At 42.0% G+C, this 72,089-nt stretch overlaps 1 long non-coding RNA gene across 1 annotated transcript; it reads left to right on the forward strand.

Moving 5' to 3' along the window:
• Window positions 1-24,890: 24,890 nt before the first annotated feature.
• On the forward strand, window positions 24,891-36,172 carry LOC109257586 (uncharacterized). The gene is made up of 2 exons (XR_002076043.2): window positions 24,891-25,172; window positions 35,757-36,172. It is a non-coding gene; the product is annotated as an uncharacterized LOC109257586 (long non-coding RNA).
• Window positions 36,173-72,089: the final 35,917 nt, after the last annotated feature.

Raw genomic sequence — 72,089 nt, forward strand, 5'->3', positions numbered from 1 at the left:
TCAAAATAAAACTTCTGAATAATTATTTTCTGAACCAGTAATTACCAACTTTCCTATAGATGATGCTCTGGTATAATCTAATTTTGAGAATTAAATAACTTATGTATGCTCATAATACTTGGCTTACTAGTATCTTCATTCATACATTCGTTATATATTTATTGAATATCTGCTAATGTCACAACAGTGCTCTGGTCTCTGGGGCTGGAGATGAGTGGTGACCCAGTCAGTCTACTGGGAGAATCATGTATATGAATACAGTTGTAGTAAAATATCATAGGTCCTTTTAAAAAACATATGACCATGGGGGGCACCTGAGTGGCTCAGTTAAGTGTCCAACTCTTGATTTTGGCTCAGGTCATGATCTCACAGTGTGGTATTGAGCCCTGCATTGGGCTCCGTGCTGACAGTGCAGAGCCTTCTTGGGATTCTCACTCTCTCTCTCTCTCTGCCTCTCTCCCACTTGTGTGTGCTCACTTGTTCTTTCTCTCTGTCTCTCTCTCTCTCTCTCTCAAAGTTAATGAATAAATTTTAAAAGAAAATATGAGCAAAGTCCTATGGAAATACTAAGTGTGGTAGATTGGATTATTGTACCTTTCTATAAAGAATTATACACCCATGCTCTCTGCCACATACTTCTTAGTGACTGTCACAAGAGTAGGCAGAACATATATTCTCATCCCATTCACTTGGGACTTGACTATGTGACCTGCTTTGACCAATTAATTTAGGCAGAAGTAAAGTGACAATGAGCCGGTTCTGAACAAATACTTTAAGTGGCATAGCAAATTTCTGTCAGACACTTCAGACTTTTTCCTTTGACCATAAGGCCATGTCTCAGGTAGTCATTGGTCTCTCAGCCTGAGTTATAGACACAGATTTAAACAAACCATAGAACAGATTTAAACAAACCATGGAGTGGAGTTCAGCCTAGTGTTGCTGAACCAAGCCAATTCACAGGCAACCTACATTCCCATGAACACAAAACAGAGTCTTGTTGTAAGTCAATGAGATGCAAGGAGTTGGATGTTTGTTACACAGCATTATCACTGCAGAAATCTGACTGATACACTGAGTCTCCATCTAACTACTTTAGTGGGGTATGAGACCAAGGAAAAGGCTACATGGCTGTGGCTATTTCCCAGGACACAAAATGCCCCAAATTCTCTGCTGTTTTCAGACTATTAAAGAAAAAGTCATTACAGTGAACTCAGTGCTTTATTCCCTGCACCGTGAAGATTGGGATCCAGACATGGCAAGAAATATAAACATGGGGCTCCCTAAAAGCATGTGAACTATTCATACTTGAACATTTACTTTATATTTACAGATATTTTCCCCACACCTCAAGTTTTCGTAATGCAAACTAAATGCAGTGGCATTGATCAAGTAGAGTACATAATTTTACCTGTGCAGAACATTAGAGTTCTGATATAATCCCAGAGAAACCTGCACCACTTGGATGAGAAAAGCTGGTCTCCCCAGGCAGGGAAGCACATTGCTACCTGTCAGCGTGGTGAGTTTCTCAGTATGGGTTGTTGTCCATTTGTAGTTGCAAATTCTGTCACAACCTCTTTCATTTGTGTTAACAATGTACAGCAAAGATGATAAAATTGTGTAAAAGAAACTCTTTAACTCCTAATCTCTTTTTCTCCAATGCTACAACTGGCTCGTTGGTTTGTTTTCAGTGGGAAGCAATCAAAAATCATGGTTACAAAAAAAGCCCTAAGAATTAGAGTTCTTTGAATTAGACTTTGAATCCAGGCCCCATTAAGATTAGTATAAAAATGACTTAAGCTCTCAGGGGCACCTGGCTGGCTCAGTCAGTTGAGCATCTGACTCCTGATTTATGCTCAGGTCATGACCTCACAGCTTTGTGGGTTTGACACCCCACATTGGGCTCTGCACTGACAGTGTAGAGCCTGCTTGAGATTCTCTCTCCTCTCTCTCTCTGACACTCCCCCACTTCCACTGTCTCTATCTCAAAATAAATAAACTTAAAAAAAAATGACTTAAGATCTCAGCTTCAATTTCTTCATTTGTAAAATGAGGATAATAATAATGCTTATCTCATAGGATTATGAAAAGTCAATGAAGTAATCTTGTGAAGCCTTAGTACAATGTCTAGCACACAGTAAGTGGTCAATAAATGATGGAAATTATTATAAGGTGAATTTTGTTAGTGCAACTTTTTTTAGGGAACCAGCTATTCATTATAGAAAGACAGGCTGCATCATGGCATTTAATTTGACCTTTTTACTATTGGGAAAAAAAAAACCACAGGACCTAAATCTTGATTAACTTATATGCTATGTTTATAAACAGCTAATCTTTCTCCACTTTGGTTCTCTGAGAGGAGTAGGGTCAATGGCACAGAAAATGTAGACTTGCAAAATAAATGCTTCCAGAACCTCAGTTTGGTTGAGATCAAATAGACTGGCCTCTCTGGTAATGAACTGTGGGCAAGTTTTCAGGCAAATATGTAGCACACTTGGATCCTTCCACACACACACTGGAGTGACAGCAGTGTGCTGTGGAGCAGCCAAGGTGAAATGTTTCTCCAGTGAATTTGCCAGGAAGATAAGAAGCACATTCCAACAGCCAATGCATTGCCCAAATGGCGGGTCACCTCATTCTCAGATCTACTCCTTTCCTGACTGCAGAGAATACCAGGGTGGACAGCCTTGGGTTTATGGAAAACGTGATTGACAGGGAAAGTTAATTCTCTTCAGGAACTGCAAGTTGATAATGGTTCTGATTTATGAGAAAGAATTTGTCATAAGACATATTTGATGGTTTACCTTGAAAGGTCTTGCAGTGTGTGTGTGTGTGTGTGTGTGTGTGTGTGTGTATGCATGGTGTGTCCCCACACATGGGCAGGTACCTCTTGTTTGAAATGAGCAGTCAATTGTAACTTACAAATTATAGGAGACTTCCATTTGAAATATATCTCAAGTTCCTCCCCTGAAGAAATATAATATTTCACCCCTTTACCCAAGCATTCTGTGTCCAAGTCCTTTTACATCCTCCCAGCCACTTCAGAATATACCGAACTCAGAGGTGAAGCTAGAGCAGTTTGCAAATTTATTTTCTGTACTACAGAGCTTGGAACTTGATCTTGTTCAAAATATATACACACACTCTCTCAAGTTCACTCAGAAAAGAAACAATTAGTTAAATGTGTAATCAGAGAGCAAAGATCAATATGACTCACATGAAAAATTAATGAAGGGTCACAGAGTAAAAATCCACCTTATTTTATTTTTTTAAAAGAAAGTATAAGACCTTTCACCTCTCTGAGGAAAAAGAAACAATAGGGGAGATAAAATATATGGGGTTTATTGTTGTTTGTTTTTTGTATTCTGCTTTTAAAATGTGTGGGTTAGAGTGTTTCGTCTGTTTTGGAAATTTGGGAGCCATCATCTCTTCAAATATTTTTTCTTTACGATTTTCTCTTCTTCATTTCTGAGATTCCAATTGCACTTGTGTTAGTTAAGTTTACACCTTTCCACAGGTCTTTGATATTGTTATTTTTTTCAGTTTTTCTCTCTGCTTTAATTGAATAATTTCTATTGACTCACTTACAGGTCACTAATCCTTTGTTATGCTTTGTGTAGTCTACTGTTAAACCCATCCGATAGTTCACATATATATATATATATATATATATATTACATATTACACATTACACATTACACATATATATATTACATATATATTACATATATATATTTCAGTTACACAATTTCTATTTGGTTCTTTTGTATATTTTTCATTTATATGATAAAATTCTCCATCTCTAACAACATTTAAACCTTTCTTCTGAATTCATTCATAGTTATAGTAATTATAAATAAGTTCTTTTCTGAAAATTTCATCATATGAATCACCTGTGGGTCTGAGTCTACTGATATTCAGGTTTTATGTCTCTTTACTATGGGTCACATATTCCTGCTTCTTCAAAATAATGTTTTTAAGTTTATTTATCTTGAGACAGTGAGAGCAGGGGAAGGGCAGAGAGAGAGGGAGAGAGAAAGAATACCAAGCAGGCCCTGTGCTGTCAGCACAGAGCTGGATGCAGGACTCAAAATCGCAAACTGGGGAGATCATTACCTGAGCGGAAATCAAGAGTTGGATGCCTAACCCACTGAACCACCCAAGTGCCCCTTCTGCTGCTTCACATGTCATAATTTTTTATTATATTTCAGACACAGTGTGTAAAAGACCAGCAGAGACTGAAGGAGATTGTCACGGATTCCAGAAAGGACTCACCCTTTTGTTTGACATGCAGCTATTATTAGGGGCCAAACTCATCAAGCTAATTAGCAGTTGAGCTGAATAGGGGCTGCATGGCCAGCAGAATTAGTTTCCTTTATCCTCTGGTTTAAAGGTCTTAAGGGAGATCAGGCCCCTCTCTTCATCAGGGTTTTGGGACTTAAGCACCACAAGACTTGGCCATCTCTCTGTGTTTTCCATACCTGTTCCAGGCTTTCTGATGATTTCATTTATTGAATAAAATGCCTGTGGGGGAAATTGGTAGATGGGGAGGGCTAACTCTGACTTTGCGACTCTTCCAGATTCTGATCTTCCATGACAGCCTATGCAGGGCCTTTAAAAGCTTGGCTGATTTCTCCTTGTTCCCACTAAACTGTTCTGCCCTCAGCAGGCTTGCTTCTCCCCCAGACTCTGGAGCTTATAGAGATTAATATGTCTCTGGTCTGTGCTTATCTAAAAAAGCTCAGTTCCCTCTTTTGTTGTTTGTTTACATGGTTTTCTGTTGTTGTTAGGGAGTGATGGTCTTTTATGGATCTTTATATCCTCATAGTTGTAGTATTAAATTTGATTCTATAAGTTAAATAGTAGATTCCTTCAACAACCCATTTTATTTTTAAAATAAAGTAATTGGGGCACCCGGGTGGCTCAATAGGTTTAAGTGTCCAACTTCAGTTCAGGTCATGATCTCACAGTTCTTGGGCTCAAGCCCCTCATTGGACTCTGTGCTGACAGCTCGGAGCCTGGAGCCTGCTTCAGATTCTGTGTCTCCTTCTCTTTCTGCTCCTCCCATGCTCACACTCTTTCTCTCTCAAAAACAAATAAACATTACAAAAAATTTTTAATAAAAAATTAAGAAAATAAAAAATAATAAAATAAAATAAGGTGATTAATGATTTATGAAAACATAATCTGCTTGCAGATGATTTTTCACATCTATAGCACTCAAAGCCACTAGCCTTCAAGACTGGACTTCACTGCCTCCGTGAAAGATTGAGATAGGGATTATATGAACAATCTAATTTATAGGAGGGAAATGAAGAGCAACTAATATTTATTAAGTGCTAGGTTTTAGTATGTCCCCAATAGCTCTTCTTGGCTCTTTAGTAATCACTTTATATTTTAAAGTCAAAAATGTTTATAGGGCATTTACACTGAGGTGAAGGGAATCGGTAGAGATGAAGGTTGTGCGGGAACCATGAAGTCAAGATCCCAGCCAGGGAATGTAAACAGAGATGAGGAATAGGTCTTTCTGAGGGAGGAGGGGAGCTGAGCAGCTAAGGTTTTGGACTTGGGAGTGAATTCACACGTTCCTGATTTAGTGTGTACCAGGAACCAGGAGGGGAGGCATCTGAACCCCCATGCGTGGGCGGCCAATGCTCATGCTTAGTTCTCTGTTCAAAAATAGGACCCTCATGGGGTGCCTGGGTGGCTCAGTTGGTTGAGCGTCCAACTTCAGCTTGAGTCATGATCTCACAGCTCATGAGGTCAAGCCCCTCATCAGGCTCTGTGCTGACAGCTCGGAGCCTGGAACCTGCTTCAGATTCTGTGTCTCCCTCTCTGTCTCTGCTCCTCCCCTGCTTGTGCTCTGTCTCTCTCTTTCAAAAAACAAATAAACATCTAAAAAATCTTTAAAAATTAAGAAAAAAAATTAAAAAATAGGGCCCTTAGGGACCAACCACCAGGGTGGGAATCTTGAACACAGGGCAATCTCACAAATGTGGAAGAGCAGCTCTGAATTTCTCACTATGCTATGGACATTTCAGTTACTTTCCCTGCTCTGTTTCCTAGGAATGCTTTTGTTTGTCATGGAAACAATGGCACCACATGGCAGTATCCTAAGGTAAAGGGCTAGATTCAATGCTTTTAATGCAGCTGGGGCACAACTGATGAAATTGTGGGTAAGCCACATTACTCTCTGTGGGAAATGGCACATTTTGAACAATGTTCTCCCAAAGTCACAGTGATGCCTGCTGAAAAGAAAATGAGCAGTTCCTCCCTGTTCTTGTCACTTAGCCCTTATTTCCACTCCGCACAATTCCACCTGCCATGTTTCCTTTCCTCTCCTCTCCTCTTTCCTCCCTCACTTCCTAACCCCTCCCATTTCCTTCTATTCCCTTTCTTTGGTTTTCTTATCTCTTCTATTCTCTTCTCTCCCTAAAATCATCAGTTCTGTTGGTTTCACTAATATTCCTTTATTACTAGCTGGGGGTGATCAGTGTTATCATCACCCTTTTATGCTTTCACATAGTGCGCTTACATTTTCCAAAACCCTTTCATATGTAATAATAATGATAATGATAATGATAAAGATGATACCTAATACTTATATAGTGCTAACTTTTGCTGGTTGCTATTATAAGTGCCTTACCTGTATTAAGTCATTAAAGCCTAATAAAAGCCCTTTGAAACAGGTATTATTTTTATCTTCATTTTGCAGATGAAGAAATTAGAGCACAGAGAAATAATATGCTCATTCAATTTACCATTAGTAGAACTGTGGTTTTAACCCAGGGTATATGCCTTCAAGCACTGTCCTAAATCATCTCTCATTTAAATTATCTTATTTAATTTTTGTCGTAAGCCCATGAGATCTTTAGGGAAGATGCTATTCTTCTTATTTTAGAGATAAAGAAACTGAGGCTAGAACTGGTCAGAACACTCTGAAAAATGGACTTGTACTAATTCTTTGAGAAGGATAGGTCTTCTTCAGTCTTGGTGTGGCAGGGAAATGTGTGTGTGTGTGTGTGTGTGTGTGTGTGTTACCTTAGAGCATTAGATGTTTAGAAAACGTCCCTCCCTTATATGTTTATTTCAGGCCAAGGGCGCTTGGGTGGCTCAGTCGGTTAAGCATCCAACTTCAGCTCAGGTCATGATCTCACAGCTCATGAGTTTGAGCCCTGCGTCGAGTTCTGTGCTGACAGCTATGAGCCTGGAGCCTGCTTTGGATTCTGTCTCCCTCTCCCCCTGCCCCTCCCCCACTCACATTTCATCTCTGTCTCTCTCAAAAATAAACAATAAAAAAATTTTTTTAAATATGTGTATTTCAGACCAAATGTATCAATTGGGATACTTTGGGCTGAAAATAATAGAAAACTTAGCTAGCAATAACTAAAACCATAGGTAGGTGTATTTCTTACTAAAAGAAGGGCAGAAGCCTCAGGGATGGTCAGTAACTCAGTGAGGTCATTAGAACTCAAGACTTTCCATTCTACCGTCCTCAGAATTTTAGTTTTTCAGCCTCATCCTGGAGGCCTCATGATTGCAAAGTAGCTGCCTCAGCACTAGGAATCACATTTTCTCCTGACTACATACAAAGGCAGAAACAAAGGCAGACAAGGTGCTGAGAAAGTGCTTCATGTGTGTCTCTTTTTTATCAGAGAAGAAAATATTTCTCAGCATACTTCCCCTTTTATTTCATAGACCAGTACTCAATCAAGTGGTCACCTAAGACCACAAACAAAGGCTGGCAAAGGGACTATTTGATAAGAGGAGGCTGACTTTGCCATGATTGAATTAGCAAACGCAACCACAATTCATCTCTCAGGGCTGCATACTTAGAAACCCAAACAAAATCAGGGTTCTGTTGGTGGCATATTGTGTGCCTAGTAATTTACTTTAAACTACTTCAGTATAAGTGGTGTGATGGGTATGTGTGCAAGTTAATGCCAATCAACACTCTAAAATGAGTGGTTAATTAGTATATAAAGAGTCCTTATCTGAATCCATACCTTTGGTTTGTTGATTAGCATAAGGAATGTGAGGAATAAGTTTTTATTGGTGAAATGAGCTGTGTTTAAGATCAGTTAGGACTGGGTAGCGGAAGGCACCGCTGGTGCATGAATGAGGTAGAGGAACGTGGCACACTCAGCTGTCAGTACCAGAGTGGAAGTTCGGGAGCTCTGTGGCCCTGTGTCTTCCCACGGAGGACCCTACCACCTGGCCTGGTGGTGAGGCCTCCCATTATGCTTGAAGGAAATCTGTTTCGCAGGAAGCTGCTCTTGTAAAGGGTGTGCGAGGCAACCTGCAGGCAGGGTGAGGAGGAGTCTCTTCCAAGACACAGTACTTGTCTGCCTGCTTGCTAATAAGTACCTGTATGCTTGGTGAATGTTTCCTGAGACTTGCTTCCTCTTCAGGATGCCATCTTGGATCAAGGTGGCAAGAAAAGGACTGCATAACTTCTTCCTGCCTCTAACCACCAGAGGCTACCAACACACCCACAAAAGAATCTTCTTTGTGCCACACAACCAAACTGCCCCAGGTCTGTTCACTCCCATTAGCCAAGGAGGAAAGGATGATGGTTGTTGAAGAGGCTACCAGACCAAGAATATCACATGACAAGATGTTAAATTGAAATCGTTTCAACTGAAGCGCCACAATACAATAGATACAAAATTTCAAAGTGAGGTGCTAAACCAAACTTTAAAAATAACCAATTTCAGGGCATCGGATGTTCAAGAGTGGATTTTGAAGATATGGTGACAAACTGTCTTTGGGTTGATCTGCTTCTACTTAGGGAGCCCCACCTTCCAGTGGGAGAAGTGGGGAGTGGTCTACCCTGCACCTTAAGTCTGAAAAGAGAGCTTTATCAGGGGCACCTGGGTGGCTCAGTGGTTAAGTAACTAACTTTGGTTCAGGTCACGATCTCACAGTTCATGAGTTTGATCACCACATGAGGCGTTGTGCTGACAGCTCAGAGCCTGGATCCTGCTTCGATTTATGTGTCTCCCTCTCTCTGCCCCTCCCCCACTCACGCTCTGCCGCTCTCCCTCTCTCTCAAAAATGAATAAACATTAAAAAAATTTTTAAAAAGAGAGCTTTATCAGAAGACCACTTCACATGCTGATATATGTCCCTTGGAGCTGGAGGTGGGCATGACAGACTGATGATTGATACGCACTTGAGAAATGTGAAGAATTTCTACTGTAGGTGGCAAAGCAGAAGGAAATGGAGTTGCTGCCATGTTGGGGAGTAACTGTTCTCTCCTCTGTCGGTAAGTAAAAGGAACCTGACTACTGGGGACCACATGTAAAATCCTCAGTAAGTATGTTATCACAAACTCTCTTAAAAGGAATCTTGCCCCAAGGGCTTTTTCTAGAGGGCAAGTTACTCCAACAGAGAGGTAGCATGATGTAGCACTTCAGAAAATGAACTGAAGCTGAGGAGGGAAGTGAGAAGCATTCACATGATGAAGAAATTTTGTTTGCATCATGGGAATAGCAGAACAGAGGAACCCAACTGGACAGACACTGAAGAACCCCAAACATGCTCAAAAACTAAAGAACCTATAGAAACCCATGCTGGCCCCAAGAGCCTGGAGTCATCTTACCACAGTGCCAGACAAGGAAGTCCTTTGCTTACTTTCTTCCATCTACCCCATCCCATCCCTTTCTGTACGCCAATGGTGAAGAAAACAGAAGCCGTCATCAGTAAGCTGAGGAAAGAGAAGTAGAGAAAGAGGTGAAAAGCTGAACCCATGCCCCACTCAGGAGCTGAGAGGCTGGCCTGTGTCCTTCCCGAGGGAAGGACAAAGGGAAGGCAGGACAAAGGGAAACCATAAGTCTCATTTGTACTCCACTTTTGGTTGTTACAAAGGACTAGGCATCACAACTACCAAAATGAGACCATATTTGCGGTGTGGTAGAAACTTCTGTCCTCCTAGAGTTATCCAGAAAGCCACGAGCCTGCTAGAGTTTCCATCTGGGTCACTGAGCATAGTCAAAAGCATAGAGGGAGACTTCCCAGATGGGTGTAAACGAAGTTCGGCTCTTATTAGTTCCCAGGCCATTCACTGCCTTTGCTCTTCTCTCCAGCTTCTGCTGCTTCTTTATCTTGGTTTCCATATCAGTTATCTATTGCTGTGTAACAAATCACCACAAATTTAGTGATTTAAGAACAAAAATCAGCACACATTTATTACCTGTTTATTATCCATGTATTATTAACTATATATAACTATATTAATTATTTATAATTAATTAATTATAGTTATATATAGTTTATATATTAATAGATAGTTATGATATAACTATATTAATATATTAATATAGTTAACTAATATATACTTAATATAGTTATAATTAATATAATTATTATATTATAAATATTATATTATAAATAATTAATATAGTTATTATTAACTATTTATTATAGTTTCTGTGGGTCAGGAGTCCAGGCCCTGCTCAGCTGGTGCCTCTGGCACTAGGTTGGCTCACAAGGTTTAAATCACGGTGTCGGCTGGGACTGCAATCTCATCCTAAGGCTCTACTGGAGAAAGACTGCTTCCAAGCTCACATGGTTATTGGCAGGATTCAGTTCCTTGTGGCCTATTGGACTGAAAGCCTCAGTTTCTTCCTGGCTGACAGGCAGAAAACCACCCTCAGTTTCTGTCTGCTTGTTTGAAGAAGGTCACCTTCAATTCTTTACCGCATGAGCCTTCTGAACATGGCCACTTGCTTCAGCAAAGCCTGCAGAAGAGTCTTTTTTTTTTTGGCAAGACTGGTGCCACAATCTTTCATAGTGTAATTGTAACGTGACACCCCATCACATTTGCCATCATTTCTATTGGTTGGAAGCAGGTTGCATGCGGGATTACACAGGGCATGAATTCCAGAAGGCAAGGATTGGGGCCACCCTGGAGTGGGCCCAGTACTATAGCTTTTAATCTCTATATCCTGTACATCTCAGGCTTTGAAGGTGAGGTGAAGAGGAGTTACTAAAACAGTTTCGAGGTGGAATGTCTATTAGGCAAACATAGTGGCCCGTTGCTCAGATCAAACAACTCATACGGTACCATCCCAGTGGATTATTGTGGTAGAAAGTATCTGTGTCTTTGCTCAGTTTACCCCACATCTCCTGCTGTACCTGTTTGGAGTGTGCCAAAGCCCAGAAGAGGCCGAGTACAGGCTCCAGTCAGGGCAATGGCTGAGGATGTGAGAATAGGCATCCCAGCACTGACTTGTATGAAGCATCTGCTAAACGCTAAGCACTTTACACACATTATTTCAAATAGTCCTCGCAGTCTGATGATGGAGGCACTTTTGGTGGCCTCATTTTGTAAATAAAAAAAGGGGAGGCTTAGAAGTCCAAAGTAACTTGCTTGAGGTACGTGATGGAACCAGGACTTCAAATGAGGTCGCTTTCTTCCCAGCCTGGCTTTTACTGCCACCTTAAAGGAAGTGTAGACACCTGCATAATGGGGGCAGCACGCAAACGGCACTTTGTTTGGAAACAGGAGACCTGGGTTCGAGTGTGGCTCAGCATTTTATAATCTGTGGGATTTGGGACTCCTTACTGGGCCTCCTGGGGCCTCTTTTTTCACTTTTAAAAAAGAATTATACACACTTTCATTATTCATGTACAAAAAATTGAACCTTGACCTTTAACTCACACCATGCACAAAAATTAACTTCAGATGGATCAAAGTCCTAAATGTAAGCAATAAAACTATAAAACCTCAGTTAGGCAAAGATTTCTTAGATATGCTATTGGAAGCACTTTAAAGGGAAAAAGTCGATAAATTGGACTTCATAAAAATTAAGAACCTTTGCTTTTAGAAAAACGCCATTAAGAAAGTGAAAAGACAAGCCACCTTTGGGAGAAATAATGTATGTCTGATAAAGGACTTGCATCTAGACTATCCGATAACCTCTTATAGCTTAGTAATATGGCAAAAAATATATCATAAAAAATGCAAAAGATTTGAATGGACACATTACCCAAAAAACACACTGAAATGGCAAGTAAGTACACAGAAAGATGCTTAACATCATCAGACATTAGGGAAATGCAAATGAAAGTCAGAGTGAGGTATCACCACAAGCTCACCCTGTCATTAATTATATCTTTCAGTCTTTACCAAAACCCTTTAAGTGGGGCTCTTATTATTCCCATTTTGCAGATAAGGGTACCCAAGATCACACAGCCAAGATGCAGGGCAGCAGGTTTACAACTCTGGCACTCTGGTTCTGTCACTCTGTGACTCACTGGCACGGCCACATTGGCTCCATGAGGGCAAGGACCTTGCCTGTCTTGTGCACTGCTAGAGCCCCAGAACCTAGCACATAGTAGGCACTCAGTAGTGCCTGTTGAATAAAAGCCAGCCAGTGCACAGCAGGGCTCAGTCAACACTTTTTCCAACCAACACAGATGGATAGAGCCTTTGTGAATGGGCCAGACACATCCACTATAGTTTGGAATGCCCTTTTATGATACCTTTCATTTGGTTTGGTCTCAGTAAACTCTACAAGTAGCCTTGGGTAGATCCTCTCCATCTTCCTCTTTGGCCCCTTCATTCCTCTTTCTTCTTCTTTTCCTTTTTTCCGAAGGGCTGATATGGCTTTACTTCACCTTGTCCACTGGGAGAAGACACGTGGTGATGTTGACCTCCAGCACCAACTGCCTGGCTTACCAGCATGGTGCCACTAGCGACTGTGTGTGCAGACCTCAAAGCTTTCCTGGACAACCCCGAGGACCCCATTTCACCTGTGGCCAGCCTTTGTGAGACTTCACTGCCTTCCACAGCGAGGGAATCTGGTTGACCCAAGCAAGATTTATTAACTTGAAGTTCCTCCACTGAGGAGCACAAAACGCTCCTTTCTAAGAAAGGACCCAGAAAAGTCTAAGAAGAGTGCCTCTAGAGAGGGAAGACAGCAGGATCCAGGATGGGGAGGGCCTGGCACCAGGGGGCTGGCTGGGACCCGCTTCCCTCAAGCTAAGGGTAGGAAAGACAGGACCACAAAGTTTGCTTCCTCTCCTGCTAAGAAGGAAGGATGGAGGTTAAGTTGGATTTGCTTTCAACTCTTGGATCAACATTGAGCCCGCCTTGTCTGCCAGGCCATATGGTTTGCAGGGAAGCAGCCGGGACTGAGTTTTGGCAGATGGAGGGAGCTATGCTGAAAATGACAGAGTCTAGCAACTGGGGAGGCTGGGCACTGGCAAGCAAGAGCCTGGGGACAAGGAAAACCTAAGAGAGGGACAGGAGACAATGTAAAAAGAAGTATTTTTCTGATTAAGAAAGGGGACAAAGCATTATTTGTCTTGGAGAGGAGAGTATAGAGGAGTTCTGATAAAGGATGCTTGCATGGTGCTGCACAGTACTTCCTAAGCTTTTCTTCATGGTTTTTGTTTTCTGGCTACATTTATGCACTAGCTATATTGTATTTAGTTAATATTTTTCTTTGTACTGACTCTTGAAAAACTTAAATATATTTTTTAAAAAGGAAAATGTCGTAATGGCCTTTTTATTTTTTTAAATTTTTTTTTTAACTTTTATTTATTTTTGAGACAGAGAGAGACAGAGCATGAACTGGGGAGGAGCAGAGAGAGAGGGAGACACAGAATCTGAAACAGGCTCCAGGCTCTGAGCTGTCAGCACACAGCCCGACGCGGGGCTCAAACTCACGGACCGTGAGATCGTGACCTGAGCCGAAGTCGGACGCCCAACCGACCAAGCCACCCAGGCGCCCCCATAATGGCCTTTTTAAAGTGGAAAGTTTGTCATAATTGGACAGTGATCATAACTATAAGTAGAAGGAGGACAACAGGTGACAAATTCTAACCAGCTACTATTGCCTATTGAAGGTTCTGGGTTTGGACCTACACTTTCTTTTTTTATTTTTGTATAAGTTTATTTATTTATTTTTAGAGAGAGGGAGAGAGAGAATCCCAAGCAGGCTCCCATGAACCATGAGATCATGACCTGAGATGAAATCAAAAGTTGGGCGCTTAACTGACTGAGCTACCCAGGCACCCCTGGGCATACACTTTCTTAAACAAATTAGAGTGTTAAAGACATAACAAAGTCAAACTGGGACTTCTTCTTTGATATAATCAGAAAGTTTAAAAAAGGAATAGTTTTTCTCACTGTGTGAATCAGTGCTGTTTAATGCAGCAGTATATCAATGATGCATGTTTCACTGGAACATTCTGGAAAATCTTGTGGGAGGCTCGGGGCAGAACAGTCATGGCCCTCAAAGTTAGAAGATGGTGTTCCAGCTTTAGTTCTGCCACCATCAGCGTGGACACATTTCTTTTTTTTTTTTAATTTCTTTTTTATTTTTAAAAAAGTTTATTTTGTGGGAGAGAGAGAGAGCAGGCAAGTGGGAGGGGGGCAGAGAGAGGGAGTGAGAGAACCCCAAGCAGACTCTGCCACTATCAGCACAGAGCCTGACATGGGGCTCAATCCCACAAACTGTGAGACCATGACCTGAGCCGAAATCAAGAGTTGGATGCTTAACTGACTGAGCCACTCAGGCACTCCTGGATACATCTTTTTACTATGGGTCTCAATTTTTTCATCTATTGGGAGCAATGGGGTTGAACTTACCAAGAAATACCAAATTGACTTCATCTTTTGGAATTACATATTGAGAATTGTCCTGAAGCTGTATCTAAGCTTATCCAGTGGGAAAGAATGCCAACATCGATTAGTGACATATGCCACTGGAGAAGATCTGGGAACAGTGAGCTATGTGTTGGTCATCTACTATTCCTAGGTTAGTCAATCTCTAAGCCATCCCCTGATTCTGACAGCCTAGGCTTGTATGATTTCCCTAATCACCCAAGAACATATTTGGCTTGCTTCTTTGCTCATGACTGATGGCAAAGCATGAAACAAGACAATTTTTGTAAGGGATAGGCAAACAGATCATTTCTGTCCAACACTCACATAGCACCTATACTGTGCTAGGCACTGAGCTCAGGATACAAAGATGAATAATAAGATTTGGTCTCCATCCTGGAGGAGTTCACAGTCCTGGGCAGTGTGGGGAGGGTTGGTGACAGACATATAAATGGATTTCACATAGGTTTCAACATGATGTAGTAAGTACAATGTTAGAAGTACAGGGGGCATGCCAGGGAAGCTCAGGACACAGACTTGGTTAACAGTTTCCTGGAATATATCCTGACATGAGGGTGATGAAGTCCACATTCTGGCAGTTCTCAAGGATTCATGGAATCTGACTGTTATAGGTTGAATTGTGTCCATATGTTGAAGTCCTAACTCCTGGTACCTGTAAATGTGAATTTATTTGGAAATAAGATCTAGACTGTTTTGCAGATTGTTACAAAGGGAATTGTTTCCTCACCCCTGTCCCCAAAATATATGGGAGTGGCAAATCCCCAGTACCTCAGAATGAAGACAGGGTTTTTACAGAGATAATTAAGTTAAAATGAGGTCGGGGGGTAGGCCCTACTCTGATATGACTGGTATCTATACAAAAAGGGGAAATTTGGACACAGAGGCAGACATGCATGAAGGAAGAGGATGTGAAGACACAAGGAGAAGACAGCCATTTATAAGCCAGGAAAAGAGACCTAGAACAGATAGATCCACAGATCTTACCCTCATGGCCATTATAAGGAACCAACCTTGTCTACTGCTTGATTCTGGACTTCTAGTTCTAGAACTGTAAGACAGTATATTTTGTTGTTTAAGTCACCCAGTTTGGGATGCTTTGTTACAGCAGCCTTAGCGAATTAATAGACAGATGTATTTCAGTCAAGATGATGTCATACTGAATGAGGGTAAACCCTAATCTATGACTGGTGTTCTTATAAGAAGAAGAAATTTGAGACACAGAGACAGAGAAACATAGAGACACACACATACACACATACACACACATACACACACACACACACACACACATACACACACACACAGAGAGGGAAGAATTCCATATGACGATGGAAAACACACACACAGACACACACACACACACACACACACACACACACACACACACAGGGAGGAATGCCATGTGACAATGGAGATACAGATTATAATGATGCATCTATGCATCTACAAGCCAAGGAATGCCAAGGATTGCCAGCAATCACCAAAAGCTAGGAGAGAGGCATGGAACCAATTGTCCTTCAGAGCCCTCTAGAAGGAGCCAGTATTACCAACACCTTGATTTCAGACTTCTAACCTCCAGAGTTGTGAGACCATAAAATTCGTTTCAGGCCACCCACTTTATGGTGATTCGTTATGGCAGTCCTAAGGAGCGAACACACTGACCCTTTATCTTACCTTCTCCTTCCACCCCATCCCACCATTTATTTGTCCTCCTTTGGGAAACCTCTGCATGAAATAGATTACATAGGCTACCAACACCATATTTATCAGATGAAAATGTGAGGAGACTGGACCTTCAAAATATTGACTTACGGTTTCTCTCAGTGTTTTTGTAACCACCATCTTTTCTCCCCAGGCTTTTCCTCACACCTGGACAGCTGTGTGCCAGCTCCCATTGCTTCCAAAGAATGCAACAGTAAGTCTTGGTTTCGAGTTCACAGGGTGATGTCTAGAGGCCTTATGATGGGAGCAAGAGGACAGAGCAGTCATCTGTGTAGGCAAGTAACCAGAGACTGAGGAGAACAGGGCCCTCTCCATGGATATCACCTGGGTCAGGATCAGCCCTCCCCAGCTCCACTCTGGCTTGTGCAAGTCCCCTGAAGCTCAGACACTAGCCAGGGGAGACCAAGTGAGGAGGGAGATGCAGGCTTGACTGATCTTGCTTCCACCGCTAGCAGAATGAGACATGCACTGGGGGGCAAGGTGAGAAGAGAGACCCAGAATACAAATGAAGTTCAAGTTCAAGAGGGAAAACTTCAAGAGGCTTTGTTTTTCTTTTTATACTTCAAGACTGAGCACAGAGATATATACCTGCAGCAAGAATATGACTCTTTTCTTTCCTTAGAGGGGAAATAAACTTAGGAATGGTTTGAATTTGTGATCTTTTTATTTTTTTATTTTTTTGGCAAACTTCCTGAGGTATAACATATATCCAAATCAAAAATAGGCAGTTCAATTAATGTTCACAAGGCCAAATCCCCTGTGTGACCAGCACCCATAACAATAGAACATTACTAACATTGAAGAAGACTTCACACAACCCCTTCCAGTCACACTAATCCCCCCCAGAGGGTAACGACTTTCCTGACTTTGAGCAGATTTGTTTACACTGTCTTTAAATTTTGTATAAATGGAATCAATCACAAGGTATTTTGTGTGTGACTTCTCTTGCTCAACGTGCTTGTGAGAGTCATCCATGGTGTCACATGTCACTCTAGTTCATTGCATTCTATGACTATGAATACGCCAGGATTGCTGTACCTGCTCCACTCCAGGCAGGCATTCGGGTGGTTTCCAGTTTCTAGTGCTACAGTGAGCATTCCTGTACGTGTCTTTTGGTGCATAAAACTGGGCATTTTTGTTGGGGATAATCCGAGGTATGGAACTCTTGGGTCGTAAAGAAAGTGTGTGGTTTAGCTTTAGCTGATGTGCCAGTTTTCCAGACTGGTTGTATGAATTACACTCCCACCGACAGTATACAAGACTGTCAATCTTTCCATATCCTTCCCAGCACTTGGTATTGGTTCCTTTTTCATTTCAGCCATTCTAGATTATGTTACGATTTTAGTCAGCTTATTTCTGCAGTGAACACAAGTGGTGAGGTGCTAATTCCAACACTTTGCATAGCTTTTTCCTGGTCACTTCCTGTTGTAGGGGGCCCGATCCCCTCCTCCACTCCCCCTGCCAGGAAACTGGGGAAAATAAGGACACCTATGTTTTTACCATAGGGTCTTTCAAGATCATCTATCTCACCTACTCATTATTTAGATGAGAAAAACAACAAACAGGGAGAGATAAGTTTTCCAGAATCTTCCAGCCTGCTAATATCTGAGGCAGGACTAAGATTCAGGCCTCCTGATCACGAATCTACTGCTTTTTCTACCTCCTTGTGCTGTTTCTTTATTATAATTTCCAAATTTCACTATCAAACTTGAGAATCAAGGATATTCTTTGGAAGGAATAAATAAATATCAGCCTATATCTGGACAGCTAACCCACCCATGCACCCCACCCCTCTGGGTGGTTAAGTCCAACCAGGGTGACGGTTTCTAGATAGAGTGGATGAGCTACATTTTTCAGCTTAGATGGTTGCAGGGGATTGAGGTGAGATTGCACTTCAAAGCTTCTGGAAGCCTCTCTAATCCTTAGTTCTCATCAGCCTCAGCATCTGCCTTCAAACTCTGTGCCCTAGTTCCCGAAAGAGCCATGAGATCAATCAAGGTGGAGTGTGGTGATTATGCTTTCTCTCTCTCTCTCTCTCTCTCTCTCTCTCTCTCTCTCTCTCTCTCTTTCTTTTTCTCTCTCCCCCATCCAGTGTTTTTTTATGTCAATAAATTGATCTAGTCACTTTTTCTTTCATGAGGATAATTCCAGCATTTATTGAATGCTTACTATGGACCAGACATCATATCACTTAATGCTCTCAATAACCCTGTGAGGCCAGTGCTATTTTATCCCCATTTTACAGATGAAGCATGGGCATTTTAAAGAAGCCACTTGTCAGAAGACCTACTGAGAAGTCATTAAGCCAGGGCTTAGACCCAAGAATCCAAGCCTATACTCTCAACCACACGCTGTAGCCTCCATTGCTGTGAACCATCATCATGGGATTGAGTAGTGAGAATATGCTGCCCAGGGCATGCCTTTCTTTAAGAAAACCACATAAAGTAAAATCCGAAGCTATAAAGAAGATGTGTTTCCTTGCAGAAGGAATGCAGTGTGGTTTAAATCCAATGCTCTATCGAGAGCACTTAAAGTGTTTGTTTTCACAGAATTTACTACTTGACTTAGGGTCTTGGCAGAGTCAGGGAAACTCAACCAGAGTGTTGGGGAACTTCTAGCCTCCAGTGATCATTGCGAAATTAAGATAAAGTATCTCTTTATCAGAAGAGGGGAAGGGAGGCATTGTGTAATCATAGATTTTGAAATTGCTTCACAGGCAGGAATACCTATGGTGCAAAAAGTAGTGGGGAAAGAAAACTGAATTACACAGGACAAATTCAAGAAGGCTTCTACACAAATGGAGGCATACCTGCCATTCTTTTCCTGAGAGTAGAGAGGAGCCTATGGCAGAAGTAATGTGGGAGGTTTAGCAGGGAGAAGACAAATGTGCCACCTGTCCTAATGGCAGAATGGTGAAATAGTTAGATCAGCTTCTGTTAGAGAGAAGGATGTTTAGGAAAGAGAGTCACGAACCAGTAAAAACTTGTGTGAAATATTGGCTGAAGGTACAGGTCGCTGTTGGAAATTTTTATTTTAAACATGTGGAGCCTGCTTCCCACACCATCCCTCACATCACTGTACCCATTCCTCTGCCTAAAACCTCTTGGTCTCCCACTTCACCAAGAACAAAACTCAAACTCAGTACCATGGCCTACATGTCTACCTGATCTGGCTGCTGTCTTCTCCCCTGGACTCTTCTCATTTCTCATTCCATTCTCCCCTGTATTCTTCCAGCCACATTGGTCTTGTTTCTGTTCCTTGAACATGCCACACGTGTGCCTGACTCAGGTCCTTTGCATTCGTTGGTTCCTCTACCTGGACTACTTCTTATTGGCTTTGCATGCATGACTGGCTCCTTCTCATCTTTCCAGTCTTAGGTCCTATTCACCACCTTAGAGAGCCTTGCATTTATCAGGTGATCCTACTGTCTTCATAGAACTTACCATAATCTCTTACCTTGTTTATGTGTCTCTTTACTTATTGATTGCCTGTCTGCACCCACTAGATTTCAAGCACTAGTGAGGAAAAGAATTTCCTTTTTTTTTTTTTTTTAAACTCAGTATCATAAGCACTTAGAGCAGTGTTGGGGATTGCTGGACATTAGACAAGAATTTGCTAAATGAATGAATAAACTGAGTAGACCAAATATCTCACTAACCATGCAAAAAAAAAAAAAAATTTCAGACTCCTAGTTCTTACTGAGAAACATTAGATTTAAAACAGAATACAATCAGTCCTTTTTTGAAAACCAGCCTAAGCTTTCTCTAATGATCAGATGTACCATGTGTCTCTCATATAAACCCCTCAAATACAAATATCTAAAAGGCAATGAGGTCGATTTCTGGAATGATAGTGTGAGGAGTTTTGTGAACACGCTCCCCAGTGGAACTGGTGAAAATTATTAGAAATGGCTGTGTAAAGCCTCTGGAAGGGGTCCTAAGAGTATACAGCAAAGGAAGAAACATCTGTTAAAAAACTCTATGAAAATTTTGTATGAAAAGTGAGAATCTGTGGTATTTGTAACAAAACTACTCCCTCTATCCCCATTCCAAATTCAGAGGGCCTTCACTCCTGAGGTGTGTAGCCAAGAACACAGGACTCCTACTCCCAGCTTCCACATGGAGGGCTTTCTTCCCCTGAGGAGCAGGAAATCTACATTTCTCATCCTGTCCCCGGTGATCTGCTAAGTCCCAGCTGAGTGTGGTCTAGAGGGGGAGTCCTCCTTCTACTCATCCCCTATCCATGGAATAAGGCTGCAGTTTGGACATTGGTGTGCTGAGAATCCTGGGACCTTGGTCACCCTTGCTCTGGATCATAAATTGGGGTGTCATGTCGAGAGAAGCAAGCGGAGAAGACCTCAGGTGACTGCACCTCCTCCACTGAGTGTTCAGATCATAAAGTGGGATCTTTATTCCAAAGGAAGCATGACATTGTCTCCACTCCCAGCTCCAGAGTGCTAGTTCCAAAATTCTGCCTAGGGTAGAAACAGCCCATAAAACGGCACCTAATAATCTTTTCCCAAAGGAATCAACTTTGTTTGCAAGGCAGTGTGGTGTTCAAGCCTCAGGTCCTCTCAGAAGCAGTGGAGTAGTGGTGAAAAGACTAACTAACTTGTGGGAGAGTTAGGAGAGATAGCTGGGAGGAGCCCTCCCAGAGTGAGAACACCAATCCAACACTGACTTTAGGAGTTGTTCCTTCAAAGAAGCCCAAATCGGATTGGGTTAGTCTGCTGGGCAATTTATGCCAAGGGCATCATTGAAAACAATAGAGCAATCAGTGAGCAATCAGTAGCAAAAACTATGCAAGAGTCTTTCCCTAGCCTTTTCTATTCCTGTGCTATCCTGCCTCACCTTCACAACCTTCCAGGAAGTTAGGTAGGTTCTGTGCATTAAAGATAGATAACGTTGGACTTTCGTAAGTAAGTGGCTCACAGTGCTCTTTAGAGCTTTCTACAGTTTCTCAGAATGAAAACTGGATTCTGTGGTCAAAATCTTTTGGAGGAAACACGGTGTTTAAAACATATAGCACATGCTGAGCACTTCTTATAAAACAGGAACTGTGCAAGGTGACTTAGACATGGTATCTCATTGAATCCTTTTGGCAACCTCATGATATAGGTCCTGTTATGATCAACTCATTTTTCCTGTAAGCAATTCAAATTTTGACAAGTTAAGTAAACTTTTCAATGACATACAGCTGGTAAGTGGTAGAACCAAGATTCAGATCCAGAGACTGTCTTTCCAAACCCACACTCTTATGAAAAAGCACCACAAAGTCTAAAAGATTGCCTTGCCTGAGGCCTTCTCAGAACCTTAACTCTACTAGAATGTACTGTGTAAAATAAAATGTATTAGAATGACACAGAAAAGGCTCTAAATCATGGGCCATAGAACTCTCTATTCACCATGTATCTAGCAGGACTCTGAACTATTAGTGTCCTAAGTAACACACATGAGTTTTCTCTGCCTTTCCCTAACCCTGAAGCCCTAAATCTTCTAGCTAATTCTTACCTGTCTCTCAAAACATCAACACCTCATTCTAGTATATCTTCCCAGGTAGCTTTTCTGGATCTCCAGGCCTGATTTTGGTGTCCCCTTCTACAATTTCATATTACTCTATGCAGTGATTCCCAACAGTGGGCAAAAAGTACCCTTTCCCCAGGGGACATTGGCAGCGTATGGAGACATTTTTGGTTGTTACAGCTGGTGTGGGGTATGGTGCTATTGGCATATAGTGAGTAGAGGGTAAGAATACTCTGAGTATCCTATAATGCATAAGAAACCCTCCCACCCCCACAACCAAGAATTAGCCAGCCTAAAATGCCGAGGTTGAGTGCCGAGGTTGAAACACGCTGCTCTACGATTTCAGTCACTGCAGCTACAACACTACCTGAATCTTGTATTTACTTGTCTGTGTTGGTCCCTCACTCTACTGTCAGCTTCTTGACTAGAAATCAGGGTTTCTCAGAATATATAGGCCACTGGCAGATCTCAGCATAAACTGTTGAAGGAAAGAAGTTAATGATAGTTTGTAGTAGGTGCACTGGGGCATACTAACTAGCCCATGGCCCCCCATTCTTGACCACTCCTACATATTACAGTGGTGGGTCCTGGCAGCCATATTTGCACTATTTGACTCTGCTTCTTTGTCCTAGTTATTGGAAACAGAAGTGGGGATACCAGTTCTCACCTTAGCCCGTCATATTTCTTCTCCAGGGAATTTAGAATTGCTGCTAAAAGGCAATACTCAGTCTCTACTGGTTACTTGAACTTGGGAGCTATAGAGCAGCCACCTTTGACCATGGCATGTGAAAACTCTGATTGGAGGAGGAGGATAAATCCATGGTGGGTGGGCACAGACACAAGAGAATGTGGCATTCCCCTGACAGTAACTTTGGTTTCCAACAATGGCTTTCCACCTGCTGGTTTCACTAAGCCCATGTGTGTCTCTCTTACACATTCTTTTCCAGGGTCTCATTTTTATTACCTTTATCATAGACTCCCTCTATTTTATTTTGGTCTGAGTGGGTTTCTGTATACACAGAACCAAAGAGTCTTGACTAAGTGACAAGCCAGGAAACATAGCCCAATTTTCTTAACCTTTAATACAAGGTTCTTACTTTCCCCAAACCATGAGAGTTTGGAGGAGAAAAGAAAAAGCAACAGAGAGTCCAGTTAGAAGGCACCTTTATCATCCCATTTTCAATGGTCTACAAAGGGTAGCTGGAAAGGCCATCCCTATTTTTAGATGATTGCCCAGAAAGAGTGACTAATGCCTGGGGGCTTACTTTAGACTCTAAACTATATAAAGTTGCAGAGGCATGAGCTCCCCTCTGTAAGTGAAAGGCATTAACAATTTACTTCAGTTTCAATGCATCAAAAGAGGCTCATGGAGACAATTATTTGCTGAAGGGCACATGACCTTGTTGGACCTGACATTTATTTTATCTTCCTTTGAAAACAGTTAAGATTGCACAATTGATATTTCGCACTTCTAATCTTTTGCTTCTTGGTGCTTACCACAAAGAAATTAACAATACTAGCAATAGTAAATGATTAAATCTGGATGTTGGCTCAGAATAGACTCAGAAATTTTTTGTTTTTGAAGGAAAACAGAGAAATCGAAAACTTCTCTGGCTGTATGAAGGTTTCAGGGATATGGCCACACAAATGTGAAGCACTCCTGATTGCCTCTAGTTGTGATGGCTGGGGAAGCATAGAAAACAGCAGCCACAACTGCTGGTGTTGGCTCAGCCATCAAGTTTGGCCTGAGAACAAATTCTGTCAATGGGGTGTTTTCAAATGCAATGCTAGCCATTCCCAAAGTGAGCCTACCCTCTGCTTGTTCTTTGACCTCCTCCCATAAATCTGGGATAGTTTTCTAGAGAAATAGCTTTTACATTCCCTCACCTATTTGGTCCTTGATTTACCCGGCATAGATGCCAAGTAACATTTACACGATGGATTAAGGACCCTCTGAGATCATCGCTGTTCTCCATGGCAGACTGTGCATTTGTAAAAGCTTGACTGAGTTCTTGTCGACAACCAGCCATTTCTTCTTTTCCTTTCTTTATTTTTTCTTGGGGGGGGGGGGAGTTAAATGTGTACTTATTTTTGAGAGACAGAGTGCAAGCTGGGGAAGGGCAGAGAGAGGGGGACAGAGGATCCGAAGCAGGGTCTGCGCTGACAGCAGAGAGCCCAACGTGGGGCTCGAACTCACGAACCTTGAGATCATGACCTGAGCTGAAGTCATAAATCAACCACTGAGCCACCCAGGTGTGCCCCTCTTCTTTTTCTTCATTACAAAAACTCCACCCCCTTTTTTGGAGGGTGGGGGAATGGTTAACTCATCATTGTTTCCAGGTCTCAAAATACTTTTTTCCTCATCTATTTTCTTTGGTGACCTCCAACTCCAAACACCTTTCTCCTTGGTGCTGGTTGAATTACAATTTTTTCAAAAATCTTGTTTTCTTACAGCCTTTATTTTAGGCTGTAGATCTTCATCAGTACAGAGTGTACAAGGTGAGCCCTTGGTTTGGCAAGCCTTTTGTCTCTGCTCCCTAAACCTCTGGTGTCAGGATTAGATGAGAAATAAAGAGTTTGAAACATTCTATTCAGTTGATTGGCAAACAATCATTTCAGATGCAAAAAACTCTATCTGCACGAAAGGATTTTGTACACTGATTTTGGGAAAAAAAAAAAGAATAGGAAAAAAAAATAAGATGATTCCTTGGATAATCAGAGTCAGAATTTCTTTGACTCTCTGGAGAAAAATCCCATGCTAGCTCCCTCACATTTTTTTTCCTTCAGCAGCCTGTATTAGAGTGTGGAAAAGCAGCAGGAGGAGAAAAAAGTCTGTAATTTTAATGGGACTACGGAGACCACTTTGAAATATTGAACATTTCCATGAGAACAAATAGCTTCTACCTGATGTCATAGCCGCTTGTTCTCTTTAAGGCTCCAAGCGAGTAGGCGAGTTTTCCTGACGTAGGATATGGTTGGGTCCTTCAGGACATTGAAGGATGTCACTCGTGGGGCATTGTCGGCTCCCTGGTCTGTGCCTGTTCCCTGAGCCAGGACTTTGATTTCAGCATTCCTTTCTCTAAAGCCACGGCCACTGCAGCCCAGCAGTGACTCAAGCAGATGGCTGTTGGTGACAAGCCTCTTCTGATTGGTAATAAAAATACCAGAAGCTACACTGCATTGTGTACAAATACGTGAGGCTATTGCAGATTCCTTTGTATCTCTAGATTCTATTTTGAGAGCGGGTTGATCTTCTCCATGCAGAACCCTCACAGAATGAGCAATCACGCCAGGTGGGTGCTTGAAGCGCTATTGCAGTTTGTGAAAGTCAAGATTTGTTTGTTTGTTTGTTTGTTTGTTTTAATCAGCCTTCAAAACCATACCCTTACCCTCTAGGATTTCTGACTGACTGCCCGTGATCTGGGGTGGGGTGGGGGAGAGAAAGAATTTGGATCTTATACAAAAACCATCAGAGGCTCTTCCCAGTTGAAAAACGAACTCAGATTGTACTGCCTCTCTCTTCCCTTAAGAGATGCTGCTAAATGAACAATACTGTGGGAAAATGCAGAACTGCGGATGGGAACAGAAGTTGGGGCAGAATCTGGGGCGCCTGGGTGGCTCGGTCGCTTGAGCGTCCAACTTTGGCTCAGGTCATGATCTCACACTCCGTGAGTTCAAACCCTGCGTCAGGCTCTGTGCTGACAGCTCAGAGCCTGGAGCCTGTTTCAGATTCTGTGTCTCCCTCTCTTTCTGACCCTTCCCCGTTCATGCTCTATCTCTCTCTGTCTCAAAAATAAATAAAACGTTAAAAAAATAAATAAATAAATAAGTAAATAAGTTGGGGCAGAATCTAAATGCCCAGAATCCACTTCCTGCTCAATGACTCTAAGAACAGGTGAGAGTTGAAGTTTGAACTTCTTTTGCTTCATTTATGGCACTGGTTCACAAACATTTCAGCATCAAATCACCTGGGGAGCTTTTATAAAATTGCAGATTCCCAGGTCAGAACCTCACTCAGAGGTTCTAATTGGGAAAGTTTAATTTTTTTTTTTTAATGTTTGTTTATTGTTGACAGAGAGAGAGAGAGAGAGAGAGACAGAGCATGAAGGGGGGAGGGTCAGAGAGAGAGGGAGACATAGAATCTGAAGCAGGCTCCAGGCTCTGAGCTGTAAGCACAGAGCCCAACATGGGGCTCAAACTCACAGACTATGAGATCATGACCTGAGCTGAAGCCAGACGCTCAAGCGACTGAGCCACCCAGGCGGCCCCTCTGATTGGAAGAGTTTAGACTGGGGCCAGGGATTCTATATTTGGGATAAGAAGCCTAGGTGACTCCAACCTGCTACTGCTACACTAAAATGTGATATTAATAAGTTTAAAAGCCATGGGGCCAACTGTGACCCACATCAGCTAACTGCTAACTCTGTGGCCCCAATCTACCAATCATGAGGGTTCTGGGTGGGGGTGTGAGAAACACTGGCATGGAGAGAAAAGATAACAGATAAGGGATCAGAAGGTCTGGTTTCCAGTCTTTGCCCTGTCATTTATTAGCCATGGGACTTTGGGCAAATGTCACTGGGAGGCTCAGTGCCTCATCTATAGAATGGGGCCTATAATTCATGCCTTGCTTACCTCATTGGGTCATGAGGATCAAATTAGAAATAACTGGGTAAAAAAATTACATGTTAGAAGTCACAATATTTTCATAGAGAGGCAGTACTTTCCCTCTTGAGTCTAATGATGGCCTACTCACACTCAGCATCCCCAGACCCAAGCACCTCTGCTCAATGAACCAAGGGAAGCCTGGTTTATTGTAAGAGCTGATTCCAAATGCAGTTATCATGACCCGGAAGGAAGTGGTTTTTAGAACAGCCAGCTGCATGCTATAAAGGGAAGATTCTGGGGCTCCATCCTGCATCAGAGGCTCTGTGAGTGTGGGTGGGAATTTTAACATTGCCAGAGACCATTCTTCTATAAAAAGTGGGAGAGTCACTGGGCAAGGGAATAATGGATGCTGGGGGCCTAAGAGTTGCACACACAGGTCCTCTTTCCTGCTTCCTGTGGCCCAGGAAAAAAAAAGCATCTTGGTGCCCCAGTCTTTTCCTTCATCTCCTGCCCTTCTCCTCTATCCCGTCTACTCTTATTACCTGCCCCCTGGTGGGTCCAGCTATACATGACTGCAGCCTTTGCCATTTTGCCCTGAAATCATCTCCCTCTATCAAAACTTGTTCCCTTCCTGTTGGTTCTCAAGCAGTTTCCAAACCCAGTTCCCTTGAAGGTGTGTGGTACAGGTTCTGGCACCCCCAAGACTCAGCTTTTGTTTTTAAACAGATTTTTTTTTTTTTATTTTATCATTTTTTCAAAGCATCTGTCAAGGCATTCCTAGAGCAATTCTAGCAGAGGAATATGAGTCATTAGCACCAGGTCAGGTGCTAATGGGCCAGGACAATATTGGGGACAAGGATCTCCACCCCTCAGCCTGCATAGCTGAGGAAGCCAAGCCAGCTCTCCATGCCTGTCAGTCAGCCTGATTCCAAAACGCTGATTCCTGGGCTCTTATCCTCTCCCTGGCCCACTCCCTTTCTCTATTTTAAAACAATGCAACAAGGTGTTTCCGCTTTGCATATGGAAGGCCTCTTTCCCTTGGAGTTTTGTCATTTTATCACCCAGCTCCAGAGAGTAGCCAGCGGGGCTCTGAGCTGAGACGGCGGCCTCAGATTTCCCAAAGCCTTCAATTCCTCCCCCAAGGGGTTGGCAGCCTCCCTCCTGGGCAGAGCCTGGCTCGTGGAGCCCTGGTTTTCTGTTTACTGATTTCTAGTTGTGACACGGGGCTCATCATGTCAAAATTCTCAAGGCTGATGTTGCCCCAAAGTACCATTAATGAAAAGTCCTTCCACGAATACTGTGTTTTGATGACGGCAGTGAGTCTTCAGGCAACATTTCTAAGGACTGTTTTTGCTTGGTTTGAGGGATGGTTTTTTTTTAACTTCTTTCTTTTAAATTGAAAAGAACATAAAATGGACAGTAGATTAAGAAAGGATAAATATGTAAGGTGAACTTGAGGAAAAGACTAATTTTAACAACCTCCAAGAGGGGATGAGAGGTGATGGACCCTCCAGTTGGTAAAGCATCAGAGTCAGGCAGCTACGGGTGAGGGAATGCTTGGTAGTAAGCAAAACTGAGAGCACCAGAACATAACTACTCTTTTATGATATCCTAGCTTTTACAGATATTCTCCCAGGAATAATAGGCTGAAAAAGTCCTGCTGCATCCCATCAACATGTAGAGGAGGAATCAACAAACTACCATCCACCCCCTATTTTTATAGTTTTATTGCAATAGAGCCATACCCATTCCTACTGTCTGCAACTGTATGCATGCTACACAAAGTGATTACAGCAGATCACATGCTCCACTACATCAGAAATATTTGCTGTCTTGTCCTTTACAAAAAGAGCTTGCCCACATCTGGTCTAGATGCTGTATCCTCTAGATCACTACTTTATAAACTTTTCCCCTTAGCAACAGAATGCTTTTTTTTTTTTTTTTTTTTTTTTGCAAAGAATATTCCGGGTGCCTGGGTGGCTCAGTCAGTTGAGAGTCTGACTGTTAATTTTGGATCAGGTCATGATCCCAGAGTTGTGGGATTGAGCCCCACATCTGGGTCCGTGCTGAGCGTGGAGCCTGACTTGGGATTCTCTCTCTCTCTCTCTCTCTCTCTCTCTTTCTCTCTCTCTCCCTCTCTGCCCCTCTCCCCTGCTCACACATACTTTCTCTCTATCTAAAATTAAAAAAAAAAGAAGAAGAACAAGAAGAAGAAAGCTGGAAGTATTACAATTCCAGATTTCAAGATATACTACAAAGCTATTGTAATCAAAACAGTATGGTTCTGGCACAAAAATAGACAGATAGATCAATGGAACAGAATAGAGAGCCCATAAATAGAGCCACACTTATGTGGCCAATTAATCTATGACAAAGTTAAGACTACATTAAAAAAAAAAAAAGCTTTTGCAGAGCAAAGGAAACCATCAACACAACAAAAAGGCAACATACTGAATGGGAGAAGATATTTGCAAATGCTATGTCTGATAAGGGGTTAATATTCAAAACATACAAAGAACTTATACAACTGAAGGCTTAGAAAACAATCTGATTTTAAAATGTACAGTGGACCTGAATAGACATTTTCCCAAAGAAGACATACAAATAGTCACCTGACACATGAAAAGATGCTTAACATCAGTAATCATCAGGAAAATGCAAATGAAAACCACACTGAGATATCACCTTACACCTGTCAGAATGGCTAAAATAAAACAGACAAGAGATAACAGATGTTGGCAAGGATGTGGAAAAAAAAGGAACTCTCATGCACAGTTGGTGGGAATGTGAATCGGTGCAGCCACTATTGAAAACAGTATGGAGGTTCCTCAAAAAATTAAAAATAGTTCTATCTTTAATATGATCCAATGCTTCCACTACTGGGATATTTAGTGAAAGAAAATGAATACACCAATTTGAGAAGATACATACACCCTTATATTTATTGCAGCATTATTACAATAGCCAAGATATGGAAGCAACCTAAGGGTCCATTGATAGATGAATGGATAAAGAAGAGGAGGTATGTATAAAATGGAATATTACTAAGCCAAAAAAAGATAAAATCTTGCCACTTGTGACAACAGGGATGGACCTATCATGCGAGGTGAAATAAGTCAGACTGAGAAAGACAAATACCATATGATTTCATTCACATGTGGAATCTGAAAAACAAAACAAATGAATAAACAAACAGATAAAAAGCAGAGTCAGACCTATAAATACAGAGAACAAACTGAAGGGCAAAAATGGGTGAAGGGGAGTGGGAGGTACGGGTTTCCAGTTATGGAATGAATAAGTCCTGGGAATAAAAGATACAGCATAGGAAATATAACTAATGGTATTGTAATAGCGTTGCGTGGTGGCAGATGGTAGCTACACCTGTGAGCATAGCCGAAGGTACAGAGATCACAGTGAATCACTATGTAGTACACTTGAAATTAAGGTTACATTGTGTGTCAACTATACTAAAAAAAAAAAAAGAGTAAAGAAATCACTGCACAATATATGCTTCTTGAAGGCGGGGTACTGCCTTGGTTTCTTTGTGTCTGTCTAGTGACTGACACAGAAAATACACTCAAGATAAGTATGAAGGATGAATAATGGAACGAAGTGCCTCTAATTAAGACCCTCCATGGTCACTTTTGAATCTCTTTCTGCCCCCCTGGCATCTAATGTCTCCCCAAGAGTGATTTGTACCCACTGTCTCCTCTTCCTATATTCTCATTACTGGTTTCTGACTTTAGTCCCATTGCTCTGCTGGAACTGTTGTCACCAAGGTCCCCAATGATATTCTTAACTACCACAGTCCATGGACATTACTGAGCTCCTATCTTCAGGTGAGCCTTTGGGCATTTGACAATTTCTGAATCTTCCCGCCCCTTGGGCTTCTCATTACACCACAACCTCCTGGCTGTTTTTGCTTGTTTTTGATCTTGCTTCCCTGTCTCTGAAACTGGCTCCATTTTGCCTGCCCCTAAACGATGGTGTCCTATAAGCACTGACACTGCAGCAACTGAAATCTAAATGTCGAGTGCTACAAGTCACAACTTCAAGTGTATCCTCCTTCCTAAATTTTTGACTCATTTATTGAATCCCTTATGACACAGCCCCGCCTGGCACCCCCAACTCAACCGTTCCTAATCTGAATTCACTGTGGCTCTCACAAGCTGCTTCCTTTGATGACACGATTGCCTGGCCTATTCTTGTCAACTTCTACCTGGGTGCCTCAACTCGAACAGCAAACACCAGATTCTGCCCACTTTGCAATCTAAGAGTTTCTTCTCTTTTTAATGAGAAAAACCATTTTTTGTTTAATAAATTATACAGAAATGGGTTTATTATTTTGTGACAAAAATGCAAAGTATGATGAATTATTAACCTCTTTCAATTTATTCAAATTTTTTAAATTTTATTTTTTTAATTTACATCCAAATTAGCATATAGTGCAACAATGATTTCAGGAGTAGATTCCTTAGTGCCCCTTACCCATTTAGTCCACCCCTTCCCACACGCCCTCTAGCAACCCTCTGTTGTTCTCCATATTTATAAGTCTCTTATGCTTTGCTCCCCTCCCTATTTTTATATTATTTTTGTTTCCCTTCCCTTATGTTCATCTGTTTTGTCTCCTAAAGTCCTCATATGAGTGAAGTCATATGATATTTGTCTTTCTCTGACTAATTTCACTTAGCATCATACCCTCCAGTTCCATCCACATAGTTGCAAATGGCAAGATCTCATTCTTTTTGATTGCCAAGTAATACTCCATTGTATATAAATACCACATCTTTTTTGTCCATTCATCCATCGACGGACATTTGGGCTCTTTCCATACTTTGGCTATTGTTGATAGTGCTGCTATGAGCATAGTGGGGTGCATGTGTGCCTTCAAAACAGCACCCCTGTATCCCTTGGATAAATACCTAGTAGTGCAATTGCTGGGTCATAGGGTAGTTCTATTTTTAGTTTTTTGAGGAACCTCCATACTGCTTTCCAGAGTGGCTGCACAAGCTTGCATTCCCAGCAATCTAAGAGTTTCTTGACTCCATCCCCTTTATTCATCTCTTATCACTCCCTTGGGATGATGAGTGTCCCAGTTGGTCTCCTGAAGCCTAGAGTGTAGCCCATTCTCCTCTGTGCAGCTGGAGGGATTATGTCACTCCTTGCTCCCCCAGTGCCCACATACTTACAAGCTCTCCGTGGCATCCCACTGCTCATGGCATCAAGGCCAGAGTTTATCAACATTACTTACAAGGTTGTACAAGGGCTTGTTCCTATGGTCTCTCTGATCTCATCATGGATACCTCTCTTCACTCGCAGCCTCTGAGCCATGCTGCATGCCATGCTTCTTCCAACCAAAGAGGCTTAATCCAACCTTTGCCTTTGTCTGATATGGCCATCCCTAAATAACACTTATTCATCCTGTGACTCTGAACCCAAACACCACTTTCTCTGGGATGCTACTTTCCCTGACTGAACCAAATGCAGCCACCATGGGATTTCGGGGCACCATGAATGTCTCCTTCCTAACTCTTGCACTTGTCTTATACTTTTGTGCCTGGTTTTGTAATTATTGCTTGATATATATCTCCTACTAGACCCTAATATCCGTGTGGGCAGGAACAAAGTCTGAATTTACTCTTCCACTTATCCCAGTGGCTACCCCAGCACTGCATGTCCTGTAAGTGGTACGTGAAAGTGCAAATAGTCATTGAGTGAATAAAATTGTGTCCCTTTCTAGAATTGTTCCCCTTAAATGTCTCCTGAATACATTCTACCTGAAAGATACACCAGATCTTATCTGGGCTTGGCCTTAAATGATTCCCCATTGGCTGCAGGATAAAGTTAAGCCTCATGCCATACAAGCCCTATCATGATCTTGACCATTCTCTGGGCTCATCTCTTGGCCTCACTGTTGGGAACTTTATGCTGTTGCAACCCAGGCCTCCTTCCTGTTTTTAGCACACATCATCCTATGTCATACCTTTGTTCCTTGTGCAGACTTCACTCAGATTCACTGACTGTTAACATTTCGCACATTTGCTTTCTCTCTCTGTCTATATGTGCATGTGTGAGTATATGTGCACTTGGGGGAGGATTTGAGAGTAAGTTGAAGCCATCGTGACACTTCGCTGCTGAGTATTTCAGCAACTGTCATCTAAGAATAAGGTCATTCTCCTCTATAACCACAACATAATTATCACACTTTGGAAATTTAACATTAATAGAATACCATCATGCAGATTAAATTCATATTTTCCCAATTGTCTGAGTAATGAAATTTATAGCTCCTTGTTTTATTTTGTTTTGTTTTCCCTCATCCAGTTTTGCTCCTCCCCCACCCCCTGTTCTAGGTCTGGTTTGCTGCCTCTACTTCCTCATTTCCACTCTGATTTCAGAAAGGGCAGAAGTTTCAAGCTGTACATCAAAACCTGTTTCTTCTATCTGAGCACAGAGCTTGTCCTCATTCCGGGCGCCCTTTGAAGTTGGGTGTGTGCCTGTGTGGCCAACTTCTGATGGGTACAACCTTCAAGGTCAAGGTTTTTAAGAAGTAGAGAGATCTCATCTGCATTCTCTCCTTTTACCAGTTGAATGTGGACAATGAAGATAAGGCTCTAGGGAACAGTGGAGACACAAGATAGAAGGAGCCCTGGGTCTTCAAATCACTGGACAGAGGAAAGTGTCACGCCAACCAGGGACACATGCCTTGGGTTGTTAGATGGGTAGAAATAAGTTTCTATTATGTTTGAGCCCTTATACAGCTGTGGATCTACTTGTTACAGCAGCCAGTATCACCAAATGAAGTTAAAGATCCTTCCGTGGAAAGGGAGTGGATGGATCTTCTCACCTAGAACCTCTTACCTCAGGGGAGAAAGAGCAGTGCAGGGGAGGCTCGGATGTCACAGGCGGGGAAACAGGTAGTCCCAGGAGCTAAAGCCCTGGGACAGAGAAGGAACACCACTAGGTACAGGAGCTCAGCCCACAGGAACTCCAGTCCCGGGTCTCTGTCTTCCAACTTCTATGCATGCTTGTGTCTAACTATGCCTTTGTGCAATGAGGAGTCCATTTCTTAAGTTGTACCAGAGAAATTAGTCAACACAGTGGCTTTTTTCTAAATGCAGAAAACTAACAAAATAGAGAAAATCCATAAAAGTTTGCTGTGACAATATGAAGATAATATAAACAAAGAATTACAGCCATTATGTGAACTTCTCATTTTGTCTAGTTACTATGCAGCACAATAAGAAGACTTATCATTAAATATGTCAGATTTGCTTTGTTGTCAGTTTATTTGATCACAACGCCAAACTTTCATCTTGAATGTACAGCCTGCATTGTTCATGCTGCAGCTCACAGCTTAACAAACTAGAGTCAAACTCACTATCCTCTATCATAAACAGCTTTATGGCTGAGTAAAATTTGAGAACATTTCATCAGTATTTACGTTTTATGGGTTTTGTCAACTTGCTTTAATTTTCGACCGTGTGGACTGAATTAGAAAGATGCTAAGCAGTGAGACTGTTGCTGAGCCAGAGATCTGAGGCTTTCGAGGGATCCTTTGGTCTTAGCAAAGCCTGGCTGCTTCATGCCACACTCCTGGTCGGTCAGACCAGGCTGAGGTTTGCCCATCAGTCTGACTTTGCTTCCAAGACCTCCACATCTGCTTACATTAAATTAATTGTATATATTACTTGCAATATTGTATATATTAAGTGCATAATAATATACCAACGTTATTAAAGTGTTCTGGCAAAACTACTCTATGTGAACAGAGGAAAATATCACAGTCCAATACCAGATGATGCTAATAAAATAATAATAACAGCATCCAACACTTACTGAGCAGATACTATGTGCCAGGTACTGCCCTAACTGTTTTCCAGCTTAATGAATGTTTACAGTAATCCCAGGAGGGAGGAAGAGTGGCTCATTACTTCCTCACATAAATTTTGAGACAATACAGAACTTCCCAAAGTCACAAAGCCTGGCTAGCTAGGGCTAACCCATAAATGAGGTAAGTAACCTTACTCACTCCTTCCAACTTCTCTTTTACTACACTTTCTCCTTTACTACATCTTGAGAAAATACCAGTCCTGGCTTAGGTGAAAGGGAGAGGGAGGGGGATTTGTGTTCGCTGCTCCTCACTGTTCATTGAAAACTTGGGGAGTGTTGACATTGTTGTGGGGTGAGGTAGGAGAGCTCATATCGCACCTGTTCAACAATGATATATTCAACAAATGTATATTGTATTCAACATGTATATATAAGATAAATATAACACACACACACACAAAACAAATATATGTACATATATATTGCTGGGTGCTGAGGACAACCTTGTTCTCAACAAGCTTATGATTTCCTTGGGGAAGGCTGAAGGGTGAACAATTACAATACACTGGAAAAGTGCTGTGATGACAGGAGTGTGGGCCTCTGTGGGAAGGAACCTCTAACCCAAATTTAAGGGCAAATGGGGAAGGCTTCCTGGAGAAAGAGGCATCTATGCTGAGACCTATAGGACAGGAGGGAACAAAACAGGAGAAGAAAGAAGGCAAGAAAAGAGAGTTCCAAGCTGCGGAAGCAGCACCACACTAGCCGTCTGTACCAGGAGAGATGGTTACATACGGCCCATTGACACTACACTGGCTTCACCAGATGAAGCGCTAAACAGCCCTTTCCAGAAAGTTTTCTCCTCTCTACTACAGGGCCTGATTTTCTCGACATTGATCCATTGACAAATGTTTCTATCAATAAACCAATCAGATTTATTATTTACTACACAGAAGGCACCGGGTGAGGCCTAGAGGAGACTTCCAAGAGCTCTGAAACTCTGCTTCTATTTTCAGAGTTTACTGAGTGTGGGTTTGGAACACTCTCAGAGGGGAAAAAAAAAAGAGAGAGAGGGAGAGAGAGAGAAATTTAATAGTAATCCAGACATCAAAGGAGGAGGAAGAATGATAGGAGGCTGAAACACTCAGCCTGGCTTTAGACCCTCACTCAGCCACACCCTCACTATGCACGCATGCTTGAGCTACTCAACCTTTCTGAACTCCGGCTCCCCATTCATCGAGTGGGAAAAATAAAAGGTCCCTTTCAGGAAGATGGCAGGGATTAAATAGGGACCGCCTGTACAGCACCTAGCATGCTGCCCAGCACAGAGCAAGCTCTCGATAAATGTCTTAACGATGATCATATTATTATAATTTCCGTTAACTCGCCCCATAAATACTTGGGTGCCTCCTCCGTGGTGCCTCTTGTACTTTTTATTTCAGGACTCCTGGGTTCATGACACACCAACCATCACCCCAGCACCCGACTCCTCTTCTTCCATTGGACTCTGCCCTCAAGCCTGCAGCATATAGCCAAAGAAACACAACTCATGAGCCCTGGGGAAGCTGGTTCGCCTGTCTAGAAGCCGTCCTCAAAGTCTCCTGGGCACTTCCCCAAGTCTCCCCGGCCTGTTTGTCTCTGCACACACAGATTGCTTTCTCCTGACCGCTTGCAGCCCTGTCTTTACTTGGCCATTAATTGTACATCATCCCTGACATCTTTTACCGTGTTCTGCTATATTTTTATTTATTATTGATTCTACACATGCCTAACATTTGCTAAGTCCAAACCATGTGCTGACAGCACTTAGCAATGGTCTTGCTGAAGGGATAAAAGACTATTAAATTGGGTTGAAACATCTAGTTTTAAACCGTTATAGAGTGCATGCTCAAACAGAATCAGGAACCAAAGGCATATTTGTTTAAAACAAAAAAACAAAAAACAAAAAATGCTAGCATCTAGTCAATTACCCAGTAAAAAACAAGACTCATGTGAGAGTTTTAAAATAACAACACTGAAGGCAACTCTTATTTATTTGTTTGTTTGTTTAATTCATGGATGATGGTGAGGAGGTCTCCTGTGTTTTTAACCCTGGTGCCTGGGGCAACCGGAGCACCATTCGGAGAGGCTGGAGGATGACGGGAGAGCAGGTATGATGGTGATGGTGAGACACAGTAAGTTTAAGTTGCAGACAAGTTAATTTCAAGGCCATAGTAGGCCACACAAGTGAAAATGTCCAATCAAGCAGCTGGCAGTCTGGGAATGGAGTTGAGGAGAGAGGACAGGGCAGAAGTGGATAGAGGCATCCTTCCCAGAAGACATGGCCACACTTTAAGCAGAAGTCTTTTGGTGCCAGACATCCAAGGAAGGGGCACACATTTACCAGGGTGAGTAACACATCACCAGGCCTCCTTGGACTTCTTTGCCCAAATTGGAGAAAACTGACTGAGACCCAAGAGGTCTGGGGCTAAAGCCCCGGGGGCTTACCTTTGAATTTTCCTGTTCTATCTTAAAACATCCTGTGAATTTTCCATTCCACTCCACAATACACAAATAATATTTTAAATTACTTTTGAGTAAAACTGACTGTGATGGATGACAGGTGGCATTTAGCCTGTGGCTTCACATAGGACAAATTATCCCAGGCATAAGAGGGAGTTCACACTTCAGCTTGAAAAGCAAGGCATTCAGCAAGGAGCCAAGTGTTTGTTTTTGCTTTTGTGTTTTTCACCCTCTTTGGCAGGGATCATATCATGAGATTGGCTAGCCAATTAGCAGGGCAAGCATGGGAGTGAGTGGAACCCCAGACAGGGAAGTTTTGATGAGGGTGAGGCCATCAGGAAAGGTCTGGTTGCTGAAAGGGTACGTAGCTGAAGGGATTGCCTGAGTTACATCACGTTTTGGGGCCTTACTGGACAGACTGAGGGATGCCAGAAGGGAGAATGAAGTGTTGGGATCCTGGGTCTTGGCAGTGTTATTGACCATAAGTGGAAGGGGAGGGAGAATGACCGGGGCTAGGCCTTCAGGGCGCTGTTTGCTTTGGGGCTATGTGAACCAAGGACTCTAGAAGGTTCTCTGCAGGGCCACTAACAGGCTGAGATTTCTCTCCAGACTGGAAACAGATTGCTGGAGCTTCCGTCCCACGGCATATTTCACTAACAGATTGGGTGCGATCTTCCCTGAGATGGGGGTGTTTCAAAAGCAGAGGAGGAAAGGGAAGCTGGAAGTGGGGGAAGGCAGCCTTCAGCTTCAGTGTGGCTTCAGGACAGTTCTTGCAGATGTGGGCAGACCGACAACTGCCGGTTCTCTGAGCCTCTGGAGATTTAGCAAACCTGGGACGAAGATGGGGGCAATGCAGATTATACAAGAGGATCCCGAGGGCCTTCTGGACACAGAGCCTCGCTCAGGATGGGTTTACTGTGCGTGTGAAAGGCACATATTTCTTTCCTTGCACCAAATTAAACCAATTTGATCAAAATTTGTAATGCAGAAGAGCATAATTAAATTGAAGATTTTAATTAGGCACAGTTTTGATGAAACTTAACGGAGCCGGCAAGAATACTCTTGCTGTCTATTAGACATAATCCTGCCTGGTGAAGAGCTCTTTAGTTGACTGTCTTTAATGACTGCCCAGCACTCAGCCTCCTCACTGGTGCTCCAGCCAGCCTAGAAGCAGAGAGGTGAGAGGGGCCTGGGGAGAGGAAGGAGTGGGGTGTACATCCACAGGGTGGCAGCTCTTCTCAAAGGAATGGTGCTGCTAAACTTTGGGGGTACCCAATTATCCCCTTTTCATCTGTCACAGTGGAGAAATCGTGCAGAATTATGTTGAGGGCAGTTTCACAGTAATGAGTCAGGAAGGAGAGGGCTCCCCACAGCCTGAGAGGAACCTCTGCTGGCCTTCTTTGCTAATTGCTGGCACCTCTCAATGACACTTCACAAAGCTAGAATCTTCCACCAGTCTCGGGCAGAAAAGACCTTAAAGAAGGCCTCCCCGGGGTAAAGATCTGGGAAGAGCCCTCAGCCTGCCTGCCCAGACTTTCATAAACACTGCATCGCTGAAGGAAGGAAGGAATGAACAAAGCAATTAATGAATAAGTGATTCACCCTGGAACTCTGCTGACAAAGAGAAGGAATTAAAAAGTATGGGCTGGTCATGGCTGCTGCCTTTTTACAAACAGTGCCTGGGCTTCAGAGAGAAATACTCCCTTTCTTTCCTCATCTCTCCCTTCTTTCCTTTATCCAGCCAATTTTCTGGAGGGCTTCTTGTAGCAAGCATGCTCCCAGGCATTGTATATTTTATGGCAAGTATGTAAGGGTCCGTGTTCCCTGCCCTTCTGGAGCTACCAGACTACTGGGAGAGAGAGACAGTAGGTACATAATTAGGAATTAGGAGAAACTCTGAGAAGGAATAACAGAGAAGTCTTACTTTGGACGAGGCCAAGGATCAGCAAACCCCAGCTGAGGGGCCAAATTTGACTGATGCTTATTGTCATGAATAGAGTTTCATTGGAACGCAGCCACACCTATTCATTTGCATTTTGTCTGCCGATGCTTTTGCTTCAAAAGCAGAATTGAGTAGTTGTGACAGAGACCTTATGTCCTGCACAACCTAAAATATGTATCATCTGGCATCTTACGGAAAATGTGTGCCAACTCTGGTTTAGATGGCCAGGGCAGGCCTCTCGAGAAGATGAGATTTAGCTCAGACCTGGAGAAGTTAGCAGGGTAAGGAGTTCCATGCTGGAGGAAGATCAGCAGGGGTGGTCCCACAGTAGGGAGGAGTTGAGAGTGTTCAAGGACCTGGAGGAAGGTCTGTTTGTTTGACTATAGTGGTGATGGAAACACAGGGCCTGGATGAGTTGCAAGTGGAGAGAGGGCCCTTTCACTCTGAACCTTACCATTCAGACCCTGGAAAGGGATTTGAATGTGGATCTAAGTGCCCCCAGAAAGCCCTCAGAGGGTTTTAAGCAAGGGTGTGATGTACTTTTTTTTTTTTTAATTTTTTTTTTTAATGTTTATTTATTTTTGAGACAGAGAGAGACAGAGCATGAATGGGGGAGGGTCAGAGAGAGAGGGAGACACAGAATCCGAAGCAGGCTCCAGGCTCTGAGCTGTCAGCACAGAGCCCGACGCGGGGCTCGAACTCACGGACAGCGAGATCATGACTTGAGCCAAAGTCGGACGCTCAACCGACTGAGCCACCCAGGCGCCCCGATGTGATGTACTTTTTAAAGAACCTTCTGGCCCCGCTGATCAGAGGGGCTTGAAGAGGAAACCATCCCTGTCTTGATTCGATAAAGCAAGAGACCGTGGCAGCTTGGATCAAGGTCACATAAGTGGAGGTGGAGAGTCATGGGCAGATTTGGAATACATTTGGGAGGTAAAATTGACACAGTTTAGAAATAAATTAAGTGGCAGAGGAGACAGAGGGGAAAGGTCAAGAATGATCCCACCCAGCATTTTGGCTAGAGGGACTAGGGAAAGGATGATACCATTTACTGAGGTTGGGAGAGGAGAAGCCTGGGTGGAATGATTTAAGAGGTCAGCACTTTTTATCCTTCTTAAAATTGATATTCTTGTGAGACTCCAAGTGGAGATGACAGGGACACCATTGGATATATGACCCTGAAGTGCAGATGAGAGGCCCGGGCTGAAGATAAAAATTTGTGAGTCATAGGCATATAGATGGTATTCAAGCAACGGGACTGGATGAGCTCACCTAGGGTGGGAGGTAAAGAGAGAAGGAAAGGGGGCCCATGGCTGATGATTTTATGCAGGCTGCTTAACTTCAGTTTGGCCTGTTACTCATTGGTATTTATCAAAGCACTAGGCTGAGGGTAAATTACTGAACAGACTTAATTAAGGAATATGGTTAAAGAAATGCCATGAATTATTCTTAAGCATATGCAGCTACTCTCAGATGATCTCCCCCACAAAGGGAAGCAAATGAAGAGCCTTATTTCTCTTCATAAAAACAAAATACAAGTGGCATATGCATTGTTTGAATGGTTTCCTTTTCTGAGCATTTATACATCCTTCTCCAAGTTGACTGATAGTTGAGTTGTTTAAAGTGGTGGTTCTTGATCACAGCTTCCTAGCAGAGTTATCTGACCAGCTGGTTAAACCTATGGATTCCCTGGGTTCCCACCCAGAGTGATTTCGTAGGTCTGGGGTAAAGTTCTAAGAATCTTTATTTTAATGAGGATTTTAGGAGATTCTGATATGGGAAGCCCATGATTTGGCATATGGTAACCATACTTTTCTCTGGTATTTCAAAGGCAAACTTGAGATTCCCCCACTCAAACAACCATATATTCTGAACTGACAATGATCTGAATTTGTGAGCTAGGGGTAAGATATAAATATTGTACTTATGGGGCACCTAGGTGATGCATTCGGTTGAGTGTCTGAGTCTTGATTTCAGTTCAGGTCACGATCTCACCGTTGTGAGATCGAACCCCGTGTTGGGTTCTGTGCTGACAGCCCAGAGCCTGCTTGGGATATTCTCTCTCTCTCTCTCTCTCTCTCTCTCTCTCTCTCTCTTTCTCCCCTTCTGCCCACCCCCGCTTGCACTTTATCTCTAAATAAATAAATAAATAAATAAAAACATGTAAACATTGTGTGTATGCATACAATGGAATCATGAGTTATCATGTCCCTGCTTGCTTCCTCTTTCTCAACACCTCACTGAGGCCTCAAAATCTTAGTTAATAAAAATACTTCAGCCAACACACACATATATACAACATTCACACACACACATGCAATGTCTTTCTTTTTCCTTCTATTTCCTTCTTGTGCATATGCACATCCATCTGGGTGTGCAGGTGTGTGCACACACATGCCCTCTATGAATCTTTGCCAACACTGCCTAGGTTCAGGTCCTCAGCAACTTTCAATCAAACTATTAGTTTCCTGATCAAGTAACAGTTTCTGAATTGCTCACTTTGCCAGTCCAGTCAATACAAGCTGTAGTCCATCCTCCAAATTGCTGTTGGAGGTATCTTTCTTAAACAAATCTGATTCCTTCAAGCTCCTACTTTGTGAGAAAACCCTCTATTTGGTTCCTCAGTGCCTGTTGAGAAAAGTCCATACCCCTCGTCATGACATTCAATGACTGCTATAGAGGGACACCGATCTTCTTTGTGATCAAGGCTTCTTCCATTCCTGATACCAATTCACTCCTGCCCATCCACTCTTACCCATCTACTCCAGCCCAATCACACCTGCTTATTCACACCTGCCCCTTCACATCTGCTCAGTCACCTCTGCCCCTCTACACTGTCTATCAACACCTGTCCACACACATTCACCCATGTACACTTATCTATTCACCTGTCCATTAACTCCCATAAATACACAACTCCATGTCTTGGCCTGAAATTTATTCATTCCTATAAGTGCCTGGTTAGCTTTTACTCAGATACGGCTCAGATGTTCCCTTCACTCTAAAGTCTCCTTCAGCTCTAGAGGTAGAGCATGATATTTTCCTCCTAGCAATTCACACATATCAAACTAGCACTTTGCACATATCTTTACTGAAACATTTACCATGTTGCATTGTGATTATTTGTTCCTTTCTCACCAATCCCCACTTCCTAAATCAAATTGTGAAACTATTCATCTTTATCCATAGTGCTTAGCTCAAATCCAGGCTTAAATTAAGCCCTTGATAAATGTATTGAGGAACTTTCCTCCCTGTTGCCTTGCTGTCAGGCTTTCAGTGACTGAGTTCTCGAGGTTGATCATCGTGCCTATCTGTGGCAGCCCATCTTCCATCTCCAATTTGTTGGAGCCTAGGAAAACAGATTGCTGAGCTTCTTAGAATTTGGGGGAAAACAAGGGTCAGTGGGTTCCTAGAGGGCACCGGAGTGACTGCCTCTGAGTAAAGTGCTTCAGCTTTCGTGCTCCCTCTGAGTAAAGTGCTTGAGCTTTCCTGCCACCTCATATCTTGCTTCCTTCTGGGTTCTCAGTTGTGTTGTGGTAGTTTAGGCTCTTGCATACCAATCTTTAGACAATCAGGAATTGTACATTATGCACACACCAAGTAGAAACACATTTTTCCTTGTCTTCATTCCCAAAAATTAAAATAGAGAACAGTGCAGATGAAAGGCCATGAAAACTCACAGTAGGTGGTGTCCTTAACTTAGAGTCCAAACATGGACTTCAGAACCCATGAATCCTTGCTATGCTATATATGACATATGTGCATATGCATGTGGATTCTTCTAGGGGTAAGTTTTATAAGCTTTATAAGATTCCCAAAAGGACCTGAGACCTATGGAGTTAAGACCTACAAACTTAGAATATATTTTTGGGTCTTTCTTTTTTCACACCTGTGTTTAAAATTAGCACATGAATCTTAAAAGGCCATGGGAATGTGAATTATCCCAATACTAGATGTGGGCTCCCTTGTCCTCCAATCTTTTCAAGCATCTCCAAACTTGCTTCTTTCACCTACTATTTTATCCTCCGAGCCAGGAGAAAGCAAGGCGGTATCGTTTCTAATGAGTCTTGTAAATAAACCTGACTTCCGCTGTATTGGATCACTGTAAAGCAATTCCCTGAAGCCCAAGGGATTAAATAATAGAGGAAAATACTCTCCACTAAACCATGCAGATGGTAGAAAATATTCTTGCTACGGTAATTTACACAGATTACTCCATGACAAATTGGTTGTTTGAGCCAATCATGTTGATCAGTAAAACACTGTTCAGGTTTTCTCCTGAGTTGAGAAATATTGCAAATGCATTGTGAGGCCCGGGGTCTTTGTTACTGACTCACCAGCATGCAAATGCACTTTTAAAAATGCTCAGTGGTCTTAAAGCCAGAGCAAGCGTGTTCTGCTTACCAAACAGTTGTTTTCAGTCTTCAACATAGAAACTGCCAGGATCCATTTAACATTCTTTGAGCGGAGCTGCCACCAGGGTCACTTGGAAAAAGGACATGAGCTACCACATGGTGGTGGATGACCTTGGTGGTTTCATCTCTCCTCCATCTTCCACTGTCCCCAGTCTGTTCTTCCTCATGTATTTCCATCTCACTGCATGATGTCCATCCACCCACTTGACCAAAGAAGAAACTATGGACACCATCTTGACTCCTCTCTCTTCTCATTGCCACTCCTAAGTCCTGTTGAGTTTACCAACTCTCTTTTCATATCTCCTCAGTTCCTTTGGCTCAGATCACCGAAATCTCTTGTCTGGATGGTAGCAGGGGCTTGCTAACTGGCCTCCCTCCCTCCAGCCTGTAACACTTTCTGAAAAACTAGTGCCTGTGTCCATTCCAGGTATCTAGATGTCATGTGCCCATCTCCCTAGTGGTGGGGGTGGATAGTATTTCACATGTCTGTCCATTTAACCCAAGCCTGCATTTCATAATCCACCTTGGGATAGAATCTTGGGATAGAATTCTCTGCTGCAAATTATGGGCCTTTGGAACCAAGTTGAGACTATGCTCTCAGGATTCAGTCACTTGTTTCTGTGACGGCAAGAGGTTTAAAGACTCAATTTAAGAAAGGCCTTCTTTGGTAGCAATAGTTTCTTGATTGACTATTCCCAGTCTTCCCCCCACCCCCAGGAGAACTCTTCTTTCCTTTTTGGAGGTCCTGGTGAGACTGTCAGTGAGGGTGTCCCAGTCTCACCATAGAAATTATCTGTGACCCAGACTGGCCAGTCCATGTGCTTCCGACTTCCTGGACCACAGAGACTGGCTCATGTCTGGGCATGGAACCAGGCCAGGCCAATTAGAGTCTCTGGGATTGGTATTTGAACACAGAAAAAGAGAAATCCTCTTTCCTTTGAGGATGCTAACCTGGGAGGATGTAGGTGTGTGGCTGCTGGTAACCATTATGCCATTGGTGAGATCTTATCTGCAAAATGTAGTCAATCAAGACAAGTGATGATGGTGGTGGCAATGGTGGTGGTAGTGAAGGTGGTGACAATATTTATCAAGCGCTACCCATATGCCACCATCTGTGCTAAATACTTTACATGTATTAACTCATTTAATCATTATAGACCTTATACTTATGATTGTTTTTATCATGATTGCAATTATTATTGCTATTATTATCCTTATTTTACAGATGAGAAAACTGACACTGAGGGCTTAAATCACTCAAGGTTTAAAAAGCTATTAAGCGGGGCAACCTGGCTCCTGAGCCCATGCTCTCAACCATTTTACTTTGCTGCCTCTAGCAGTATTGACCAAAGAGGAGAACAGGGAGGGATACATCAGCCCCAGGACAGTGTGGAGCCCCTGGATCCAGCCATGTCTGAACCCAGGGCTCCTGGATTCTCAGCAGTAACCTAATATATTTCCTTCTTTTCTTTCTTTCTTTCTTTCTTTCTTTCTTTCTTTCTTTACTTAATCCAGTTTGAGTTGGATTCCTATCCCTTGCAACTTACCTAAAATCCTCTGCTTTCCATCATCTCTCATTTCATCTCTTGTCTTACTACTTATCTTATGGAATAATAATTTTTTTAAAATATTAGAACATTGTAAAAATTTGAAGAATATAAAAAGACATCATGAAGATATCTTTAAAGGAGAAGCTATCTTCAGCACTCTCAACAATAGCCAAATTATGGAAAGAGCCTAAATGTCCATCAACTGATGAATGGATAAAGAAATTGTGGTTTATATACACAATGGAGTACTACATGGCAATGAGAAAGAACGAAATATGGCCCTTTGTAGCAACGTGGATGGAACTGGAGAGTGTGATGCTAAGTGAAATAAGCCATACAGAGAAAGACAGATACCATATGTTTTCACTCTTATGTGGATCCTGAGAAACTTAACAGAAACCCATGGAGGAGGGGAAGGAAAAAAAAAAAAAAGAGGTTAGAGTGGGAGAGAGCCAAAGCATAAGAGACTGTTAAAAACTGAGAACAAACTGAGGGTTGATGGGGGGTGGGTGATGGGTATTGAGGAGGGCACATTTTGGGATAAGCACTGGGTGTTGTATGGAAACCAATTTGACAATAAATTTCATATATTGAAAAAAAAAAAGGAGAAGCTATCTTAAATCATAAAATTTTTGAGATGAGAAGCTTATCATAAAATTTGCATGTGATACAACCAATTCAAGAGAATTACTATCTTTGTTTTCTTCCAGTCTTTTTTTCTAAACATTTGCATATACTCATATGCACAGAGAAGGTCATATATATGTTTCTTCTCTTTCTTTTTTCACTTAACACTATATCACGTGCATTCTCCCTTGTGAAATATTTTCAAAAGCATGATTTTAATGGTATCTTAATTTGCATGTATGCATGAGTGTATCTTTCCGCCAACTTATATAAGCTTCCTAGTGCTTGACTTCATTCCTGCTCTAACCTTCTGCTCTGGAACAGGAAGGATACCAAAGACTGTGAGGACAGCCTTGGCTTCTGCTTGTGTTTCTTGGCCTGTGTCTTAGTGTTCAGGGCCCTGGTGACCAGCCCTAGAACCCACATCAGCCCTCGCTACAGCTCAGCCTCCCAGCCAAGGAAGGTGACTGTCAGAGATGTCAGAGGCAGAGGCCATTTGCTGCTACTCATCCCTCTGCCCACGAGCAGAAGCCAGGAAGACTCTGCAGTCAGTGGGCTGGGAATAAGATATGCACACGGAAAGGTCCAAGCTTCTGTCACAGATCAGCAAACAAAAAGCCAGGATGGCTCAGCAGCTCCAGGCATGATTTATTCTAAGGCATGCAGAGTTACCAGTTAGCACAGTAAGAAACCTCTTGTTCCTGCCTTTTTAGCTCCACACATCAATAACAATTTGCTTGGCAAAGCCCCAGGTGCTGGATCTAAATATGCAAACCGCCAGGGGGAAACACGAGGATAACGTGGAGAAATTAGATTTAAAATATCAAATAAACTCTTTTCGCTGTATCCCTCCCAGTTAATGCTGTATAAAGGCTCATATCGTTTATGAAGCATTAAATGCCACATAAATGACTAGTTATTGATGTGTGGATGAGAGAAAATGAATGGAAAGAGTAAAAATAGCACAACTATGTATGATGCAGATGTCAGTCTCCTATCTGATAAATTTCTGGATGTGACTCCAAGCTATGAGCAGGAGTGATTAAGAAGGTAGGCTTCAAGTGCTCCAAAAGGCACCTAAGGAAAAGGCTAGAGACAGAAGGGGCCCTGGGTAGTCTATAGCCAAGGAGAATATGAAGCCAGGGTTCAAAACAGGGCAGTCATTCCAAGTCAAGTTAAAGCACAAAAGCAGACACATCCACCCATCCATCCATTCACGCATATTTCACTATCAATTATACTACAGCCTTTACAACTATTCATTACTCAATTTTGGACTTACTATTAATTATTATTATTTACTGAGGGCTAACTTTCTGTTTGGTGTTGCAAAAAATGCTTTGCTTCAATCACCTCATGTAATCCTCATAACCATCCTTTGAACGGAGTGTTTTTATCTCTACCTATTGATGAGAAAATTGTATACCAGAGATTTTTAGCGACCTATGGAAGGTCCGGCAGAGAGCGTGTGTCAGACCCACAGACCCATCGATGCAGCCATTCTCTCCTCGGTATCATAGCTGTTGAGTTCGTACCACGTACCAAGCTTTGGGTTAGGCATCAGGGCTGCAAAGGAACCTTAGACATGGCCCCTACAACACTACTGCTGAGGTAGTTGAGAGTGAACTCGACTGGAGGAGATTTTGGGGTCAGAAGGCTGGTAGTTCCAGAGGTTGTCACCGGAACACCTAAAAAGCAGTGTTCAGAGAATCATGGTGACCTCAGGAAGAGATACTTAACTCTGCTTGGGTGGATGGGGGTAACTCAACCCGGATCTTGAAGAATGAGGCAAGGAAGTAGGAAACATACCCTGGGAAGGGTGGAAGCACAAGCAAAGACAACAACAATAAAAAAATAATTAGAACGTTGTAGAAATTTAGAAAATGCAAAAAATCGAAAACAGCATAAAGAAAATAAAATTCCCCGGAGAGACATGAGGAGTTTGGCTGTAGAAAGCGATTCAGAGGCCACACCGCAGAAGTGAGAGGATTTGGGGACCAAGGCATCTCAGCTGTACATGTTTACATACAATGTATTGCAGCCAAAAGCCTGAAGGTACAAATGGAGCGGTGCCACTGCAGAGTTGACCACTAGACAGTGGGCCCTCCCTGTCATCCCCTGCCTGGAGTCTCCACCCCTCACTCCACCCCAGTCTCATTACACTGGGTCTTTTTGTTTGCTTCGCTTTTTTTATAACACTTATCACTGAAATATTATAAGAAATTATTTGCTTCTTTACCAGTTCGTTGCCTCTCTTCTCGCTAGAACATAAACCCCAGAAGGGCAGAGATTGTGCCCATTTTATTCTCTGCTCTTTCCTCAGTATGTAGAATAAGGTCTGGCATATGGTAGACCCTCTTTATTTGTTGAATAAATAAATGAAACCAAGAGGGAAAAAGAGGAAGATCCCGCAGCTAGTGAGTGGCAGGAACAGTGGAAGTCACGTTACAGACCAGGGTCCTACTCTCACCTGGGACTCGGGATTTCTCCCTCATCACTTTTAAGTGGTTTGGAGTCAAAATCACTTCCATTTCCTTGATTGGATTATGAAACCTAAGAAGTCGCCCCAGGCCTGCTATCCGAATGCTTCCTTCCACCTAACTTCAAAGGCTGGCAGGCAAATAGCTTGCTCTTGGCCAACATTTCCCCCTCCCGTGCCCATGGCAGACATCGCAAATCAATCATAGCAATTTTTCTCATAGCCTTAGAATCCTTGTCAATACCGTACTCCAGACAGACACTGCTAATCGATAGCAGGTGGCACTAGAGATGACACTTATTCTTCATTCTGAGCATGGACAAAACTAAACAGATGTGAGAAGGAGTAATATAAGTAAATGTAAGGAGGAAGGGACAAATCTATATTCCAAGAAAATATTGTAAGCTTCATGTCTTCAGACTTTCCCAACAATGACAAATAGAACAGTTCCAAGGCAATATAATATAGTGATTATGAACATGAGCTCTGATGTCAAGCTGGCTGGGATGCAGTCCTAGTTTTATGGTTTCCTAGCTGTGTAGTTGTGAACACGTTACTTCACCTCTCTGAGCCACAGGGTCCTCTTCTGTAGAATAAATAACCATATCTAAATCATCAGATTGCTACGGAGAAAACAATAAAGTCATCCGTGTGCCTGGTCCAGTGCCTGTGACACAGTACATAATCAATAATATTAGTTACTGATTTTTTTTTAATTTAGATTTGTATGCATAAAATTAACCAGGGGCTGGATCTTGAACTCCAGAAATACTTAAGCTGAAATTGGTTTGCATCCCTATATAATACAAGACCATTTTCCACTCAAACTCAAAAAGTTTTCTATTGCCTTTTCCCAATTTTTATTCATATTGAAACCACTATTGTAAAAACATTTTAAAAAATGTCTTAAACAATAAGCACTTGCCCTGATCACAGTCCTTTCACACAACTCATTTCTTTTTGTGCATTCTTTTCTAGAGTTTTCCCAAATGCAGGTAATTTTAAAAATCTTCATCTTCCTGTTTTTTCTATTAATTCTCTGAGCCCAGAGATTTAATTTTTAGGCCTCTGCCCACCACTTTGTTTCCTGGGCAGGCACTTGGTCTCTCTCAGGCTTAGTGCCCTCATCCGTCAAATGGGGATAATAACACATGCATTGCTGACTTACTTCAGAGATTTGTTGGATGGAGCAAATGAGAAAATAGATATGAAAGTAGCATTAAGGTTTAAAAAATAGTTGTCTTCACCACCACAAACAAGAGTTAATCTGTAGGTGCAAATGAAATGATAAATGTGAAGGAACTTAAATTAAATGATATTATGAAATAAGCAAGGGACAAAAAGTTGAAATACAAATTTAAAGGAAGTTAGAAAATAATTCTCTAAGTTTCAGAATTGGTTTGCAGTCCTTCAAGAGTTATGGTAAATTTCACTTAAATAACTCTCTTTGGTGATTACTATAAATTGTTGGATTTTGTTGTTTGGTTTTATTTTTTTTTCCCCCACACAATATCTTAGACTCGGTGGCCATTATTTTTTTTTCTACCTTCAAAAATAATACAGTATCCTCAGTGTCCTCAAATATTTAGGGAACCTACTGAACAAAATGACCTATGCCACACTAGGTAGTAAAGAAAACATATCGAGTAATTAACAGGCCAAAGTAGATGTGCACACAGACTTGCATAAAAATCAACAGTCACTTCACCTTCCTGGAGCTTCTCCAAAGGAATCTCCTGACATCAAAGGATTAGTGAACAATGTTGAATTAAATGAGGATCTCACAAGAGAGATGACAGAGAAGGTTTACCACAGCAAAAAACTTGAAATATTCTCCATCAGTCAGGAAAGGCTCTTGGTACATCTCAGAGCATCACTCTCCAGTGGATTCCAGTTAGATGATGAACAACAAAATCAGTTGGTTTTCTAGAATGGGGAAATGTCTTAGTGGCATATAAATTTACACACAATATACATTCACGTGCTAATGCATCTCCATTTTTTTTTCTATCTTCAACTGACTTGGTAAGATAAATTGGTCATACCTATATTATCAGTTAGGGTTCCATCAGAATAAAAGCAATTCTTTAACAAAGAAGAGAAAGTACTTTGAGCCGTCTTAACTAAGTCCATCATAGGTCCAAAATAAAATATTTTACTTTTCCCAACATGGCAAGTTGTAGGAAACACCATGGCTTTGGAAAACAATCTGCTGGGGGTAAAGCAGGATGTTTAGTTCCCGTCAACAGTTTGTTTGGCTGATGTAGGAGGAATTCAAGGGCAGACATCGAGTGGAAGGGCTGCGTGCTGCCTCCCAGGGGAACGCAGGTGTGTGGAGCAGGAAATACAGCTCCACATTGTAATGCAAGCTCCTCTTGCTATTTGGGAATCTGTCTCTCTTTGCTTAACACAGACTCTTTTCTCGCATCCAAGTCTGGGAGCTTCCTCTGGGATGCCAAAGGACAAGTCCTCCATGGGACACCTGGTTCCTATTGGAGGTAAACAGAGAAAGGTTATTTATTTATTTATTATTTATTTTTCAGTTGTGCAAGAGCATATGGGACCAAGAGCTGGCTGGCTATTTGAACAGACCGCCTCATTCCTGTCCTTTGGCCCCCAGCTGCTTGATGAGATCCTTCAGATGATCATTGCTGGGACTTGGGAAGGGAGAAGCAGAAGTGACATCACTTGTTGTTAACTGGCCTGAAACCATCCCTGTATCTTCCAGCTAACCCTGCAGTCTTGATTCTCCTGCTGGTACCCTTCCTTACTTTTCCAACAATGTCATCTACTTTCTAGCCCTCTTTCTCAGTTCTACAACGGAAGTCATTTTTCCCACAATGTGTGGAGACCTCCAGCATCAGACAAACTGTAACAAGCACTCTACCTCTATTATAACATTTATAATACCCACCCAGGCCCTAGAGAGAAGTATTATTGAACTTTTTTGCATATGAGGACACCGAGACTCAGAAATAACAAGAGACCAGTGCATGGGGGCAGAGAGGAGAAATCAAGACGGGCATGATGACTCCCAGTGCAGACTCTTGACACCCTGCTAACTGGCATAGAAGCTTCCAGCACCCTTCCTGCCTAGTGGGTAATTCCACCAATGTTGACTGAGCTCCTACTACCTCATGCTGGCCTTGTGGGGACATCATGGGAGATGTGACACTGTCAAGTCCTTTAAGAGGCTGTTAGTCATCATTTCAAGCACTGATTTGGAGCAAGGGGCTTATAGCCAGCTGGAAGTTTGTTCATGGTCAGAAGACGTGCTCCCACTCCTGAGTTCGATCCAGAGCCATCCTTAGACGTGATGTTAATGCTGCTCACTAAACACCTACACACTCCTCTCCAGAGGCCTGGCGTGCCTCTAGTAGAGATGCCATCCTTTGGGTAAAGGTGCCTGTGGCAGCACTAAGTGCAGGGTCTTACGGTCTCTTATTGCCTGAGCCAACTTCACCCTTGTGCCCAGATATGCAAAGATTGTGCCTGCATAGATGCACAGATGAGGGTCTGCAACTGGGCTTGAAAAAGTCACTAGTGAGCTCTGAGCGTGACTTGGGAGGGTGTGGGGGGGCATAGAAGGCCCCCCACTGAAAGGATTACCTCTGAGGAGCATACCATGGTAAGTGACTGCTTGATGGGTACGAGCTTCGGCGGGTAACGTTTGGAGCTAGTTAGAACTGACGGTTGCACCACATTGTGGATGCACCAGATGCCAGTACAACCTGCACTTTCCCGTGGCTCAATTTATATTATGTTTTCTTATATATGCTATATTATGTTTCATATTACATTTTGTCATTGAATCTCACCTCAGTAAAAAGATAATGCAAAGTTTAAGAAAATAGATTGCCCCTGCCAGGTGCTATAGTGTCCGCAAAGCTGTTGTTCAGAGTAGGACTAACCATTCTCCCTGCACCTCCCTGCAGCCCTTCGTCCCATGAGAACCCTTTCACCAGGACCTCTGCCTTGTCTGAAGCAGCGAGAAGGTAGCTTCCAGGCCTGTCTCTTTTGCTCTCACATGTTCTCTTCCCTGCAGGAAGAAGTGTGCCTTCCCAGATTGGTGAGGTTGGGAAAAGGAAACAGATTATCTCACGTCTTTGTCTTAGGACATCTGTGGACCTAGTTAGCAGTTCTGGGTTTATGTTGTCGTCAGTTATAAGACATATATAAAGGGACCTGAGGCCTTTCCAGTGCCTCCCTGAGCCATCCCTTCCTCACCAGGCGCTCCCTGGGTCACTGCTCATCACCAGACCAAAGTGCACCTCTCCACCTGCGTTCACGGTCTTGTGTTCAGGAATGCATTCATTGGCTGGTTTCTCTGGGCAGGGCTTTTCTTTAGGAAATATCCCACCCACTTCTTTGTCTACCTTGAAATTCTTAGTGTTCCATGACCACCACCAAAAAAATGACATGATGCTATTTTTACAGCAGTATATATGTGTGTATATATATATATATATATATATATATATATATATGTATTTATTGATTTCCTTTACATCAGTTTGCATTTTAAATTCAAGGTAAAGGGCCCTTCTCACCATCAGTCACCAGCTACTTTGGCCCTGTTTGTCTTTCTAGGCCGATGGATGCATGACTAAATGTTCAGAAGGACAAGTAAGCCCGTTCTTACGAAATCTGTCTTGTTCAGAAATCTGGAACTTCAAAGAAAAACAAAAAGACCTTTGCTTTTCCTTCCTCGGTTTGAGTTGTTTCCTCTTTGGAAGCTAATTTCTAACTGTAATCACAAGAGAAAGGAGGTTTGAGCAATTACGCTGTGAATCTGATCTGCCGGGGCAGCCACCTGGGATGTTTTTCTCCTCAGGATCTATAGTTTTGGCCAAAAGCATCTGCGAAACTTTCCCTTCTTCTAATTTATTCTGCCTATAGAGACCTTGTTAATCATGCCAAAAATGTTTCACATTTGTATAGCCATTTTAGATTTTTTCCCAAACCCTTGTCCCATTAATCATCTCACTTGATCTTTACAAATCTCTAGAAAGGTGTGGAGAGAAGGGACTGGGATCACACATTACAGGTGAGGTAAGTGAGTCCTGGAGAAGTTAAACAACTTGCCCAAGGTCACACAGCTTTCCAGTCAGAGAGAACCAAGTCTAGAGGCCGTATTTCCAATCCTCATCTAGTTTTTGACATAGGCTGGATCACAAACATGGATCATTGCCCTGCTGGTTTGCATCAGAAACCCAGCCACGAAAGTTCTAAGAAGTGAAATTCCACCTCTGGACGTACTTGGTTCTCTCTCCTCATTAATATTTGACTTGGGCACCACAGTTATCCTTCTGGAGTTACGTTTATCATGCTGGTGACTTGTTGTTCTCTTTGCCATCTGCCTGGTGCTTGTAGAAATCAGAGGATGGGGGAGTGATTTGGGCAAATAGTTCTTTGATCTGTTTTAAATGAAATCCTATTTACAAGATACACTTCACTTCTTTTGATGTGCAGCTCGCTAATTAGCTCACATCTGAGAGCAGGTTCCCTGGGAGAAAAAAAAAATTAATTAGCTCATTCCATCTCGAAAAGACACAATTCTTGAACTAATTATGGTATTTGAATGATTAATCTCCTTTAAATACACATGTGTTCAGGAGTTTTACAGTTAGGAAGAATGTATAATGAGAAAGAAGACAGAAAGCAAAGGGAAAAGGAACAAGGTAGCAATTTGAGGCAAAAATCTTGCCCTTGAGGAACAGGGAGAAAATTTGGAGATCCTTTATTATTCAGGTAGAATATCATTAATCTACAAAATGGTGGAGTATACAAAGTTTGTTCTGAACCATCCTCAAGATTCAAATTTCTTTTTCTTTACTAGCCTCTGGTGGCCAGTGTTTTCAAGATCATTCAAAACTCTGTATGTGAAACTGCTGTTGAAAGGGAGAGAGAGAGAGAGAGCGGGAGAGAGAGAGACTTATTTAATTTATACTAAATTGTTAGTGACTGATATCATTTTCCACCAAGCTTTACTCCTCCCACAGTTATTTATTCCTTAATAGGAAGCTGAAATTATATTCCAGCGAGTGATCCTCTATTTGTCGATTATAGAAGATGGCATATATAGCCGTTTTTTAATTAATTGGCAGTGGCTACTTGACTCATGCCACAGCTTATATACAATAGATTTGTGAAAAATAATGCTGTGATATATGGTGATGTCTGCCATGGGCACAGAAATTGAGAGTTGCTATATATAAATCATGTATCTACAATCCCAGTTGTAGATGGGATAGTAGGGAAAGCTTGTCAGGGTTCATAAAATCACACTGTTCAGAGTATCACCTGTCCTGTTTAAAGGTTGGCCACCACTATTGATATTTCCAGTGACTAACTGTTTTTCTTTACTTCAACATGATCCTATAAATTCCTTGAGAATAGAAACTATTTCCTTTTGTATCTCAAGGGTATGGCTCTTGGTGAGCCCTAAATAAATATTTGTTGAAAAACCATAAAGGAGGTAACATTGTAAGTGCATAAAGAAATGAGTTACAAAATAAAAGTTTAAAGCTGAGCAAGGCTGAAGGAACCGTATAATATAACAGACCTATATTAGTCAGGGCTCTCCAGAGAAACACAATCAATGGGACAGATCTATCTATCTATCTATCTACCTACCTACCTATCATCTATATGTATGTATGTATGTACGTATGTATGTATGTATGTATGTATGTATCTATCTATCTTCTATCCACCTATCTATCTACCTATTTGTTTATTTATTTGTTTGTTTATTATGAGAAACTGGCTTATGCAATTGTGGAGGCTGAGAAGTCCCAAGATCTGCTCTCTGCAGGCTGGAGACCCAGGAAAGCCCATGAGGTCATTCAGTCCAAGCCCACAGGCCTGACAACCATGAGAGCTGATGGTGTAAGTCTCAGTCCAAGGGCAAGAAAAGACGATGTCTCAGCTTAGCAGTCAGGCAGAAGATGGATGAATTCTCCTTTCCTCCACCTTTTGTTCTATTTAGGCCCTCAATGGATTGGATGGATTGGATGATGCCCACATAACATTGGGAGGGCAATCTGCTTTACTGAAGCCACTGATTTAAATGCTAATTTCATCTGGAAACACTCTCACAGACACACCCAGAAATCATGTTTAGCCAAATATCTGGACACTCTGTGATCCAGTCAATTTGACACATAAAATTAACCATCACAAGCCCCCTTGGATGACTGGTAACTGAAATTAAGCACAGATTTTAGCTCTAATCATCCTGGCAGCCAACATGAAATGAGCAGCATGTTTGGTTATAGAGTTCTCATTTTATAATTTAAAAACCTATACAAGTCCATTTGGAGAACAACATTTTTCCTGTCACTGAGTCCTAGGAGAAATGTCCATGTGGTTTATCCTTATTGGAGACCACTGAGTAATATAATGGCCAATATTTTAGAAAAGGATACTGCAAAGAATTCAGCAGTGTTTTTTAAATGAAGTTTTCGTATCACTTCTCTTAGATGCAGAGGAGAAGGCATTAGGTTGTGACCCAATGAAGATATTTCTGGAATCATGTGAAACAAAGTAGTACGGCAGGAGGGTTGCCATAGGAACTCTCACCCCTTAACCCCTGGAGCCTTCTCTCCGTGAGACTTTTCCTACGCCTTGCTCCTTGTTGAGGGCTCTGCTGTGCCCTACGCCAATCTTGGGATGGTGCTGCATGGCTCACTATCAAGTGGAGGCTGAGGCCGCCCTCAAGCATGGAACAACTTTCTCCATCTCACCCCTAACAAATAAGTCCAGGCACAATGCAGCACAGAGGACAGGGATGGGTGTGGCCCTGCCTCCGACTCACTTGTTCATGTGCCCTTGGGGGAGTCATTTGCTTTCTCTGGGTTTCACTTCCTTACTTGCAAGATATAGAGAGTTGGATTACCAGAAGTGAGCGCACTTTTTCTATAAAGGTCCAGATAATAAATATTTCAGGCTTTACAGCCCATACATTTGAATTTGCAACAACTCAAATCTACCATTATGGTGTGAAAATACTCAGACAATATGTAAAAAAATGGGTGTAGCTGTGTTCCAATGCAACTTTGTTTATAAAAACAATCGGCTGGGATTTAGCCCATGGGCCATAGTTTGCTGACTATATTGGATTAGACATTGGGAAGACAGAGCCGTGAAATAGAAATAGCATGCAAGTCACAAACGTGAGTCATATATGTGGTTTTAAATTTTCCAAGAGCGGTATTTTTCAAAAGTTCTTTTAAAAAAAAGTAAAATGAATCTTAATAGTATGTTTTTTTAACTCAAAATATCCCAGATGCTATAATTTTAGCATATAATCAACATGGAAACTTATCCATGAGATAGTATCCCTTCCTTTTTATATATATTAGTCTGTATTTTATATATCAGCACTTCTCAGTTGGACTTACCACATTTTGAGGGCTCAGTAGCCACATGTGTCTACAGATAGACACAGATATTGTAGTAGATGGTGCAGATTTGAGAGGTTCTTTCTACTCCACACCTATTCCCCACATTCTGCCCCCTGCTCCAAATCACAAAGCAATACGCTGTTGTTCTGTTTGCTTATCCCTGACAATCTAACATACAAGTCTGCAAAAAATGTAATAATGAATGTCAGTAGGTCAGTGCAGCTTCTGGGTGACTTGATTATAATCTCCACTGCAATTAGTAAATAGCTCACCATGTCTTCATGCAGAGCTTCAAGAAAAGCCTCCTCCACCTACCCCAAGCCCTCTCCTAATGGGGGAGAAGTGCAAATATTTACTCCTGGCGGCTGTTGGCGGTTGGGGGTGAGCTAGAGGCTTTGCTTGAAAAAGGCACCACAAATAAATATCCACAATACAATCTGTTTGAACGTTTAATCTGTATTTCTTGCCAAGTAATATGTTAACCCCCCCCCACACACACACACACCGACTGCCAATCCACACACTTCCCACCACAAATTTGTGAACAAATCTTGGAGTTTGTGCTCCAAGAAGATACACCATGTATACCACGGTCTCTCGGATATAGGTACCAATGTGTTAAACTAGAAGTTTTAACTGATGCCCCAAGACAAAATAGATATCAAACACCAAAAGTCCGTTGTGGTGGACCAGGCTGCAGAATTTCCTCTGAGAATTGGTTAGGGGGCACTTCAATCATGTACGCACAGTGAGGACATAAAAGGATTGCAAGAGAGGATCTGTGTCTAGTGTGGCTTTGGAGAGATCTGTCCTGTGAGTCTTGCCCTCCTCTTCCATTCACTTCCCTCTAACCTGGTGACAGGACCTGTAAAGGTAGCCAAGGGGTTTCACGCACACAGGTGAGAGAAGGACTGACTAGAGCCATAGGCAAACTGAAGAGAGGTGACTGCACTGGGATTGGCTGGAACTCCCAGAATTTTCCAGAACCAGGCTATCCCTGTCAACCAAATATGGCCACATGTGAGAAGGAATAGGTGGCCAGAGAGGGAGGATGGGGAAAGGAAGCTGTTGGTCCCCTTCCCACAACCGTACCTGGTTGAGAGTGGGTGACGAATAGAAGCAAAGGTGGGGGCCTTACCTTTTGACCTGGTTAGGACCGAGTGAGACTGCACTGTAAGAGTTAAAGTGATCAGGGCACTTGGTATTGTCTAAGAGCGACCAGAAAACCTCTCCTCCCTCTGTGAAAGCGAGAACGTAGAACAAAACACGGCAGTGGAATGCACTGATTTAAGACTCTTGGCCTTAGTATGATGCATACTCTTGGATAAAATATCTGTGTTTGGGGCGCCTGGGTGGCGCAGTCGGTTAAGCGTCCGACTTCAGCCAGGTCACGATCTCGCGGTCTGTGAGTTCGAGCCCCGCGTCAAGCTCTGGGCTGATGGCTCGGAGCCTGGAGCCTGTTTCCGATTCTGTGTCTCCCTCTCTCTCTGCCCCTCCCCCGTTCATGCTCTGTCTCTCTCTGTCCCAAAAATTAAAAAAAAAAAAAAAAAAAAAAAAAAATCTGTGTTAAATGAGGGATAGGTAATGGATGTGGTAGCTTCCTGCCTGTTGGATTAACTCCAAAGATAGGATTTTCCGGCCCCATTTACCATGCTGGTCAACACTGATATTTGGTGGAGGTGGTGTTCTTTCTGCTTCCTCAAATTCTTCTCATTTACTTATAACAATATTGGTGTCTATCATGTGTAGATAGCACACAATATTAGAAAAAAAAAAACAGAAAAATCCAGTCTAGAGTTAGGGGTATTCAAAGCCATAGCACATAATCATTTACTGAGAAATCACCATGTGTTATTCACTGTAGTTTTCTTACAACAAAACTCAAGGTGAGTATTATTCCTTTTCTAGAAGAGGAGAGTGAGGCTCAGAGAGATTAAGCAACTTCTTCAAGTCCCACACTAAGTAAGTAGCAACAATGGGATTTGAATTCTGTCTTGTTCACCTTAACCACTACTCCCTATGGATCCTTTTTCCCAACCAACATGGCCTCCGGCCTTTCATTGGACTTTTCTTTTCTGCCTTCCTTCTCTTCTTCCTTAATCCTTCTCTCTCTCCCAGATGATGGGATTCCATGCTCAGCTGCACACAAGTCCCTCTTTTTTCCCTGCACCTGGGATGATTGAAACAAACAGGCTCTCAACAATTTTACGCCAATGGACTCTTTGGCTCCAAAGAGTGCACCAGAAATCTTAGCCAAGTCCAACAAAATGCTGGCCGTGCAAGAGTATAAAGAAGGAGAGAAGCAGGTTCTTACTACTTAGTGCAATTAGGGTTCTGTGAATATGGACCTGTGTTGAAGATGAAGAGGGACCCATCTGAGGGCTCCAAGCAAATATCATGGGTGGCGCTTGTAGGATAATAACAAAATGCCACTATCATTAGTCTGTCCACCTCTCCTGGCTTTCCTGGGCAGGCATCTGTCTAGTATCCACCACAGTAAAGCAGTTTGTCATTGGAAAATGGGTCAGCAATTTGGGCCTGGGCTCCTGCTTCCTTCTTTCAGGACAATGCTGGAGCACTCTTATTTGGAGCTACAGGAGAACCCTGGCAGCAATTGCTAGAGGCCATCAAAGTAGCTGAGCTCCCTTAACTTTGCGTAAGAGGGCACTATCTTACTTGTTCTTTTCTTCCTCTGCTGAGTGATTTGTCTTAGGCTTCCATCACGAAACTGTAAAAACTAATATTCAGACAGCCAATGTAATCAACAATTCAGCAGGCCTCATGCTAAAGTAACACTGGATTCAAATGACATTTTTTGATGAGTAGCATCAGATTTCAGATTTACATGAGAGTCTTCCCAGAGTGAGCTTTCTGACCTGGGAAGAAGCCAGAGGAGCATTTTTTTTCTCCCCGCCTGGATCTTTTTGTGAACTCTGCCCTTGGATGTACATTTGAAAGAAGATGATAGAAATTCCTCTTTGCAAGGAGCTGATCTGATCCCTGACTAAAATATGTTCAACTCTGAAATTAGTAGGGATCATTGAAAAGGAACGAATGATGGCGTGATTCCAGATGCCAGAGCTTTTTGACCGGGAAGGGGCAAGACCCAGAGCAGGAAGAAATGACAATAGATCATTGCTGAAGCAGAACCAGGCAAGAGGAGTCAAAGAGATTTATGTACAAGGTCTTTCATTGAGCCATTGATTTCTAAAACTGTTTATTTAGCACCTAGTAGGTTTGGCATTGCTTTGAATACCAAGATCAATGAAAACAACAACAGAAAACATTTTGAGCATACCCTATGCCTTTAGTCAATTTGGGCTGCCATAATGAAATACTATAGACTAAGTGGCTTAAACAACATTTGTTTCTCACTGTTTTGGAAGCTGGCAGTCTAAGGTCATGGTTAAGTTCTTGGTGAGCGCTCTCTTTCTGGTTATGTCCTCACATGGTGTTTCCTTGGTGAATGTCTCTTCCTCTTTTTTTTTTAAGTTTATTTTTATTTATTTTGAGAGTGAGCATGCAAGCAGGGAAGGGGGAGACAGAGAGGGAGAGAGGATCCTATTCTCCCCGTGCTGACAGCACAGAGCCTGATAAGGAGATCGATCTCATGAACCCTGAGATCATGACCTGAGCCGAGATCAAGAATCAGATGCTTAACCAACTGAGCCACAGAGGCACCCTTCTTTCCTCCTCTTTAGGAGTGATCTCATATGTCTTCTTCTATTTATTAATCCCACCATGGGGGCTTCATCTTTCTTCATGACTAAGCCTAATTACCTTCTAAAGGTCTCATCTCCAAATACCGCTGCACTGGGCATTAGGGTTTCAACATATGACTTTCGAAGGGGACACAAACATTCAGATCATAACATTATAACTATGGACTGAGCTCTGGATAGCTGCTTTCAATATATTGTTATATATATATATATATATATATATATATATATATATATATATAAATCCTATGATGTAGATACTACTAATATCCTCATTTTATAGGTGAAAATGATGATGAAAGCCAGAAAGGTTAAGTAATATAATTTAGGTCACACAACTGGGTAGTATCAATCCAAGACAGGAACTCTGTCCGTGCTCTTTAGCACTGTGAAATTTTGTCCTAAGACAGATGAACGGAATGAAAATATAAATCAAGGCAGAAACTACAAATAGGACTTTTGCTTCCAGTAACATTTTGGACAATGTACTCAGAAGGACCCCTGTCTCCATATTCAATTGCCTCATAACATGCCACTCCAAGATTTAGCAGCTTCAGACAGCAATGATTTATCATTTGCCAGAGGTCTATGGGTCAGCTCTGCACTGAGCTGGGAGGTCCTGCTCCACACGGTATCATCTGCGGTCACTCACGTCGCTCCATTTAGCTAGAGGCTCTCCCGGGTCTGAAATTTCTATCATGGCCTCTTTCTCTCACCATGTGGCCTCTACAACAGGTTAGCCTGAACCTCTTAGAATGGCACTGTTTCTTAGCTCAATTTCTCCCTTGGCCAAGCCAGCTTCTCCCTCTCCTTTCTGCATATGTTTGTCCCGAGAGCGCTTCCTCGTAAGTATTTTGTAGGGTGACTTCTGTCTCAGGTCTGCTTCCTGTGGAACACAGCCTGTGACGGCCTCCGTATTTGGGTCCTCATTTTCAAGAGACTGTTGTTACCGCATCACCACTAAGAATACGGTTGCAGTAGGGTTTTGGTAGATAGCCTTTATTTGGTTAAGGAAATTCTTTCTATCTCTCCCAAGCTGAAAGTTTTTTTTTTATTATTGTTATGAATGGGGTCAGTTTTCTCCCCCTGAAAGGCAACAGTTCTTTGATGAGGATCTGCTAGAGGTGAACTCCCTCAGTTTACCTGAAAATTTTTTTTATTTTGCCCTCAGTGCCAATGAAGACCTCAGCCAAACTCACAGTGAGCTCTGGAAGCAGGGTGGTGCCTTAGAACCGATTGGGACAAAGAGGCTGGGGCTTTGTACTCCGGTGTCAGTAACTGGAGGAGGGTGGGTCCTAAGGGGAAGTGTACCCTGAGTGAGACAGCTTTCTTCAGCCAAGGTGATCCCCAGAAAGGACATACAACTGAGGACCCCCTTCAGCAGCACCCTGCAGCTGGGAGAAGGAGTCTTATTCTAAAAGGCAGATCCCCCACATAGGCCTATTAACACAATTTCTATTTCATATTGTTTGGAAGTCTAACCAATATAGTAAGAACAACACACACAAAAAAGGTTAAAAGACTAGAAAGAAAAAATGCCATTATTCACAGATGAAACGATTACCTGAAAAGCTTAAATTAATCTACAGAAAGATTATAAGAATCAATCAACAAGTGATTAAGAAAGTGGCTGATGGGGCGCCTGGGTGGCTCAGGCAGTTGAGTGTCTGACTCTTGATTTCAGCTCAGGTCATGATCCCAGGATCGTGGGATCAAGTCCCCCATCAGGCTCCACACTGAGCATGGAAACTGCTTAAGATTCTCTCTCTCTCTCTCTCTCTCTCTCTCTCTCTCTCTCTCTTTCTCTCTCAAAAACAAAAAAAGAAAAGAAAAGAAAGAAAGAAAGTGGCTGGACATGAGATTAAAATGTAAAAATCAACCACATTCCTAAACACCAGCCAAATCACATAGAGTTCTTATATCAGGCAGTAGGTTCATGGACATTTGTTTTATAATTATTCCTTGCAAGTTATACATCTATTACAAGCACTCTTTTATATGCATCAAACATTTTGACATTAAACAAAAAAATCTTTTTAAATAAAGAAAATCTTGCATCATGAGAGATGTGGGATAAGTGCTATAGTAGAATGGAATAGAAAAAACTTCATGGAGAAGGTGCATGAGAACCTGGCCTTGAATGACAAAGGGGGTTTGAAGAACACTGAAACTGATCTGAGAGGCAAGTGACCCCAAGTGGGAGGCTGGAGTCCCTCCCACCCCCTAGCCTAGGGACAAGGCAGGACTTAAAACACTCTTACGGCAAAAGTGCAGCCTTTCTCCACCTGAGGAGAGGAGCCCACACTTGCTTCTGCCTGTGAGGGCTGAGGGACCTCTGTGAAGCGTTGGCTAGAGGGGCAAAGAAGGACAATGGAGAGGCTGCCCACGATGACTATATTAATACACTAGATCTGGGACCAGGCTCCAGTACCAGGAAAAGTTCTAGACTTCTGGGATTTGACCAGGACAAACAACTTCTAATTGTTTCATAAAGCATGACCATATGTCTGATCCTTTCAGAATGTTGTGGATGTTGCACAGATAAAAATTTAGCGAGGGGACATCTGCTGTTCTGACTGTTGATACCAATCCACTTTCCTACAAGACACTGCACCTGAATTTGGCTTAGGGGAATATCCCTTCCTGATTTTTAGCCTCTATAACTTGAAAGCGTTTTTCTTCCCACTCACTCTGGGGATGGGTAGCTGCTGACCTAGGTCTGGACAATGAATTTTAATTTCTTTTCAGTGGGGCGTAGTGATGGATCAGAACAAAAAGACGCAATCCCAGGTTTTTACTAGAGCTATAAGGAGAAAGAATCATTTCTCCTATTGGGGTTGCTGAGGGCATAGGTCAAAGTCTTGTGCTGATGGTGAACATCTTGCTACCATGAAGGGATAGACTGCCCAAGAATAGAGCAAAAGCAAAATCAATAAATGGAGAGGGACGGTTCCCTGAATATGGGTTTTCCGCTCTTCACACGAAAAGAAATTTGACTAATGCACCTGCGGTGGTTTAAGGAAAATCTTTCAGTGTTGGATTGGGACAGGCAGTGTGTTGTGGTGGAATAAGTCAGAGAGACATGCCTCAGGTTTTCCTCTACTACAAACTCACTGTAGGACCCTAAAACATTAACACCCTGAGCCTAAATTTTCTCATGTGTAAAATGGAGATTAATAATAGTGCAGATCTCTTAAATTGTCAAGAGTAAATGTGATAACACAGTGCTTGATCCACAGAAAGTGCTCAGTAAATGCCATCTATTATTCCCTCTATTGGCGTTCTTACATACCGCCCCTTCTACACTCGGTCGCTGTGGCATTTGTCCCACTTCCCTCCCTCCATATGAAATTATTTATTTCAGGTCTACTGGAGGAGAGGGAGAGATTGAGATTATTGATCTAGGCTCCAGGACAAATAAAAGCAACTGAAGCCTGAAACAAGACAAGAAAAAGTAGCTTCTTAACAAGGAAGGTGTTAGCAATGACTGCTTAACAGATGCCAGCCCTCTGGGCTTTCTTGGACACTATCTGCCAAGCTTCACTTCAGCCTAATCTGATTGTTTTGATCCCAGAGAAGTTGTCTGGAAGTTGGGGAGAGTTATCAAAAGATGACTCATGGCCCTTGTAGTTCTGTAGACAGCTAATGCTTGTCACATCAGATGTGTCCAGATACACTCTGGGCTGCCTAAATCCTATGTCATGAGGAAGCCGGAGCTTTGGGACAGCGGGGTCATGTAGGTGCCCCTATTTTCCAAAAGGAGGTAAGAATTTTAGAATCCAAAAAACACAGGGCAGGGGTCCAGGAAATTCTCTGTTTACAAATCAGCACCCAAAGTAGGAAACTTACTCAAGGTCCCTTACTTAGTTTAAATTACAGACATCTTCTTAGTATTTTGCTAGAATCAGGAGGAAATTTCAGCCCAGGATGGAAAATAGACTTCAGCTAAATACCAACTCCAATCAATTGCTGGTATTTGGAACATACTGTATTGAGAAAGATCCCTAGTCTGCCTTTAGAAGAAAATACTGCTGGGGCATCTGGGTGGCTCAGTCAGTTAAGCATCCAACTTCGGTTCAGGTCACGATCTCACGGTTCATGAGTTCAAGCCCCACATTGGGCTCTGTGCTGACAGCTCAGAACCTGGAGCCTGCTTTGGATTCTGTGTCTCCCTCTCTCTCTCTGCCCCTCCCTCACTCATGCTCTGTCTCTGTCTCTGTCTCTCTCTCTCAAAAATAAAATAAACATTAAAAAAAACCTTTTTTTAATTAAAGAGAAGAAGAAGAAGGAGGAGGAGGAGGAGTGGGAGGAGGAGGAGGAGGAGGAGGAGAAAAGAAAGAAGAAGAAGAAGAAGAAGAAGAAGAAGAAGAAGAAGAAGAAGAAGGGGAAGGGGAAGGAGAAGGGGAAGAAGAAGAAGAAGAAGGGGAAAGGGAAGAAGAAGGAGAAGGAAAAGGGGAAGAAGAAGAAGGAGAAGGAGAAGGAGAAGGGGAAGAAGAAGAAGGAGAAGGGGAAGGAGAAGGGGAAGAAGAAGAAGAAGAAGAAGAAGAAGAAGAAGAAGAAGAAGAAGGAGGAGGAGAAGGAGAAGGGGAAGAAGAAGAAGGAGAAGGAGAAGGGAAAGAAGGAGAAGGAGAAGGAGAAGGAGAAGGAGAAGGGGAAGAAGGAGGAGGAGGAGGAGGAGGAGGAGAAGGAGAAGGAGAAGGGGAAGGGGAAGGAGAAGAAGAAGAAAATAGTGCCATGATTAGTTAGCAGTGTCTGCCCTGGAAAACAGTCAGGTGTGGGGAGACTGTCTTCTACAAATTTGTTGATCTGGAATTCTGGGTCAACAGGTGGTTATAGTAGGGATGGGGGTGGGAAGGTCCATCACATTGCTTGTAGTATTGTCTGTCCTTCTTCCTAGACAGGCTCTGTATTTCTACTTATCCCATTGTGTATTCTATTTTACGTTGGTAAAACTGCAGTGAATCATCCCTCCAGGCTACTCCCCAACCTACCTGAGATATGAAAAATTGCAACATCAGGTCCTGGGCCAGCCAGATAACAGCTTTTTGTTTTTTCCTTGTCTTACCAGGAAATGATCCCCTGGTCAGACACCTCCTGCGTGCACACAATCAGCCTGCTGCATAAGGTGTATTGTCGCCCTTCTTTGAGTTCTGCCAGGTAAAATTATCGTAGACGCTGGGTCATAGGAGAGGGGTCTGGGATCCGCTGGTGAGATCTGATTCTGTAGATGAGGAAACTGAGACCCAAAGGAAGGAAATGGTTTGTTTGAAGTTGCAGGGGGAAATGCAGGCTGCAAGTCCTGCCACATTAATTTGCTTTATTATTTCTCCAATTTTATCTGCCCAGTTATGGTAATCAAACTTCCCACATGGGCATCTTTTGAAAAACAGCAAATAAATGAATGGCCACATGGCATACGGCGACCTTCACAGTGAAGAGGCAACATTGTGATAGTAAAAATAGGATAAAGTAGCCAGAGAGGGAAAGATTAAGACCTGAGTTCCCTGGATGGGGAAAAACACATATTTTGGAACAATACTGAGCTGTGAGCCCAGCAAACCCCCTCAGGTGTAAACAACTCCCCCTCTTAAGAATGTGAGAGACCCCAGCTACTCCCACTCAGGTTCCCAGCAGGAATTTGACAATCAAGATACCTAACTAAAAAAAGTAAACCATGAAACTAATGTTATACAAGGGACAGTATGACCAGTCTGACCCCTCACACAATGGAGTGGAGCCAATCAGGAATGGGCAACCCAGAGCCTAGAACTCTCCAGCCAATAAGGGTACAACCTGAGAAGGAACAAGAAGGAAGGGATGGGGGTGGGCTACTAGAACCTTATAAAACAAAGACTCTTGCCTGTAGTTGACGGGCATTCACTTTCGAATGCCCTCTCACACTGTAAAGAGAGCTTTCATACTACTCTTCCTTTCTGATCTTATACTCTAATAAACTTTTGCCTGCTGCCCAATTTGTGTTGCCGGGAGACAACAAACCCTGGGTATGGAAGTAAAAAATTCTGCAACAACACAATAATGACTAGCTCATGTCTCAAAGGCAAATGACAGAAAGCGCCAGAAGACTTGAAATAGGGGTGATAAGGAGTCCTATATCCTAAGTCACACTAGAAGTCATATTAGGAATCTTTTTATAAGGCCTAGAATGTAATATATTCCTTTATGTGTAATATCTGCTAAAGACAATGTGTATCTTGGTAATTGTGTGTTTTGGTAGTTTTGAAAGTTTTGATGGTTTTGCATTTGAACAAAAATGTATTGAGCACTATTCAAGGCAAGGTATGTTGCTGAGTGTTGGTAAGATAGGGTTAAAAAATTTACCTGAGTAAATCTGAAGATCTGACTGGCTTTATTAAGTGATTTATGAATCAATCAACAATACCCTGTCTAGCAAGTAGAGGGGGGCTCCAAGGAGTTGTATAAAAGGAAAGGTTTTTTATAGGAAGGAGAGTGGAACAACATTTTTGCAAAAGAAAAGAAAGGATTGTTTCAGGCAAGGTCACCTTCCCTTAGGGGGAAGGGCAGAGGGTTATTAGGTGAATTACCTTATCTTTCTCTGGAGGATGGAGAGAGCCCTGGGGCAGATTACTTCACTGGCACTGACCACAAAATTCCAGAATGATTGGCTCAAAACTACTCCTGGAGAGGTTGAAAACGGCAATTAAGTTTGGGTTTGCAGTTCAGAGGGCATGTGACTCCACCTTGGGCCTTGTATCTTTCTTTTTAATAATAGAGTTGAACAAAGCACAGTTCCAGCTTTACAGAGTTCACAGCCTGGCTGGGGAGACAAACATGCAATGTAAAGGAAATTGTAAACGTAAGACACAATAATGGCACAGAGGAGGGAGAAATTAACTTTGGAAGGCAGCAGGAAATTCTTTACAGAAACAACCTCTGGGCTCGGCTGTGAAGGATAAAGAGCTCTTGTGCACGGATCCTTTTTTTCAGTATCATTATGAATTGTGGTTTTTATGCATTCATACTCATCATTCTATTGATGTATATAAATTGTCCTCCTTTGGCCAAATTGTCCTCCTTTAGCCAACGGGAATTTCCTCTTATCAAGTCTTTCTCTCTTTAACTGGACCTCAATACTCTTTGATGGTTTCTTTGCTTCCTTACACAATAACACACCCCCAACTTAACTTTTCTATTTTCTGTCATTTCTACAAGGATCTCTGCTTCCTTTTTAGTGGGAAGATATTTAGAGACCATAATCTGGGTCGTGGGCTTACTCATTGTTTCTGGCTTGCCATTGCTTGTAGGTCTTTTCAGAGTGAACAGTTAGGAAAGGAGTATATTTGAAAAAGAATCATGAGTTCATGCTGATATTTGCAATTCAATTTGAGGACATTATGCTAAGTGAGATAAATCAGAAAGGGAAACACAATACTTTATGTTACTTATACTTCATGCCTCTTTACTTTATTCCACTAATACGTGGAATCTAAAAAAGGTGAACTTGTAAAAACAGAGTAGAGTGGCAGTAAACAGGGGCTAGGGGTGTTGGGGAGGTGTTTAAAGATACGAACTTGCAACTAGTAGATAAACAAGTTGTGAATAACTAATGTACAACCTAGTGATTACAGTCAACGATACTGTATTTATAAACTTCAAAGTTGTTAAGAGACTAGGTCTTTATTGTTCTCAATACAAAAAAACCCCCACAAAACCAGATAATTATGTGATATGATAAAGGTGCTAGCTAACACTACTGTAGTAATCATATTGCAATATACAAATGTATCCAACCAACACATTATACACCGCAAACAAATATACTTTATAGGTTAATTATATTTCAATTTAAAATATCAACCTTTTTATTAACTTCTAAAATAATACTTATTTTATTTTGCTGAAAATTTTTGTCTTAACATTAACATGATTGCTTATTTGTTTTATTCTATAATATATACAAAGTATTTCCAAAAATAAGACCAATGTTGCTATAATTTATGCTATACTTATATGAATTATATTCATATTACATATATAAACACATTATGTTATATTTATAAAATAGTATTACCATATTTGTATCATAATAATATATTACTATATTTATTTGCAACATACAAAATTGTCATTTTAATACATCCAATATGGTCAAATATAGGCAATTTCATAGAGTTCAACCTAATACTAACATTAAGAGTGCAGGGGCACCTGGGTGGCTCGATCAGTTAAGCGTCCAACTCTTGATTTTGGCTCAAGTCATTATCTCATGGTTCATGGGTTCAAGCCCTGCATTGGACTCTGTGCTGACAGCGTGGAGACTGCTTGGGATTCTCTCTCTCTCTCTCTCTCTCTCTCTCTCTCTCTCTCTCTCTCCCCACCCTTCCCTGCTCACACGTGCTCCCTCTCTAAATAAATAAAAAAATAAATAAATAAAAAGAGTACTGAATGAAGTCTAAGATTCATTTGCAACTTTTTTTCTGGTTCTTAAAATGTTTCACAAGAATGTAAAGTCGAAATGCTTTTTATGAAAGTTATTTGAAATAACTATTTTCTGGGCACCTGGGTGGCTCAATCGGTTGAGCATCTGACTTTGGCTCAGGTCGTGATCTTGCGGTTTGTGAGTTCGAGCCCCATGTCAGGCTCATGTGCTGACAGCTCAGAGCCTGGAGCCTGCTTCAGATTCTGTGTCCCCCTCTCCCTTTGCCCCACCTCTGCTTGTGCTCTGTCTCTCTCTGTCTTTCAAAAATGAATAAACATAAAAAAAATTGAAATAACTATTTTCTTATTGTGGTTAATATTACCAATGTGATAAACAATTGTTTTTTTTTCTTTATTTCAATTTGGTTTCAATTTTTGGAAATCTCTTATTTTCTTTTGGTTTCACTTAATGTTATTTTTTGAATGTGTAAACATTTACATGATTCCCAAAGTCAAGATCTGTAAGGGGACATATTTAGAGAAGTTTTGCTGCCAACCTATGTCCTCCATTGTGCATTTCCTCCCCTTTTATTTTTATTTAGTTTTTGGTTTATCTTTCCAGGGGTTTCTCTTTGCAAATATAAGGAAATAGTATATACATATGTGGGTGTGTGTAAATAAGTTGTTTCCCCTCTCTTGTACAAAAATTATGTATACTGTTCTGCATCTTGCTTTTTTCTCGTGAGAATGTCAGATTAGCATTTTGAACAGATCACTCCATCTCCCGGAGGAAGAAAAGATTGGAAACGGATATTACTGCTGGAGTTAGGAAGGCAAATTATAAGCAAGCAATGCTGGTGGTGGCTAGGACTCGGATCGTGGCAGTGGAGGAGACAAATGGACAGATTTGGGATAATATTTGGAGGCTGAAGGGACAGGACTTGGAGAGTGTTTGGATGTAAGGGGTGCCCACAGCTTTGTGCAGAAAATCTAAGCCATACCCCTTGTCACATTTACATTTCCAGTGGGATGAAATTTGCTATGGAATTAAAGACTAGACAGACCATAGCTATACTATTTTCTTAAAAAAAAAAAAAAAAATTTTCAGGGGGTGTCTGGATGGCTCAGTCAGTTAAGCAGCCGACTTCGGCTCAGGTCATGATCTCACAGTTCTTGGGTTCAGGCCTGCGTTGGGTTCTGGGCTGACAGCTCAGAGCCTGGAGCCTGCTTCAGATTCTGTCTCACTCTCTCTCTGTACCTCTCCAACTTGCACTCTGTCTCTCTGTTTCTCAAGAATAAATAAACATTAAAAAAATTTTTTTAATTATTTCAGAAAATTTCAAAGGTATATAAACTAGAAGAAAATAATGAACACCCAACATACTCATCACAGAGATTCAACAATGATCAACCTATAGTTCATCTAATTTTATCTATATTCTCATCTATTCTCATCCATCACCATCCTCTACACCCCAAGAATATTTTGAAGCAAATTCTGAGTCTCCTAACATTTTTCTGTCTGTTCAGTATTTTCTAGCACCTTGGGGAGACATTGTTATCCAAATCTCACTGTCCCTTTCCCTGATCCCTGCCATTCTGCTGACTCATTAAAGTTCGTTCCTTAATTTTAATCCTTTGATCCCTTTAAAAATTCAACACATTTGTGTTTCACAGAGATACCCAATGCATAGTTTCACTTAAAAATAGAATTTGTTCACATGCAGGTAGTGGTGGACAAAAAGGTCAGGTGTAATGGTGACTTATTCATCCTCAAACACTCCTGGGAGCCTGATTTCTCCATGAAAACACTGCAATGTGGTTGGCACTAGAACGTCCTAGGCAAGTGCCCTTTGTGTTAACAGGGCAGAGTATGTAACTCATTTCTCTTAGAGAAGCTCCCTGATGATGCCAACCGGTCAGCCTCTCTGCCTTGATATCTACCAGAGTCGTGACTCTGAGATAACTTTCTATTCACGTCCTCTAACACTTGGGCTGTGTTGTGTTACAGCCTACATATTTGCTTAAGTGGAAGGCCTTTCATCCCACTTGGAGACTTTGCTGTCATTACTTGCAGCCTGAAACTGTCCTGACTTATCTCAATGTCTTCTGCACAGTATCTGCTATATTACATAAGCTTGGCTTGCAGCAGTTACCATGAAAAGTTCAGTTATTGGCAATGTTCTCAAGTTCCCTTAGACTACTATTTTCCCATCTCTAAAACAAATTCTTTTTACTACCTACTTCATGGCCTAGATGTGCTGGTTAAAATAAACATGGTACCGGGGCACCTGGGTGGCTCAGTCAGTTGAGCATCTGACTTGGGCTCAGGTCTCGATCTCACAGTTGGTGACTTCAAGCCCCACATCAGGCTCTGTGCTGACAGCTCAAAGTCTGGAGCCTGCTTCAGATTCTGTGTCTCCCTCTCTCTCTGCCCCTACCCCATGCATGCTCTGTCTCTCTTAAAAGTAAATAAATAACCATAAAAAAAAAAAATAAAATAAATGTGGTCCCGAAAGACACTTTGCACCATACCTCAGATATATTGTGGTTATTGCATTTAACTTATTTATCTCATGAGTACAGGTTCAGTCTTCCACATCGATCCCATAGTCTGAGGGAACCTTCTGTTCTGTCTAATTGGATTATTATTATCACTGGGAGTAGAACTGTCTGACCAAGAAAAAAGTCTTAATCACTTTGATTCTCAAATTTTCATAGGTAAAACGGGATTTTAACAGGTTCTATAAAATGTTGGGTGGTAGATGTAAAAGTGGCCAAAACTCTGCCTGACACATAGTAAGTGTTCAAAAAAGACTTGGGTGATTTGAAGAGCTTGGGCCTGGTCCCTGGTTGGCATGCGGGATACCTCTCTGATAAGGTCCTATTCCTCAAGGTGAAAAGACCCAGGCAGGCAGAGAGAAACAACAGATGCAGTCCCTGCCAATCTAACAAGTCTGATGGGACAGAGCAATGAGCAGTAATCGTTCTTCTTGGGAACTATTTGGGCCCCAAAGCAGGCTCATCTCTAAACACAAAGTTATTTGTGCTAACCTGAATAGTTTAATAAATCCCACAAATTCCCAGAGTTGTATAGACATCTTAAAATGAACTTATTCCATTATTTATCAATGGTCTCCATATTATCAACAAAACCAACTAATCACTTACCTTGTCCTGATGCTAGGAAATCAATCCAACTTAGGTAGATTATGAATATAGTTCTGGAACTCAGTAGCCTTTGTGCTACTAAACTCAGTTGAACAGGCCTCCAGGGATGAGGGGGTTGGAAGGAGACAGCACCCTAGTGGAAAAAGTGGTTTTAATTTTAACTTTTATTCTGTATTAACCATTTTCCCACACTGCTTTGTAAATCATAGTGAGGAAAGAGAACAAAGCAATAAAAGCAAAATATATTCAAATAAAACCCCACAGTATAGCATAGTAATAGGTGGTGGTCCCCTTGGAGGCTTTTTTTTTTTTTTTTTAATGCCTCATTTGCTTCTGAATTTGAAATTTCAGAAAGCAGAAGAAAACCTCAGTTTGACTTGTTTAAAAAGCAGTTTAAATTGCTTTTGAATCATCACAAATAGGGCACCCCACCCTCCCTGCACCCAAGCAATCCTTTTGCTCAAAGACACATCCTTGATGACCTCATCCACTTTTTAGTAATGAACAAGAAGGATATTAACCTCCTACTTCTAAGGTTTGCTTAGGGCTAGTGTATGGA

This window comes from Panthera pardus, unplaced genomic scaffold, assembly GCF_024362965.1.
Source record: "Panthera pardus isolate Hobbes unplaced genomic scaffold, ASM2436296v1 HiC_scaffold_2, whole genome shotgun sequence".
NCBI classification, from domain to species: Eukaryota; Metazoa; Chordata; class Mammalia; order Carnivora; family Felidae; genus Panthera; species Panthera pardus.